The 63,984-nt window shown below is 31.1% G+C and overlaps 6 protein-coding genes across 14 annotated transcripts; 3 read left to right on the top strand and 3 right to left on the bottom strand.

Annotated features, from left to right (window-relative positions):
• Positions 1 to 6,749: 6,749 nt before the first annotated feature.
• On the top strand, positions 6,750 to 9,590 carry LOC100802212 (protein terminal ear1). The gene is made up of 5 exons (XM_041006944.1): positions 6,750 to 7,372; positions 7,472 to 8,030; positions 8,422 to 8,544; positions 8,667 to 8,808; positions 8,932 to 9,590. The coding sequence occupies exons 1-5, from the start codon at positions 6,865 to 6,867 to the stop codon at positions 9,187 to 9,189; spliced, it is 1,590 nt and encodes a 529-aa protein (XP_040862878.1). The 5' UTR covers positions 6,750 to 6,864; the 3' UTR covers positions 9,190 to 9,590.
• Positions 9,591 to 20,767: 11,177 nt separating this feature from the next.
• Positions 20,768 to 24,355, bottom strand: SEOI (sieve element occlusion i). The gene is made up of 7 exons (NM_001253296.1): positions 24,233 to 24,355; positions 23,765 to 23,872; positions 23,228 to 23,679; positions 22,805 to 22,917; positions 22,579 to 22,706; positions 21,481 to 21,969; positions 20,768 to 21,388 (listed from the first exon to the last, which is right to left on the bottom strand). The coding sequence occupies exons 1-7, from the start codon at positions 24,353 to 24,355 to the stop codon at positions 20,768 to 20,770; spliced, it is 2,034 nt and encodes a 677-aa protein (NP_001240225.1).
• Positions 24,356 to 32,024: 7,669 nt separating this feature from the next.
• Positions 32,025 to 40,173, top strand: LOC100802744 (protein GLE1). Of its 2 annotated transcripts, none has more exons than XM_006591419.4 (15): positions 32,025 to 32,209; positions 32,282 to 32,467; positions 32,562 to 32,714; positions 32,873 to 32,996; positions 33,172 to 33,320; positions 33,877 to 34,039; positions 34,264 to 34,456; positions 35,976 to 36,085; positions 36,365 to 36,435; positions 36,713 to 36,794; positions 38,392 to 38,466; positions 38,579 to 38,662; positions 39,243 to 39,374; positions 39,470 to 39,592; positions 39,665 to 40,173. In XM_006591419.4, coding segments are annotated over exons 1-15 (1,914 nt in total). In that variant the 5' UTR covers positions 32,025 to 32,207; the 3' UTR covers positions 39,932 to 40,173. The 2 variants fall into 2 exon arrangements, with proteins under 2 accessions (XP_006591482.1, XP_006591481.1); XM_006591418.4 differs by having other exon boundaries at positions 34,264 to 34,498.
• Positions 40,174 to 41,511: 1,338 nt separating this feature from the next.
• LOC100820356 (E3 ubiquitin-protein ligase RGLG5) lies at positions 41,512 to 45,460 on the bottom strand. 4 transcript variants are annotated; one of them, XM_006591420.4, is made up of 13 exons: positions 45,196 to 45,460; positions 44,653 to 44,958; positions 44,072 to 44,156; positions 43,844 to 43,984; positions 43,630 to 43,743; positions 43,457 to 43,554; positions 43,050 to 43,129; positions 42,870 to 42,975; positions 42,652 to 42,779; positions 42,343 to 42,526; positions 42,114 to 42,170; positions 41,850 to 41,984; positions 41,512 to 41,768 (listed from the first exon to the last, which is right to left on the bottom strand). In XM_006591420.4, exons 1-12 carry the CDS (start codon positions 45,205 to 45,207, stop codon positions 41,904 to 41,906), a joined length of 1,392 nt encoding a protein of 463 aa, XP_006591483.1. In that variant the 5' UTR covers positions 45,208 to 45,460; the 3' UTR covers positions 41,512 to 41,768; positions 41,850 to 41,903. The 4 variants fall into 4 exon arrangements, with proteins under 4 accessions (XP_006591483.1, XP_003538591.1, XP_014619755.1 ...); XM_003538543.5 differs by having other exon boundaries at positions 41,512 to 41,772; positions 45,196 to 45,456; XM_014764269.3 differs by having other exon boundaries at positions 41,512 to 41,772; positions 45,047 to 45,453.
• Positions 45,461 to 51,770: 6,310 nt separating this feature from the next.
• On the top strand, positions 51,771 to 56,037 carry LOC100775448 (protein-tyrosine-phosphatase MKP1). 4 transcript variants are annotated; one of them, XM_003538544.5, is made up of 2 exons: positions 51,771 to 54,564; positions 55,536 to 56,037. In XM_003538544.5, the coding sequence occupies exons 1-2, from the start codon at positions 52,585 to 52,587 to the stop codon at positions 55,548 to 55,550; spliced, it is 1,995 nt and encodes a 664-aa protein (XP_003538592.1). In that variant the 5' UTR covers positions 51,771 to 52,584; the 3' UTR covers positions 55,551 to 56,037. The 4 variants fall into 4 exon arrangements, with proteins under 4 accessions (XP_003538592.1, XP_006591486.1, XP_040862877.1 ...); XM_006591423.4 differs by lacking the exon at positions 55,536 to 56,037 and adding an exon at positions 54,695 to 55,057; XM_041006943.1 differs by lacking the exon at positions 55,536 to 56,037 and adding an exon at positions 54,690 to 55,057.
• LOC100776892 (coilin) lies at positions 55,416 to 62,091 on the bottom strand. Of its 2 annotated transcripts, none has more exons than XM_006591422.4 (13): positions 61,798 to 62,091; positions 61,551 to 61,615; positions 61,171 to 61,428; positions 60,560 to 60,778; positions 60,133 to 60,169; positions 59,136 to 59,222; positions 58,151 to 58,322; positions 58,003 to 58,040; positions 57,186 to 57,383; positions 56,896 to 56,967; positions 56,656 to 56,808; positions 56,033 to 56,264; positions 55,416 to 55,943 (listed from the first exon to the last, which is right to left on the bottom strand). In XM_006591422.4, exons 1-13 carry the CDS (start codon positions 61,987 to 61,989, stop codon positions 55,753 to 55,755), a joined length of 1,914 nt encoding a protein of 637 aa, XP_006591485.1. In that variant the 5' UTR covers positions 61,990 to 62,091; the 3' UTR covers positions 55,416 to 55,752. The 2 variants fall into 2 exon arrangements, with proteins under 2 accessions (XP_006591485.1, XP_003538595.2); XM_003538547.5 differs by having other exon boundaries at positions 57,186 to 57,371.
• Positions 62,092 to 63,984: the final 1,893 nt, after the last annotated feature.

Here is a 63,984-nt window from a genome sequence, read left to right as displayed (position 1 = left end):
TTAGTGCATGTTTTGAGTACTATCTGCACTCTTCTAAAAGTATGTTGATGAGAGTAAAAGATGCAACAGAAGTTTATTTTCTAAAATATTTTTAGCACTCTCCAACAGATTTCACTTGTAATTCAATAGTAACTTTAGTTACCAACATGTAATTGGCCCAAGTGAGGTTGGGTTCAATTTTCTTAAATAAAATATCGGATTCAAGTCTTACAAATGAAAAAATCGTGGTTAAGAGAGATTTCACTAAATGATCAATCTGGTTCTTTGAGAAAAATTAATTATAACAAGGTAGGTAAATAGTTCACACCAATATCATTTGTATAAAAAAAATCATGACTTTAGTTTCAAAAAACAACTTCTTTTTCTTCCAATTCAAATTAAGTTTGGAAACAAAAATAAACACAACTCAGTTTACAATTGGACTGAACTGAAGATCAAATAAGGGGCCTTTTCAGCTTTACGTTTTGAATGTACCTTGGGGTTTCCCAATTAAAAGCCGAACATGCCCTTCATTATCTGGGCACATCAATTTTGGACATGAAACAGTTTCCTTTTCTGGTCTGTGAAACTAATACCATGAACTGGCTGAAGAACATAATCTAATAAAAAGTTATTTTACTAAAGCTGGCCCAAATCTAGCTGGCACAAACGTCACGTGCTACTTGCTTCTGCAAATGGAAAGTCTGAGAAAATAAGAAAGTTGAAGTTATCAAAATGATGTTAGACACAATGTTCCGCAGCCTTACCGTATTATTGTTTTTTTTTTAATAACAAAAGGGACCGAAGGCCCAAGAAAGTAAGCAAACTAACCTTAAGCCCAAACCAAACCTGTAAAATAATCTCAATGGCATCGCTAGTGACAAGAGCAGCTAGATTCTAAGAAAGAGGTGTGTGTACATTTTTTTTTCTTTATATGTTCAAGTTCAACTTGCTCATAATTCGTAAAATGCTCATTTGACAAAATTATCTGGTCGATTTATCATTTTTTTATCCATAGAAATAAAAAATAAAAACAATAAGCAGAAATTTATAACATTCACATATAAGCTCAACTTCCCTTATTGTTAGCTTACCATCTAATTAGCCAAAAAAACATAAAAGGTTGAAATCGGTTAATTTGATTTGACAAATTAATACATAAGAATTCTTAGCTCAATTTTGATTCATTAACTGGGCACCACCTTTACCCAATTGAGTCAGTGATTAAATACCCTAATTAAAAATCATTAATTTAACACTATTAGTATAGTTAAAGCCCGTTTGCTTTGTTTTTAATTCAATTGTACTCACAAACAGCATACAGACAGAAGAATAGAGGAGGTGAATTAATTAGAATTTGCTAGTGGAAAGATAACAGAGTGAAATCTATGCTTTTGGCAACACGTACGTGAAGATTGCGAAACGATTTGCCACAGTGACCCGACATAGATGATCTTGGTCCGTGGTCCCGCATCACGCCAACACTCCCCAAGGATCATTGAGACTCGAGACTTCAAAGTTGAAATCAACTACTTGTAGTTTATAATTATTTGTTTCTAACTTCACCTCAGGACTAGTTTAAAATTACTTACTCCCTTCTATTATAATTATCAGTTAAGAAAAATTTTATTTTAATACAATTATCATTTTAGTTTTTTTTAATGTAATGTGAATTATTTTTTCTCACTTATATTTTTTTATATTATTACAAAATTTATCAATAAATTAATAATGATGTAAGATTAATTTTGTAAAACACAAATGATAATTAGCGTTTTAAAAATATTGATTAAGAAATTTAAAATACAAATATTTTTATTGGAACATAGAAAATTGTTCCGTTCATCATCTTATTTACGCTTTGTTATGATTTATATAATAATTATTTTTTCCTTTTACATTCTTAATCAATCAAAATCTCAAGGACATTAGTTTACAAAACACTTTATAAAATTATTATTTTTTATCTATTTATCTATTTATTATTTTACTTTTTAGCAGTGAGAGAGAAAAATCATAAGTATGATAAATGATATAATTTGATAGAAAAAAATAAATAATTAAAGAGAAATGAGATATATGATGTTGGTGTAATATTTTTTAAAAAAAATAAGATATTGAAATATTATGATTCTTGAAAATATATTTTGAGACTTAAAAACATTTTGAATTTTCAAAGCCAATATAATTATGATTTGATGAAGTTGTTTTTTAGTTTGAAGTTAGAGGCATATATAGCTAGAGGTGCAGGCAGCGGCAAACATTCCTTGTAACAAGGTCCGGGGAGCAAAGAAGGATGGTTCCTTCCACTTGTGTTCAAAATCCCACTTCTTTTTGTCTCTAATTAACTCTTCCTACTTTTTCTTTTCATACACTCTGAACTTCGTGTGCCCACCCTCAGACACACTCTCTCATATGCTAAAAGTGTCATTTTGCAAAGTTGGTATTAAATATTTTTCATAAGATGAGATAATAGTTAGCTTTTCTGTTTATGTAAAAAAACAAGCCCATATATAATTTTGATCCTATTTTGTTGGATATATAATTTTCATTCATCTATTTTAAAATAAAATATTTTATTTTCTTATTTTTAAAAATTCATAATTTTGATTTAATCTTTAAATTTCTTAATATTTTATTTCTTTTATTTTAGTGCAATTAATCATAAGTCTAACATATTCAATTAAGATATTATTTAATTAATTAAAATATAAGAAATAAAAAAATATAACTAAAGTTGAGAATTGGAATAAAATTATGAATTTATTAAAATAAAAAAGCCTATTTTTATTTAAAATAGGAGAATCAAAATTATTTACATGACTTACATTTTCCAATAAATAGTTTGTTAATTTTTGTTAGTAGAAGAGATTAAAACTTAAAAAAATTTCCTTCTCACTCTTCCTTTAATTATAAAATCAATATTATAGGTCCAATTTTAAGCATTGTACGTTACTTCTTTTCACAAGTATCAAAACTTTTTATAATGACAAAGTGTAACCTTTTTCCAATGCTCTAATTTATTTCTGTTCACAATTTCAATGCTTATAAAAATCTCAATCTCCTTCGTCCAAAAAAGAATGTAGAATTTCCAAAATTAAACATTAAATTTCAATAACAAAACACTTTACAATGTATTAAAATCTTTAACTTTAGTTAATTCAAGTTTGGAAATTTTAATTGATTTACAGAAAAACAATTTGAGACTGTAATTAATTAATTGCAAAACAAATAGGTCAAGTATGTAATGATAGAGTGGAGTAGTGGAGTTGGGTGTTCAGAAACGTTGTCGATGCCTAGATTACATGCCGGCGAGTGGGGAGGTCAAAGTACGTACAACGGAAAAAGAAAGAGGAATCTTCCTACAAATTATCATACAGGATAATTGAATAAAAAAATTAATTCACCTACAATATCAAATATATTTACTTTTTCCTTTAGATTATGCATGACATAAGATAGTTATTTATTTTATATGATTAAAATTTATAATAAATGAATTTCAATATATAAACTATATTCTAATTATAGTGCACAGTAATTAATCATATTTAAATATATAAATTATATTTTAAATTCACAATTAGTAGTTTAAATTATAATATAAGATTATTTTTAATTATTGATAATTTTTTCTAAAAATATACTAAAATTTAATTAGTTTAAAAATAAAGATTAACCGAAGGTGGATTAAGAGGGATGGACAATTAAGGAAATAAAGTAAACAGATAAAAATTTAAAAGAAGATAGTTTGAGATGATTGAAAAATATTTAATATGTTGAAAATATAATATATTTAGTATTTTATCTAGTATCAAATAGAAGAAGAAAAATATATTTTTCTTGATTTTAAATATAAAATTTTTTAAACTAATTTTATCTTATTTAATATTATTATCTCTTAAATACTATTCATTTAATTGAGGTATTAGTTTTAATATCTCTTTCTAATCCTTGAAATCAAATTCCAATTAATAATAAATTGAAAAATATATATTTTCAATTAAAGTTAATACAATTAAATATCCACTTTGCACATGTTTCATTAAATATTCACTTTCAATTAATTCTTCATTAACTAATTAATTATGATTCTTTGGAAGGAAAAAAAAAACAAATTTCTCTCTCTTATTTATTTTATAAAATCACCTTAATGTATTCTCTCTCTTCCCACTAAAATAATAATTAATATTGTACATTCATAAAATAAATAAATAACGAAAATTGTTTTTTAAAAATAATTAATGATGTTGTTGATGTAAGGAAATGTATTTTTAATGCCCTCCTACGGTTCTACCGGGAAATGGAAATCTAAGGGATAAAGCAGGGTGCTCAATAGCCGTGAAAATTTTCAACGTTGATGAAACTGTATTTTTTGACAAGACGACAATAAAGCAACAAACAAGAAAGAAAGAGGTCGATTGATGAATTGCCAAACAAATCCGAACGTCAATGTGCTTTGTTAGAAACGTAGTCCCTTCTTAAAATTGCTCAAGAGGCAGGGAAACATCGCTTTCACTCACTTTTGGTGCCACATCAAACGGGTTTTCTTTGTTTAATGCCAACGGCCAAACAAACAAGAAATAGAGAGGGGCAGAGAAGTCATGCTTGGCTACTCTCCTGTGCAAATGCTACAATTTAAGCAACACTAATGTTACATTTTTAGTTTTTATCTAACAAGTTAGATAATTAATAAGAAATTTTGTATAAAAATTTAAAAAGTAAATGGGAAAAATGTAAAAGTAATTAGGGTGATCACAAGTTTAACTAATATTTATTTTTTTAATAAATAACTAAAATCAAATTTAGCTATATTGACAAAAACTGAAAACATATTTTAATTTCCTCATATATTTATACAATTGATGATTTACTTGATTGTTACTTTGTTATATATTTAATTATAAATATTAACGTTACATAACTCTTAATTAGTTAAAGGTAATTTATTGATTAAATGAGATTAATATATTTAGTTAATATGGAAAAGTTGTGTAAAACATGTATTAGGAAAAGTATGAGAAATTAGTGAAGGAACAAAAAAAATACTTGCATGGAGACTAGGAAAGGACAATGAGAGACGTGGAAGATGGAGGCAGTGCCATTCATGCAAATAATTAATTAAATACTCGGAATAAAATAGCTTTGGTGTGGTGTTGAGGCTAATTGGAATCCTAACTCAACTCAATGGGAACTGAAATTCGTTTTTCTTCATTAATCATCCAACCACTATTTACATAAGAGCCATCCAGAGTTGTCTGCATATAACAAGACCCTTTTGAGTGCCTTTTTTGGATTTTAATTAAGATGCATATTATTTTAAATTTTTCACTTTATATGCCTTGACGACTAATATACCAATACAAATTATTATGGGCCTAAATGAAATGAATATGATGAGAAAAGGGAGCAGTGAAAATAGCTAAGAAAAACTGAATCACAAAATTCAGTGTGTAAGGAAGTGTTCACAGATAAAGCACTATGAGCAGTAGAAAATACAAAAACATGAAATAGTACGGTACCCAAGCTGCCAAGCAGGCATCGGAGCCATTTATTGCTGTCCTCTTTTGGCATCTGTTGCTTTTATACAGCATTGTAAGTGCAACGTTGAATGGAAAATAACCTAAATAATTGATTAATCAGCATGGTTTTTAAATGTGAATGAAAAGGTGTTACAGGAAATTATATTTGCAAACTCAAATGGAAGTCAAACAGTCCATTTATTGGGTTCTGATTTGACTATGGGACTTGTTTAAAAACATCACTTGTATTTTTAAATTAAATACTAGAATGATATAATCAAAAGTTGGTATAATGATGGAATATTTTATTGTATTCATATGAGTGAAAATAATATATTTAATGTGTTAGTTTGGAATATATTCTTTTTGTATAGGTTAAAATTTATTAAAAAAATTATAAAATAAAAAAAATAATTATTAAATAAGATGTGAAAATTTTTAAATTTTTTTATCAATAAATTTTAACTAGTAAAAAATAGTGTATTTCAAGTATTTTTTTTTCTTTTGCAAAACCAGCAAAAATTAATACGGTTAGTAAGAATTGAGTTCATATATCTTAAGACCATAAATTTGAGTCTTAATGTCAAATGTAAGAATTTTTTTAATAGATAATCTTTCAAGAAATTATTAAATAATCTAGAATTACTAGGTGACCATATTTTCAACCATTGTTTATACTACTATAACACATTTGAAATTAACAATTAACCAAAATAATAATAAATTTTTAGTATATGTCATATGAAAATTAATTAAGATCATAAAAATTTTGATGTATCTAATTATTTTTCGTGAGGAGTGTTAGAAATATATCTTCAGTAAGCTCCTCCAAACATGCATTATCTAATTGGTTAAAATTTATGAAAAATTATAGAATTAGGAAGAAAAAAAGTTATTAAATATAATGCAAGACACACTAAATTTTATTATTTTTAATAAATTTCAAGAAAATATAAAAAGATGTGTATTCTTAACCGTTCTTTCTCAATTTTTCATAATATGTAAGTAGCAGTGGAAAAGTTATTTATTAAGCAGTTTGAAACAATAACTTGGCCATAGTCACTACCAATATTTATATTTATGAGAGACATGGTTCAACTTTTGAATTTGTGAGAACTAATTAATACTGGCCAGTTATATAGTATGCAGTAGTGTAAAAATGAATGAAAATCATAATGATCCAAAACAGAGCCAGCACTGGCTAACTCAGCTCATGGTGTGGTGTGGGGAGGGGTAATAAAGTAAAATAGGGTTGTGGCATTAGGTGGGAAAGTACATTTTTAGCAACTTTGGGTTGGATAGGAAAGTAGAGAATGAGGAGTCCTCTGTCCTTCCAGCTTCCTTGAGAGAAAGAGAGGAGAGAATGGGAGAAACCGGTATCATTCTCAGCTTCCCCGGAAACTTAGACCCGAGAGCAGAAGAGTTCAGACCCAACACCATAAATATTCAATGCCAATGGTACCCTCTTCCTCCTCCTCTTCCTCTTCCTCTTCCCATACCCCTCCCTCCTCCTAACCTCACCACCTCCTCCACCCGCTCCCTCCTCCTCACCCCGGTCCCTCTCACCTCCCACTCCGCCCTCCGAGCCGAGCTCCAGGCCTTCGGAGACATCAGAGCCCTCCAAACCGAAGCCCTCCGCCACGGCATTCTCACCGTCCACTTCTTCGACCTCCGCCATGCACAATCCGCCTTCGCCGCCATCCGCTCCATGCAACTCCACTTCCACCCCAACCCTGGCCTCCTCTCTGCCCACTACGTCCTCCCTAACTCCAACTCCCTCCCCGACTCCCACAACCAAGGCACCCTCGTCATCTTCAACCTCCACCCCAACCTCTCCTCCGACCAACTCCGTCGTCTCTTCCAACCTTTCGGTACTCTTAACCTCATTCCTTTCTTTATTATTGTTTCTGAACTTTTTTCATTCTTTTTGTTGTTTGTTGTTTGTTCAATCAAAAATCCATACATATTAGGTCCCATAAAGGAATTGAGAGATACCCCATGGAAAAAGAATCAAAGATTCGTGGAGTTCTTCGACATAAGAGACGCCGCCAAGGCCTTGAAACACATGAACGGCAAGGAAATTGACGGCAAACAGGTTGTTATTGAGTTCAGTAGACCCGGTGGTCACACCCGTAAGTTCTTCCATCATCATTCCAAAACCACAGTACCTCCTCTCAATTTCAATGCTCCTCGCTTGCATTCCTCTCAGAAGAAATCACCGGGAAGTCCCAGCAATAGTACGGGATCTATTGATGCGGAAATGGGGTCAATGAGTTTGACCGGAGGAGAAGTTGAAGAGCAGCATTCTTCTTCACAAGGCCCCACGCGGAGGAATCTTGGCAGAAAGCACACCACACTAGTAGTAGGAAACACCAAGCAACAACAAGTACCTAGAAGTAGGCACTGGAAGGGAAAACAAGCGAAGAAACACGAAACTCGGTTTCTAATCAAAGAGGACGCCATTGTAGAATCTGGTCCCAAAGATACTAGAACTACTGTCATGATCAAAAACATTCCCAACAAGTACAGGTCCGTTTTTTCATTCTTTATTATTTACTTCTATTGCTTCACTTTCTTCTTCTATTCGTGTTTCTGTGACTAGAAAACGTGAGTTTGAGCTATGACCAAGAGAGATGACCAATTGAGCTTCCATTTCTCTCTCTCTCTTTTTGAAGATACCCTTTCTCTCTCTTAAATCATTCAAACAAAACACTGTATAAAAGCCGAGAGAGAGAGAGAGAAAGGCGCTGCAAAATACTAAAATGTGCTAAAGTATAATGATATATAGTGTAAATGAGTATGAAATAAATTTAAGTATAATGTAGCAGAATAGTATTTTTTTTTTTTCATTTGAAATGAAATATTTGAGGATTTTATATATAATATAATTCTGAGTGTGTTGTGTTTTGACTTGTTGCAGCCAGAAGTTGCTATTAAACATGCTGGATAACCATTGCAGACACTGCAACGAGCAGATTGCAGACGGCGAAGAGCAGCAGCCTCTGTCCTCCTACGACTTCGTGTACCTCCCCATTGATTTCAAGTATTTTTCCCATTTCCATTCCATGCGTGCAATCTTATTATTTAACTAATTAATTACCCAGCAAAATGGGTCAATTATTATTATTATTATTATTATTATTATTAATTATGTTTTTGAAACAGCAACAAGTGCAACGTGGGATATGGGTTTGTGAACATGACATCCCCGGAGGCAACACTCAGGCTCTACAAGGCCTTCCATCTTCAACATTGGGAGGTTTTCAATTCAAGAAAAATCTGCGAAGTCACCTATGCTAGAGTTCAGGTATTACTATTTCGCTATTCAGAGTATTAATTGCTAAGTGTGACATTTATGTATATACTAGCTAGTACTAGTGATACAATTTATATATTCATATTATTGATTTAAAAGTAAACAACAATGAAGGGTTTGGAAGCATTGAAAGAGCACTTTAAGAACTCAAAGTTCCCATGTGAGATGGAGCATTACTTGCCAGTGGTGTTTTCACCGCCTCGAGATGGGAAAGAACTGACGGAGCCACTTCCACTAGTGGGGAACAAGCAGCAGCAGCAGCAACAAGCCATTCCAATTCCAATCTCAAGTGGCGGTGATGGTGACGTGGCTAGCAGCAAAAGTGGCGGCGTAGGTGGTGATGATGAGACAAATGAAGAAGAAGTGGCCTAGTGAGTTCTCAAGGGTAGTGTTGTGATTGTGAATCAGTGTTAGCAGGAGAACCAGACAGACAGCATTTAAGGTGGTTGAGCAACGACCCACACCTCTGTTCCAACCAACCTACAACTACAGCAACCATTTCTCAATCTCTCTCATCAACTCAACCTTTCCTCCATTATCTTTATTTTTTCTTTTTTATATTTTCGTTTCCTGCTTTTGTCTAGTGAAATTTAATTTCTAGTTTTTTTTTTTCTTTCTTTTCTTTCAATCACTTGTTTTTGTTTGTATTGTAGTTGTAGGTTCTGACGCTTCAGATGTACTGTAGTAGTATTTAGTTTGCCTGTTAAATTTTCAAGAATTTCGATAGAAAACTTTATAGATATCATAGAAAAACTTGAGTTGGTGCTTGGCCATTACTACTACGTTTAGAGATGCTGATGAACCACTGAGCAAATTAAGCGGATGTGATTGTGTTAACCGGGTGCACTTCTCGAGGAATTAATACTGGAAACTAGGATCAGTAGGAAGGATTTCATGCTAGAGAAATCCTAGCTGTATTATGATTCTCACTTAAATTTATTAAAAATTGTTTTTGATGGGTTATGCTTTTTATTTATCGACTCTTTCTTAATTTAGAAGTAAAAACCTGCTAAACATGGGGAGGAATGTTAGGGACATTTTCTAATATCTTATGACTGATTGAAATTTATAAAAATTTGTAGGTTTTACATAGTTTCGGAGAAAGAATTGTTTAAATGAGATATATAATTCACCAAAGTAGGTATTTTTTTAATAAATTTTAAGTAATTGTCAAAAGATTGTTAAAAAGAGTGTCATTAACATTTTTTAATTTGTGATTTTTAATATATTTTGGTAGATCATAAGGAAAATGTTGGAAAGGGCGTGCCGTTATCTTTTCTTTTATAAAATTACACAATTTATTATAAGCTTAGTTCTTTCTTTTTACCCTTTTAGTTACATTTAATAAAAATGTTTTTTGATCTGTTTACGGGAATAAAAAGGTATGTGACTATAGAAACTTGAAAAATCCCCTAAAAAAAAGAAACTTGAAAAGTAGAAAAGGTCAAATTTTAGATAATAAACATGAATGTGACAATTATTAAAAAAAAAAAATTGTTTCTCTTAAAATCTGAATCTATCAAAAAATTATTAATATTAGAGCTGGAAAACAACCAAATTTTCAATTATTTGAATTACTATAAATTCATAAATATATTTAATTAAACTTGAACTTTCTTAACAAGATTAGTTGGATCATAAAATTAACTTTTCCGCTGCAATAAGGAGTTTTCTTTGAGAAAAATAAAATAGAAAATAATGATGTACCGTATTGTTTGGTATTTTTATTTAAATTTAATGACTGTGTTGATGGTGTAAAATATTATTTTGCTATCAATTGATCATAAATTATGGTTTATATAATTTTAAGATAATTATTATAAAAATTAATAAAATTATTATATAATAATTTATTATTAAATGACGATAAATTTTATACTATATTTTTTAGTTGTGATGCTATTTGCTTACAACATGAAGAAGAGCATGTGAGACCTTAGAATAGATTAGTTGAAAAAATAGGCCTCTAAATTATTTGAATTTTTTTAAATAAGTATTTTGAAAGTTTATAATTGAGTTTTTGAACTTTTAAATCATTAATTGGTTTTCTTCATGATAAATTTTTGTTTGAAGTCCCATTGAGGTAATTGAAAATTTTCAAATAGTTAAGTGACCAAGTTGTTAGTTTAATTATTTAGTAGGTTTCTAAATCATCTATTTTTTTAATCAGGTACAAAATGAAATCCGAACAAAAATGTGATCAGCTGAGACCTCAAACAAAAATTTAAAGAATAAACACTAATTTCTTAACAAAAAATAATTCAGAAACCTACATGTTAATGTAACTTACATAGAAATATCAAATAAAAGAATTTAGTTATGTGATCAACAAATAATTAAATATTAAATGATGTGTTTCTATCAAAAAGCAAGGAATGAAGTGGCAGAAGTGTTGGACGAATGCATGTACTACTAACAGTATCTTAATTTTCAAAGATGCATCTGAGATGAGAGTACAGTCACAACTCACAAGTGACAACCTTTTAAAATAGCGATGAGTGAAATAACAAGTGTACACTTTATTTTTAGTAGGTAGCAGTAAGAAAGAAAGGGAAAGAGATGCAGGAGAATACGAAAAAAAAAATGATATAATGTGACAAGTAGTGATGGGAGATGAGTGGTTGATTTGAGGAGAGATGCTTAAAACAAATTAAAAGTGTTGATAAAATTTATAATCTGTAAATATACCCATATTATCACCCACATATATATATATATATATATATATATATATATATATATTTGTAAATTTCTAAAAAAAAATCTACTTGAATATTTTTAATGGGATATTTCGTTATATTATTTATTATCATTTATTTTGCTTCTAGGCACAATGTTTTTAAACTAAAGAAGTACTTAGTACTAAAGTTTATGTGAGTCACAAAATTGAGTCTTGAAAGCTCATTCTGATTAGGGTAAACAGTCTCAAAATTTTAAAAAATATGAGTTTATTTATCATTAATTATCCTGGTGAAGGAATATGATATTTGTTTATATATAATATATAATTTAAATTGAAGTGCGTTAGGGAGGTAGTGGAGTTTAATTAAGAGAGTTGTTGTCCTTGCAGTGTTAGAACAAGCTGGAGCCTCTAGTAGCGTTGGGTTTTGTGTGTGATGAATGAAGTTGGAGCTACTGTTGTCTTTATTTATACAGATTATACGTACGATATTATAAAAAAAAAAGAAGAAGAAGAAGAAGAAGAAGATTTTTTTAGGGTTTTTCTAAGTTTTGTTGTGGACCATGATATTCTCCACACCTGTCCTGCATTTGGTTCTGCCACCTCCACCACCCGTTTCACATCTCTGTCAGTTTTTCATCATGTTCTAGGGTTTTGACACGTGGACCACCTGATGCTTCCCACGTCATCACCGGTCCCTCCCCTCTTCCCAACTCAAACCTCGTATAGTTAATATCATAACTCAATATATATGCTGCCCATTCCCACCACCATGTCTGTTTTTTGACCCTATTCTCGTCGCATGTGTTAGATCTTAGCAGCAATCAAAGAGAAAGAAAACGCAGGAGGAAAATCCATCAAAATTTAACTATCAATTTTTATTATAGTTTTATAGCTTGAATATGATTGAAGACATAAATAAAATTTTACAGTGGTAATTATGTGATTTCGGAAATGGATAGTTTGACAATAATCGTTATCCTTAAAAATCGTCCTTCATGGATATAAGTTAAGTCAAGTACCTGATTGGCTGGCCGGTGGCCAAGCAAAGCAATAACAAGTTTTGGGTGAATTGGGTAAAAAATAATTTCCTCACAATTTTCGATGAAATTCGGGAGGGGAACTTTCTGATTTTGATTTTGTTTTTCTTTTAAATTAAATATATTATTTATAAAATAAAAATAAGAAACAAAAAAGTATTAAAAAAATTACATTTTTAAATTGATAATTAAAAAGTAATTTCTATGCATCATCAACATAAAAAATTTTACACAATCAATAAGAAATCATAATAAATATAAATTTTAAAATGATTATCATAAAAATTAATAAATTTATCATACATATTAATTTTTATTTTTATGAGAGATATAAAATGAATTGGATGTTTGAGAAAAAAAAAACTGTAGTTTCCATTTCTTTTACTAACTTTTAACAAATAACATTTATCGATAAAAATATATATTAATTTCTAATTAAATTTTGGTATAAAAATTATTTATATTATCTTTGCGTCAACTATTTACTCACAATTTAATTATTTTATTTTTTTCACTTATTTAAAAATATATTTTTTTTTAAAAAAAAATTATTCTTACGAAATATTTTTGTTCTTTCAAGTGAAAGTGAGTGGGTGCTGAAAGGTGAAAAAGTTTCACACCATATGCTAGGTTGAGTTGATTCATTGATGAAATCGGGATGAAATTCACGAAGATAGAACGACAATGGTTGGAGGAAATGTCGATTTTCTCATTGATTTATAGTTTTAAAAATCAAATTTAGAGATGATTTTTATTTGTTATTATTTTAAATTAATTATTTAAAATACGGATGATGTTAATCCAACACTAACGTTATTAATAGAGAATGAAAGGAAGGATTAAAATATTAAAAATATAAAAGATTAAAATGAAACTTTTACAATTTGATGAATAAAATAAAAATATATATAATATAATAAACTAAAAATGATATTTAGTCTTTTTTAAAATTAAATTTGTTGACAAAATTTTACTTTCATACATATTTATATAAGATAACCAAATATTCTCAAGTTTTAAAATAAATGTTGTATTTTTTAAAAAAGTATTCTAAAATAAATATTATATTTGATTTTTAATGTAATATTAATTATTATATTTTATTAATATCACTTTAATTTTTTAATCTAAAATTAATATTACTCTATTTTATCTCCTCGATAAGATTAATTTTATAAAATTATTATTATTATTATTATTTATTAACTTTTTATCTATGTAAAATAACTTTTAATTTAATAAAAATTACAGTTCCAAACTGAATATATATTTTTAAACTAGCATAAGAAAAATTATATTCTTATTTTAATAAAACTTTAAAATAATCATAACTATCAACAGATCAAAAAATAATCATAACTATCAAATCAAACTAGTGAGACTTTATCCGTTCCCATGGGAACTGCAATAAATAACTGTAGGAGTAATATTTTCAATATTTTACACATTTTTGTTAATAAGAAATGGTAGGGTTTATTTGATAGAAAATATATCCTTATTTTTAAATATCACTCCATTATTGTTATTTTAAACAACCACTAGTATTCTTCAATATATATACTTGCTCCTATTTTAAATATAAACAATAAATTCTCTTATTTTTTTATTAAATATAAAAAAATCTTAATTATTTATGTTTTATTTAATTAAATTCCAATAAAAAATAATTTAAGAAAAATATTTATTTTTAATTAAAAATACACTAAAATATACAGTACTGTATAAGATTTTAAATGTGTGTTGTTTAATTAATTTTGTATGATAGTACTAATGGCGAGGAGGGAGTGACTATGGAACAAGGTCCGTGGAAACTGTGGCTGAGCCATGCGTGGATGTACTTTTGATGCAATCAAGGTCACACGGTTGGCCACTTGGACCAATTCAATAAATAAATACCTTGCTTTTTGAAAATCGATAAAAATGGTAAGTTTAATTTAATTTAAAGCTTTACATACTTGAACACCAAACTACTTTGGAAACACCATTTGTACGGATGCCCTGTCTTTTATGTACCTTGCTCCTTGCCAAAAGTTATTGAATATATTACTATACATTATTAATTGTTTTTGAGATTTTGAATAATTAGGCAAATACTTTTTATTCTTTAGTTATTACAATTATTTCCCTTGTAGTAGTTACTGTATGTATTAATGTAACATATACAAAAGTATCATAACAATTTTTTCAAACAAAAAAAAAAAATCAGTGTAAGAAGAAAAAAGAATGTTGTTAGATGTAATTTAAGAAAAACTCGTTAGTTGAGTACAATTTGCTCAATGTTATTTGATTTACTAGTAATTTTATTTATTTATTTAGCATTCAATCAATAGAAGTTTAAATCAACCTTCGAGGGTGTGCTTCGTTTGGTATTTAGACAATTAAATATATCCTTCATGAAAATTTGTATTTGTTTATTCGGTAAATCATTTTTTATGGTTGAGTTGAATCTCACTTTCACTTAATTTAAGATTTTTTTTTTCTTTTAAAACCATCCCTCTCTTTTTTCTATTCAACATAAAAAGTTTCAAATATTTTTTTATAACAAATATTTGTTGTTAGTTTATTAGTTTTTTATTCATGAAATAGATTTGAATCCATAATCTTTCTCTGTCTCTTCTCCTTTCAACCATTAAGACAAATCTTATAACTCAAATTACAACACATACTTTTAAATGAAATTTACAAAGTTGAGTTCAACTAAACTTCACCTTTTCGGCTATAATCTAAACACATTAAATTTTAGTGTTGAATTGTTATCCAAAAAAAATTAGTGTTGAAATATTTGAGTATTTTTTTATAAAGTCTTAAATTTAAATTACATTATAAGTTTAAATAAATTTAAGCATTTAATTCAATTTAAGTTATTCTAAAAAAAGTTAGATAGAATTGTTTTTTAATTTTATTGGTACAAATTATTAAATTAACATTAAAATATATAATAAATATAACATAAAATTGAAACTTATAATTATAATAGAAAATATATCCTAATTTGTCCTTTTTACACATTTTTATAATAAAATTCACTACATTCATTTATAATAAATGAGAACAAAATATAAAAAAATGATAAGCTTATAATTATAAGTAATGTTAAAATAATAAAACATAATTTATTAAGTAAAAACTTGGATAAAATGATTTGGTATGGTGGTATATTTCATAAAGTATTAATTTAATCTCTTATTTTTTTTATCAAGTTTTAAAAATATTTATCTGTTCTGCAGCTGCCGAGGACTTATTTGGTTGTAAAGATTTTATATTGGATAACTATTCTATTATGTGTATGATTATTATTTTTGGTGAATGTGTGATTAATTATTTGATGCATAAAAAATATGATAACTTTATTTTATTGTCTATTCTATTATTTTTTGTCCACTGTAATTTTTATCTTGAAGGGAACACTTAAGTTAAGGAACAATATGATAGTTCTTTCTCTCTATATATCTAGCTTGTTGCTATTTATGTAAAGATATTCCATTATTTTAATTTACTGTCCAGTGTACTTTTTATCTTGAAGGGAACACTTAAGTTAAGAAACAATATGATAGTTGTTTCTCTTTATATATCTTGTTGCTATTTATGTAAAGGATAATGATATATATATATATATATATATATATATATATATATATATATATATATATATACTTTGATTTTAAAAAAAATATACATATACACTTTATTATTTTAAATATCTCTTCAACAATTTTTATTTTCTTTTATCTCTTTTTCTATCACATTATAAATTTTATTATACCTTTTTTTTTATCTTTTTTATACCTCTTTCTAAGTGTTAAATATAGTAGAATGTATGTTTATTAGTTCATGTAACATTTTCTTATCTAAACCATCGACCTCGGCACAGCTACTTTAAACAAAACATCTTTTAATCGTACGTATAACGTATTTTTACTTGTAAGTGAAATGATTGGTTTGTTAGGATAAAGGTGGTTGCTTAGTACGAGTAATTACTAATATCAAGCTTTTTTATGGTTAGTTATTGAGTTTGGAAACTTGGTCCCAAAGATACATGCACCTCTTCGTTATTTTGTACTTATTTTTGGTTTATGTAATATAAAGTAACTTCTATACAAATTAAATAGAACATAATGGTGGTAAGGAACAAGAATGAATAAACGAAAGATGGAGAACTTTTATTCTCATTATTATTATATTTTTTTTGTTAAATAATAATAATAAGAAGAAGAAGAAAAGAATGAAAGAAATGTATAACTCAAGACTCAAGAGTCAATTTCATTGATGTTGCATTCAGTCTAGTAGTATAAAAAATTGTGTCGAACAAACACTACAACACACTATCTTGGCAATGACATAGTCCTAGTTTTCAATTACACTTCGATTGGTTCAATGATCATGATTTGGGGTAGATTCCTTTTCTAACTTATCTTCCTCGTCGTTCATGTCTGGACATTATATGTGTTCGTTGTGATCAAACCTATACAAGTAACACCAAAATAACAAAAGCAAAAAGAGTTTCTTGTTGATCAAACTATAATTAATTAATGTTGTCTCATATAGGGACAGTAATTGAGAGAAATCCACAATTAGCAAACAAGTGCCCGGCAAATGTTAAAATCATGGATTTGGCATTTGGCAAATGACAATAAATTAGCTCTACGCAGAAATTTATAATAACTTAAAACAAGAGCAAAGAAAAGCTACCTATTATAAATTTATGATAAGGTGTTCAAGAGGTTAAGAATATTGTGGCAAAGAAATCCCAGCTGGGATATGGGAAGCAAAGGTGGATTTTTCCGTTATGCAGATGGTTTTGACAAATTGCTATTACTCTTTGGGACTTTGGGTTGCATTGGAGGTGGCCTACAAACCCCTATGACAATGCTTGCTCTTAGCAGTTTGATAAATGATTATGCTGGTGGATCTGTCCAAACCATGTTATAGACAAGGTAATTAATTAGTACATGACGTGATGAGGTCATCACTGAAGCCATTCATTCTACACACATTTTTTTTAGTGAATTTACAATATTTTTTTATTTTGTACCATCCACTTTAAGTTAAGTTTCATTTAATGTGTATTACCAATTCAATTATATTTATTTGATTCATTCGTTCTAGACAATGAAAACAGAATAAATGCAAAAATTCAAAGTCATATGGTTTCGTTATTTTTCTTGCTATTAGTAGTTATGATGATATTCAATAATATAAATTACTATAAAATATAGTTTTTATATTCCAAAAATTTCATTTGCTTAAAAAAATCTGACAAAAGTTCTGCTCATAATTCTTTCAGTACGCTCTAAGGCTGCTGGGTGTTGCTATTGGGGTTGCTTTATCCTCCTTTATAGGTAAACTATTGCTGCAAATTTCGGATATTTGGTTTTCAACTTTCCATTGTTAATGATAACGTGGGCCGTTGAACTCTACCCTTTTTTCTGTCTCCTCTAGCAGATTAATCATGGATATGTGTAACATCATTAATAATTTTTTTCTTGGTGCAAGTAAATACTATATGAAAAAAAAATTCCTTGTCCAGCTAAAGTAATTATTACCTTTTTCATTTTTTCTTTGGATATATTGACAAGTGGATATCATGACCTGACACAATGAACTGACAATTGCCTAAATTAATGTCCCACCTCAACCAATTGAGATATGCTCAGTTAGCACAATAATTACTTTTCATGTAGTAAGAGTTCAATATTGATTTCAAGAGAATGCATGCATGCATGATATTTGTCCTGCCCTGCAGAAAGGGTATGCTGGACAAGAACTGCAGAAAGACAAACTTCCCGCATGAGAACTGAATATCTTAAATCATTCCTAAGGCAAGAAGTTGGTTACTTCGACAAGCAAACTGATTCTTCCTCAACTTTCCAAGTTATTGCCACCATAACTTCAGATGCTCAAAACAATCCAAGATACCATAGCTGATAAGGTATACTTATTTAACGTTTGGATGAATGTTGACAAAATTAATTTTGGTTATAATTGTTTTTAAAGTGATATGATTTATGTTTAGATGTTTTTATTATAAAATTCAAATTAAGAGTAAAATTCAATACAAAATTTTAGATCCAATGCAGAAATTACTCTAAATTGCTTTAACCTATAATCAATTCTGGATCAAAAATCATTTTTGAACTTTTCTCCAACGTGAAATTGAACATGTGAAAATATATTTAAAATCAATTCTCCAATGTGAAACCAAACACGCACACGCACTTAGTACTTCATTATTTATAGCTAAAAGTGGAAGAGCCATTAGTTCAGTATTTGCGATACTGGATAGGAAAAGTGAGATTGAACCGGAAGATCCTAGACATAGAAAGTTCAAAAATTCTATGAAGGGCCATATAAAACTGAGAGATGTCTTTTTCTCATACCCAGCAAGGCCAGACCAAATGATTCTCAAGGGCCTCAGTCTTGATATTGAAGCTGGCAAAACAGTTGCATTAGTGGGACAAAGCGGTTCGGGAAAATCCACCATCATTGGCTTAATTGAAAGATTTTATGACCCTATGAAGTGATCTATATCCATAGACAAATGTGACATCAGAAAATTTAACTTGAGAAGTTTGAGATCACATATTGCCTTGGTGAGTCAGGAGCCAACCCTCTTTGCAGGAACTATACGTGACAACATTATGTATGGTAAAAAGGATGTATCAGAAGATGAAATAAGGAAGGCAGCACGTCTTTCAAATGTTCATGAGTTTATAAGGTACACTTTCTAGTATCGAGAATCGGTTAAAATTGATTTTAGTCCCCGCATTTTAAAAATGATGATTTTAATCCCTATATTTTCTTAAATATGGTGAATTTGGTCCCTAGCTAAGTCAAAATGAAGTATAGAGACAAAAACCAAATCCACCGCATTCCCCATTTTTTTAAAAAGTAGAACTAAAACCAATTTTAACCAAATCTCAAAGGACTTAAAACGCATTTTACCCTTTTGTATTTTCCTCTCACTCTTACATAAGAGCATGGAAAAGCTAGTTGCATTCAGTGACACAACATGTTTGATGCAGTTCGATGAAAGATGTTTATGACACTTACTGTGGAGAAAGAGGAGTGCAGCTGTCAGGAGGGCAAAAGCAAAGGATAGCAATTGCTAGAGCAGTGCTTAAGGACCCTTCAATCCTTCTGTTAGATGAGGCAACAAGTGCTCTTGACAGTGTGTCAGAGAATCTGGTACAAGAGGCACTCGAGAAAATGATGGTTGGAAGAATGTGTGTAGTTATAGCTCACCGTTTGTCGACAATACAAAGTGTAGATTCCATAGTTGTGATTAAAAATGGGAAGGTGATGGAACAAGGATCACACTCCTAGATTAGGCTACAACATGGTCACTCAACTTGAAGTGATATGTACAAATATGAAATATGCATATGAATTTGGATTACAATTTGATATTCCACTATATCACCAATGTACTAACCAAGCATTATACAAGTTAAAATAAGATAAACAGTTTTGTACCCAAAATATATATTAAAAACATTAGTTTAAAGTAATGAACACTTCTTGGGTTATGCATTTAGAACAAATGGAGGACAATGTTTCTTAATAAGTGAATATTTCTAACAACTCCAAAATTATCAATACTTCTTGGGTCATGCATTTGGTAGAAATGGACAAAATGTTTCTTAATAATAGTTAGATCTAGCATAAAAAAAAGAAGCTAGATCCTATTCCTCTATCACGTATTTTTGAGATATCACTTTCTTTTTAACTTGTTGCATTTGGATTGGTATCACTTTTTATTACACACTTTCGAGAGATTTTTAATTGTGAAATTCGCCTTCTCTCTCAAGTCTTACCTGAAAAAAGAATAAAAAGAGATAAAGACTCACTTTTTAACTTCAAGTTGCATTGCTTATCGAAGTAACGCGTATTTAATTAGTTATATATACCTGGATATGATATTGCTTTTTATATGTAACAAACACAATAGTAACATCTAACAGGTGAAAATGTGAAATTGTACTATTTTGTCTCGGTCGTTAGGATATAGCATTCATACAACTCTAAAAATTAAATTACTCAGCTAATACCATAAAAAAGAAAGAGACAAAATCGATTCCAATAAAAATCAAATTGACACTCCAAAGAATTGGTTTTGTTTCTGATTAGAATTTTCAAAAACCGATTCAAATGATTGACACTCAAAATAAGAGACAAACTTGGTGGTAATGGTAACAAAAACAGTTCAACTCAACTATTGTGTCTGTCCTATTCATGGCTGGTACACCACAAAATTCTTCATGGGACGCTTGCACACTTGACACATTACAGTTCCTTGACTTGGTCTTTCATTTTCTCTAGAGGAAACAAAGTATGAGTGATTGCAACTCCCTTCAACAAAATGGGGGTCTAGGAAGTTTCTTAGAGCACCATGCAATCCCAAATTGGTTATATTTTCTCTCCACTCTGAACATTTCCTTAAGAATTCCATCACCTGCATCCCTTGAAGCCTAAGAATATCAGTTGAGCTTGAACCCCCACATCCAATCACAGCCCAACCTTCTTCTCTATCATCCATGTCAAGCAAAGTTGACAACTCAGCTAGTACATGATCAGAACTTGGTGTCTTTCCTAGTCTGAGTTTAGACCTTCTCATGGTCTCCAATCGAACCCAAAAGTGTTGCACATTTGTGAAGGAAAGTGGATCACTGAGACTTTTTTCACCACCTCTTGCCATTATTTGCTTAACATTTTCACCTGATTGACTATTACCAACATATATTGTTTCCAGCTGCAGACCTGCTCGTTTGATCTCAGTTATCTTATCATTGAATTGTTGGATCCAAACCAAGTTTTCACTCCCATAAAGGCAAATATTTTTGCCTTGTTCAACCTGGTACATAGTACAATGTAAAATTCAGTAATGTTACGTGAAATTAAACTGTTAAAATCTGCATGAAAATATGATATGAATCAGACTCATACCCAGTAAGCAAGGAGAGGATTGATGCCATCCAGCAAAAGTTGCATTGTCAAATTCTGGTCTTGCCATAGTTCTTCCTCTTTTGAAGCCGAAAAGGGGTATGCTTGTGCACCCCAAATGTTGATCATATCAAGAGCATTGTAATTTGTGACCTTCCCTTTTGAATCTAGAGCTACCATGATTGGCTCATCCTTGTAGTTCCATTGTTCCCTTATGTACTTCACCACTGCTGAGCTAAGTAACCTTGGTTTCCGAACAGCATTCCAAGGCAAGGAATCGGACATAAAATTAAAACTACTTTCTTCAGCTTCAGTCCATGTATCAGAAGATGGAAGGGGAATCCACACAATCTTATAACTCTCCCTCAACCTCTCATTCAGAGGATGATCACATGTTTGCTGGACCAGTAAGTATATATCTATCGGGTTGAGTAGCTGCGGTTTTGAGATCAACAACAGAACTGTCTTATTTTTCAGTTCAGAACCACGAAGCTGTAGACGACAGAAGATTAAGATTAGAAGATTGCTTAGGCTAGAAAGATATATTAGCAAGTCATATCCTTGGAAATATTTGAACAAATCTAAAATTAGAGCAATTATCTTCTAGAAAACAAGCAAAAGTTTTGACTTTTTAAATAATCAGATGATCAATAGTTAACTTTTAATCTTGATCATTTATTTATAGTTGTATGGTTTACATTTGCAGTTCTTATAATATTCTTATTGATATGTGAAAGGTTCTCAACCTGAATGATATGTTTGTCTAAAAGTAACTGAACCCTTTAGATTCATGTTCCTCTTATATTGTTTTATTTGTTTCTTATCCATGATGTTGAGAGATTTGTTCTTCAAATATATGTGTGTGTGAATTTGTTAATATATACCTGCTTTTTTTTAGAAACAGTATAGCAATTAGCAAATTATAACCTTTATTTTTTTTAAACGCACCAAAAAGTATAATTTGCTAAAATAATCCTTCTAAAAGTAAGTGATTGCAGTTAGGAAATATCTTTGTGTGTATTCCACACACATACCTTTTGTTCTATCTCTTCCAAATATAAAGGCAAAATACTTCTCAGCACAATCAAAAGAGCATAATACCTTTACTTCTGTTGAGCAATCCTTCAATGGCAAGTAATTCTTGGAAGGAAAAAATAAAGTGAGAGTCTTTTGATTATCAATGTTCTCCTCACGAGCAAGATCCAACAGCCTGTCATACAAGTTTCTCTCTGAAACATTGTTATATAAGTAACTGATGTTAGTGCACAAATCAGAATTGATTAATAAACCTATCATTATAAGCAATATTAAGAAGCCGAAAAGTAACCTAGCTCTTTGTGACACAGATCCACCTGTCTTCTGAGATTACAGCATATGCCACTTAATCTATACGCCAAACTTGAAAGCTCCCAAGCAGCAATTATTGCTGAATCTGAATACCTGAAATGTGTGAATACATCATAAGAGCATCCCAAGTTAAAAAATTTAACGTGCATTTGAGACTATCAATAATTTTGAGTCACTGTCAAATAATTTAAAAGGTTTAATTAATGTTTTGGTCCTAATACCTGCGGCAACTGTTTGTTTTAGTCTCTCTACCTAATAGTTTTGTAAAGGGACTAAAATGGACGGTTTTTGGTACAGGGACTAAAACTAAAGTTAGTGCACGTAAAGGGACCAAAAGATTAATTAAACCTGAAAAGAATTATGCATGTTTGACATTATCTGAGCCTCAAGGGAAGAAACATGCACTTGGTCATGTTTTTTGGCTGTGAAATCCATGACTTGAGAAAAACATGCTAAACAGCTTCTGGTGATCCAGTATGCAGCTTCGTATATTCGAGACTTTGTGTCTCTGACAAGGAATATATCATTTCCAGGCTCTACATGTTGAAGGGGAAGGTACTCAAACTTAATGATACACATAGCCACATCCATCATGGTCTTAACCAACAAGCTCAATGCCTTGATTTGTAGCTTCAGTGGCTTTAAGTTGTTGGGCAGCTGCTTAATATTTGAAATTAAAGCTGCCAAAGCATTACCACGATATAGCTGCTTAAGTTGCCAGAATTCACCATATCTTACTGCAAAAGCAGCAAGCACTAATACTACTTTTGCATCCCAACTATACTTTCCTATCAAATCAAACAAATTTATGATCCTTGAGTTGATATCACCTTCACCAGAGCATCTGCAGAGTACCTGCCAATAAAATAGATATGTTGATTATACGTATAAGTGCACATGTGCATACACCAACATTTTCAAAACAACAAATATGAAGTACCTTGCCTATTTTTGTGATGATGAATCCTCCTGGTTCACTACAACCAATCGTTTCAATTTCAGTTATGTCATTCTTCTGAAAGGAAGCAGAATATAGATTAAAAGCCCCCTGAAAACAAGCCAACAGAAATCATAATCTGAAAACTTCAATGTCAATGCAGGTAAAATGAATTCCTAGGTACTATATTTAAAATATAGTATATTTACATTTTGACAATCATGTTATTTGTTCGGTATTCACTAGCTTTCCCGATGACTAATCTCTATTGGAAACCCTTAGTGGGTTCTCCCATTCCAACTATATTTTTTCTATCCACAAGGCTCGAAGTCGAGATCTTGCTCAAGGAGACCGAGTCTAGTATCATTCGAACCAACGAATATGAAATTTGCATGAAGTATATCCTAAATATGAAAAATGCATGAGTTTATAGTTACAGCATGCACGGTGTATCAAGGGAGTAAAATTTACTATTATTGTGGAAGTATGAAACATAATGTTGCCAACAGCAAGAAGCATTGTCTCAGAATCCAGTCTGCGACCATCTGGATCGTGTGTAAGGAGGAGCTTCTTTATAAGAATATCATGTTGCATGTTTGGAATTGAGAATGGAAGTGAAATGTTTTCTAAGGGAATAACTCAAGGCCGAAACTATGGTGAAATGCACATGCCATGCTATAAAAATTACGAGGTTCTATTCTATCAGTGTATAATCCTGTTTCTATACAAAATGAAGCTAGTTATTTGATACTTTGATTCATAAAATGGGGACCATCGCTGTTTAAAATAAATAAATGGTGACCATCAACCTGTCTCTATTCTGCGATTGAAGTATCCTTATGCTAATTTATATAATCTAAAAAAGCAAAATGCCTCGTTACTTTTTCTTTCTCTTTCCCTTTATCTTTTTTATTTTATCTAATTCGTTGGATTTGTGAAGTAATTAGTGGTATAAGACTAGGCCAAAATTAGCTAAAAAAATTAGTAATAAAAACTAAAAAATTAATTGATAACTAAAAGCAGAAAAATTATTTTAGTAAATCATAAGTATTCGATAAAAATTATCTTAAAATAACTAGAAAATATAAAATTACAGGATAAAAATAAAAAAAAAATTTACTTTAAAAAAATCTAATAAATGTTTAAAGATAAAAATGAAATAAATATAAAAAATTAAAAATTAATGTTTTAAAAAATAATAAAAATTATTTAAAAAAAACTTATTTATCGAATAATTAAATAAGTTTTCAGTTAATAAAACAAGGTATAAGTATTTTTAAGAATTATTCTATTGAAAATATAGTTTTTTTTTTTAATAGAGAAGCTCTCAAAAACTATTAAAAGAACTTTTAGCCTTATTAAAACATATCCTAAATATGTTTCCACTTTAGTTGGAAAAGGACGGAACAAACCGGATATCTGGCATTGCAGATCCATCGGGGTCACAGTTAAGAGTTTCTTCGACGTCAAGACAGATTATAAAATCCGGATTATTATGTAAACATCGAAGCAGCATTATCAAAAGGCAATATTCTAAATAAAGAGTTGTATATAAGTAATTAATATATTAAAATTAAGGTTAAATCATTTAGATATTATCAAGTTTGATTTTTTATAAAAACAATTCTTATCAAACTTTATTTATCTTTACTGAACTTTAAATTAATCAAAATTTCTAATGAATTAAAGGATTAAGATAAAAAAAATAGTGTACAATTTTTTTTATTTTATCTTCTGAAAATAATTAAATCAGTACAAGTGTTACTATTATTATTGTTATTTTAATTGGCGGTGGGGGAGTAAATATAATGAATAACGTGAATATTTCAAGAATTTTATATAAATTGTATATTTTCCAACTTGTTTAATATGTGGCCGAGGGATTTAGATAATTGGATGTTTTAGCTTTTAAAATATTTATTTTTCATATCTTGAAATTGGATTAATATATGTTACCTTTTTCGGTATTTTTTATTTTTATTTAAAAACAACTTTAAATTTTTTATTATTTAAAGCGTGTTATCTCACTGAATTCATCTAAATAAAAATTAAACTCAATAAATAATGTTAAACAAAAAGATTCTCACTAACAACTGAAAAAAATATAATATTCTTTTTTAATTGTTTGTGACTCACTTTTTATATAATTTTTCTTTAGGTCACTTTTTAGTTTAGGAAGTCTAATGATGAGATCATTTTAACACTTTTTTTTGAAACCAGGAGATATTTGGGGCTTTTTATTTGACATTCAACTAATTCTCCATAAGTTTCACATTTTAAATCAATAAAAAAGAGTTCAAAGTTGTGTCTAAAAATTAAAAAAAAAAAAAAAAAAACACAAATGTATCAAAAGGGTAACATCAGTCCAAATTTTAGACATAAAAGATTAAAATAAATTTTGAAAAGATATAATAAAAAAATTAATTTTAGCTAAATGAAAAGAGACCAAAAATATATTTTAGTATAGAAAAATATATGAAATTGATTAAGAGATCCATGATTGAATAAGTGATGGTTTTTTTAAGGATTAAATAAGAAGAATACTAACATCAACATCCCCACCAGCAAAAATATGTTATCTAATAGACTTAATTATAAATTTTATCATTCAACTTTTATTATTTTGTAAATTTTATTATTTAAGTTTTATTTTCACAAATTTTATCACTCAAATTTTCATTTTTTTATACATTTTACTACTGCTGATATGAAAGATGAATGATTTTGAATTTTGTTATCGATTGTAATTATAATCGAGGTAAAAAAGTAACTTTTTACATTGTTATAATCTCAACCAATGTAGAAAAATGACTTTTTATATGAATTATAAATAAAATCGACGAAGAAAAATGACTTTTTATATCAATTATAACTATAAAGTTACTTTTCTACATTAATTATAATTACAACCGACTTATAAAAATCTAGAAAAGTGATTTTTTAAATTATTTTATTACCAATATAATGGAAAAATATAAAAAATAAAATATCTGAATGATAAAATTTGAGAAATATTGAAAATTGGATGGTAAAATTCATAAAAAAAAAATTAGTGGTAAAATCTGTAAAATTTATATCTTAGAGTATTTATAATGGGATGTTTCATGAGTTGTTTAAAATTAAGAAATACTATTTAATAAATCCTTACCACTAAAATACAAATGACAGTGTGTTGTTTAGATAAGTAATTGATCCTTAATTCATTTTTACCAATTAAATAATTATTTTTCAATTATAAAATTTAATGTGATTTAAATTAAATACTTACTCTAACAACTTTAATATTAAAGTAAATTTTTATATGAACTTTTTAAATTTATGTGACATTTATAAGACTTAGATAAATAACTTATTTAACCCATTATCATGGATGCTCTTATATCACGGGGTATTATTATTTTCTTATAGGTTATTCTTTTCTCTTGTCATAAGGCAAGTAAAAGTGCTTTAAATTGTATTCTTTTTTGAAAGATTGATTCTGAATTCCCACGACACAAACCCAAACTTTACTCGTTCCTGAAAAGGTATTGGTGCATATCGATGATGGTATGCCATTACCTGATTTGATGCTAAATTTTGGATTATAAAACTTTACAGAAACCTGAAAATTTTATTCTTCCATCCTCATTTTAAAAATATAAAATATAAATTAATCCATTACGTTTAAAAAGACTAATCCATTATCATACATATGTATGTACTCAGCAGAGTACTAATACAATTCTTTCATGTGTTGTTCTGTTCCTATTTCAACAGGGCAACTTAATTATTATGGTTCTCATAGGTTTCCATAAATTATTCTTTCCAAGAACATCAACACATGTAGTCCAATCAATGTACTACATATAAAGTTCAGGTTGAATTTCTTGTGTTGTCAACAAGTTTGAACCATTGGCTTGCAGGGTCACACATCTTAACACCACTCAGGCATTTGCATGCATTCGTGACAATGTTGTTGTTGGCATCCACATCGGAAGCGTTGTTGTTGATTTTACTTGAGAGGTGCAACATCGAATCAGAGATTATTTCCCATACTGAGCATTCATTTCCTAGTTTTGTTTCCTTCCTTTCTCCCTCTGCTTGTAAACAGGTGCTATTTCTACCCTTTACTGATAGCACTTTCTGGGCCCTCAGAATTAGAACAGGGTCCTAACTTCAATGGCTCTAACTTTCCAGAGATGCAAAGACCTGTCAATGGGGTGAAAAATCACTTTGTGTGCTTCAACTTCCGATAACCCTGGCCCTGCATGAGGAATGCAATTACATTAATCACAATAATAATAATAACTATACCAGTGCAACTCGAATACTAGTTTTCTGTTGAAAAGGGTGTCCATATTGGTCAGGATCGAAATACGAGTCCCCGAAGAAGCCATTGCCGTCGTCGTCACTGCAGCACCACCGCGGCTTCGACACGTGGTTGTCCAAAATCACCATTACACCATTGTCTCCGAGGCCTTTCACCACCTCCTGATCGAGGACGTACACAAGAAATCCTCTAATATAACCTTTCATTTGATCAATTTTATATCATATATATTATTGGAAGATTAAATACCTTATACCAATGATCTTTATCATACAATTTATGCACGTATTTGTTTTATTCATGTAATAAATATAGCATGCTAAAATATCTATTTATATTTTTTTGAAAAATCTATTTATATAATTTAAACACATATTTATAATATATATTAATATTATTATATACTATTAGTTTTTTCTTATTAATAATTACTTTTCAAATAAGTTGTCTTTAATTGTTTTATTTTATTTTATTATAATCATAAATATTTTATCCATGTATAAATATTATAATAATAACATTGTATATTATATTAATACTTATTCTCAACATTATTAAAAAATTTAAAATTAGTTACTTTAAAATATATTTTATGAACTATTGTAATTAAAAATAAATAGTTTGTAGATATTTAACTACTTTTAAAGTAGAACTTAAAAATAAAAGTAATAAATGAATTGTCATATATATATATATATATATATATATATAAGTTTCTCATTTTTAGAATTTAAACTTCACTTTGGAAATAAATCTCATTGTATTGATAGAGAGTATTCAACTTAAGCCGCAATGAGGTAAAACCAATTCAAAACTCTAACATTATTACAACATTAAACTCATATATTTTAAATGATTAAAATATAATTTAAAATAAAAAATTAATTTTTACAATAAATATATTTTAAAACTCTTAATTATTAGTGCACAAAATTCAATTACATGTAAACATATTATTCACACTAACAAAAAATAAATACTCAGATTTAAATAATTATATATTTATATGTTATATTTTTTTAATCTATACATTTCAAATATGTATTACGTTAATTTTATTACTTGGAGAAAGAATAAACCCAGATAAATTTCATTAGGCTTAATATTAGATAACATCTCCTTAATTAAAAATATAATTATTTTTCCCTCAATTTTAATATATTTATATTTATATTCCACTGAATATTTTAAAAATTAATTTTATTAATGCACATGTATTTATATAAAAAAATATATAATTGAATCAAATTCGTGTATTACACAAGTTTAAAATATAATTTATTATTTAAAATTTATTGAAAACACAAAATGATAAGACTCATTAAATATATATATATATATATATATATATGGAGTAACACTCATAACATTGAGTTTAAATAAATTTCAACCGAAAATAGATACTGAGTGTATTTTAATTAATAAAGTTTGTTAGTGGCATTAATTAATGTAGTCAACATCAACATAAAAGTGTGATGTAGGCAGAAAATTAAAGTTAATAGTAAAATTAATATGTTAAAGTTTTTGTACATCTAGGGATAAAAAAACACTTTTTCATCTTCCACAATCCATATATTAACGAATTATATTTTTAGTAAATAAATTGAATAAAAAATAATTGCCCCTAAAATAATTAGCGCATAATAATTATCTTATTTTTTTTTATCACACTTGACTATCAGAATATGCCCAAAAGTGTTTGTTACACATACACCAAATATTGGATTGAAAAAAAATACAACCAATGCTAGCAATGAACGTCAAAATGATTCTTTTTTATAAAAATATGTCGCATTAAGATTTAAATTTCCATTGAAATATCTCCATTTAATATTTAATTGGTTAAAAATTATTACAAATTCTCTGTAAGAAAAACAAACTATTACAAATGTTGGCATGGTTTGGACACTCCTTGTGTTCAAATTTATACTTTTATTTTTAATGATAGTTTTCTTTTGCCTTAAAAAAGAGGAATTATTAACAAAATTTGATATTAAAATTATATAGTCTTTGTTAATCTTTACATGGCATCTTATTATAATTTTTAATTTATGAGAAAAATTAATTATGTAACATGAAAATTGTTCGAGTGCATAAAAAATGATTGAGACTAAATAATTCAACATGTAAGCAGAGTATCTTTCTAAACTAAAGAGATTAATTTCTTATTTTTGGTAGGAATGATAATGCAAGACGAGTCCGTCCACCACTGACTCACTTCTATTCTTATTTTAAAAAAATATATATATGTATACTTTGATTTTACTTAAAAAAACAACAAATCATCAAAGATACTAAAGCATGCATATGTAAAAGTTGCATTTATCCTATTATTCATGTTCCCAAAATTATAAAAGCACGCATACTTAATAATGCATTAACTTGAATGAACCCACAAATGACTTTTAACCACCTAATGCAAACGCATATAGCTAAATATGAAGACCATAGGGAGTAGCTTATACCAATTTCTCTTCCAAATGGATTACAAGAATTACTTTTATACAAAGAGAATCGTTGTTTGTTCTTGATTGGGATGCATGGGAGTTAACATAATGATATGCATTCAACCAATTTCTGTGATTTTAATTTTGAACTTTGTGACTCCTCATGCCAAAGACCACTTTTAATAACACTATTGTTCTTGTTGATTAAAAAAGGTACTTCAATATTTGCTGTCAAAGTAAGCCCAAAACCAATGAACCAATCCAACTCACCATGGGCGCTAAGTTAGACCAAAAAAATATGTTTTGCAATGCTATGAGAAAATGAACCTGACTCGCTTAACCCATGAGTTAGGTGAATTTAACCCACAAGTTAGGTGAATTTGAGTCAGATTGAACTAGGTTAACTCGTTAAACCCTTCTAAATAATAACTAATAAATTATGTATCTTGTCTTGACAATTACATATTATAATGTTGTTGAATTATGACTAAGACTAATATTTGGATTTAAGACTTTGGAGTTTTTAAGGCTTTTGAACGATATTTGATGTATTTGAGAAAATTGAGACATTTGATTTGAATTTAATTTTTATGATTATATTAGATGCTTAAATGGTTATTTAAGACATTTATCTATTATTTGTATTTGTATTTGAATCATTGGAATGTCTTTGGTTGAAAAAATATCACTTTTAAAAAATAAAAAATAGAGAAAAAATGTTTTTAATTTTTAAAAATTTTACTTTTGAACTTTTTTTATTATAAAAATTTTGGTAAACATACCCACCTAATCCACTAACCCATAGTGGGTTGATATTTTTGTGGCTCATTTAAAAGTGAGTTGGGTTGATTCTGCCTATTTAAGTCGTAACTCGTGATGGACCAACCTGTATAGATTACGCTGACCCATTTTGATACCCCTAATATTTGTTGAGAAGCATTATATTATACATATGTTTCAAGATTTTTTTGATTTAAGTTTAGTTTTATTTTTAAAAAAATAATATGGCGGACTAACCTATCGCGATTTTAGTCTTTCATTTTTTAATTGAGACACTTGAGTTCTTATTTTTAAAAAATTCTCAATTTTAGTCCTAATGAGTTTCAAATGTTGATTTATATACTCCATAAACGTTGGCTAGCACATGCTTATGTATTATCCACATAAATAATGTTATTTTTTAAAATTATTTAGTTTCTAACCAGCTTAATTTATTAAAAAAAAAGAATTAGAAAATACATAGTCAAATTTAAAATAAAAAAAGAAACTAAAATTATAGATTTTTTAAAAAGTGAAAGATAAAATGTCTTAATTAAAAAAATAAAAAAAACTAAATTTTCAGATTTTAAAAAAGTGAGGGACAAACATGTTTCAATTAAAAGACAAGAAGACAAAAATCACGGATATAAAATAACAAGAAAAGGAAAATTACATTTTAATTTTTTTAATATAATATTATTTTCAAAATAGTTCAATAAAAAAAATTCAAAATAGGATTCAGAAAAAACAAACGCTTTAAAAAAAAATGTAGACGAAGAGAGAAGAGAGAAGAGTAGAGGGAGAGCAAGAAGGGGTTTGGGGTTCTTGGATGCAAACTGCAAAGCTCAAAAGCGACGTCGTTTATTACGTCCAACTGAAGCTCCCATAGCCGGAGTCCCTCTGCTTTCGGCCAACCTCAAAGCATCGAACAATGTAAATTCCTTTGTCTCAGTAATTTCTCAACATTTGATGGTTTTGAGAGATCAATTTCAATTGACTCTGTAGGGGAGCTGTCAAATTGAATCTTCGTTGTTCTTCGCAACGAGTCGATGGCGTTGCCGCTGAACCCGAACCTGATTGGACCTTCGACGATCTTGTTTCGGAACTCAACGCTTTGGAGACTAAGCTCGCCACTAATGCTTCTTCTTCCACCCAACGTTCTTCACCTCTCGATAAATCAATATCGAAGTGGTACATTCATTCTCTCTTTCAATTTTTTGGTGGTTCTTCTTCTTCTTCTTCTTCTTGTTAATTTGAATTGTGTTGACGTCTGAGGCGTGTTCAGTGGGAAAGAAATCCAGAGAGGTAGGGCTTTCGTGTTGCGTGCCGACGAGTTTGACATGGAGGACTCAGAGAGCGACGATGATGATCATGTTGACAGGGCTTTGGTAGTAACTGACAGTGGCAAACGGTTCACCTGTGATGAACTTTATCTGAGGTGCTCATTTCTTGAACCCTAGATTTAGTCACATATTTTGAATTATGAAAATGTCATTTTGGACCTCTTTTTGTTTTTAGAAAACAAATTGAGGTTGTCGTCTTTCACATATTTGGGGTGCTTTGAGGGTAATGTTTGCTCTTCCTTTGGTGTTTCAGTGTCAGTGATGATGATTCTGACATTGCCTCTGGTTTTGAAGTGAGACCCTACTTGATGGATGAATTGGGAGAGGTCGAAGGTGCCTTGTTGGAGTTGACACATGAACATCAGCTTAGGGTTAAGGTGAGCTATGGTACTGATGATATCAATGCACTTGTTACCTGTTTGATTTATCAAGTTACAAATTGAATAACTTGTTATGGTGGATGACCGGATAACTTGTAATAAATTGAAAATCAAACTCATGGTTTGTTTTATACCGTGTACCAGACTTGTTTCTAATCTTCTGGGTTGTCAGGATGAAATAAGGAACAAGATCTCGGCATTGGAGACAGCTCTGGTGAATGAAACTCAGAATTCTACTTCTTCCTTTCTTCGGGTTGAGAAATATAAAGAAACAAGGCTGGACTTGGATAAAAAGTTTGACACTCAATATCAGCGTCGGATGTAAGATTTTGTTGTCTCCCCTCCCCTCACCTTTTCTTTCTAGGCATTATGATTCTTTCTTTCTATTCCATATCTGTATTGTCAGACTTTAATGCATGCAAAAATTATGAATTGTAGGCCACTATAGTGTTTTTTGTTCACATTTTCTATGAGACCTTTATGCAGTGGATTATTTGTATGACAATGATTTTTGTGTGGAAGGGGGCATAATGTGTTTCACTATTCTCTCTAAAAAATACTGGTGAAAGGATATAAGATTAATAATTTAATTTGTTTGTGGGAGGAAGACAATCTATCAAAATGCACATCAATTCAAAACTTGGGAATCTGATTTTATTTTATGAAAATTCAATTTGGTTGTCCTTTAATATTGATTTGATTTATTGTTTTAATAACCAAAATTTGACATTGTAGCATCTTTTATACTAGTCTTATAATCCCACCTCCACCAAAATACCAATTTTCTCTGGTTCTTTTATTCTTCTGGATAATTACTTTGTTTGAACTATTTGAAAAATGTAGAAACTGATGTTTGACCTCTCTCAAATTTTTGTAGTGCAGAAGCACTTGATAATCACTTGACAGCTGTTCAACGGGACCGTGAACTTAGATCACAAATAGAAGAAAGGAAAATAAGAAGTGATGCAGCTTATGAAGAGGCCAAGAGAAAGGTTGCTTTTGAAAAGCAGCAGCAAGAAAAGGCTAAAGCTGAAGCAGAGGTACCATTACCTTTATATTTTAGTTGAGTGTTAGTTATTTGTCAAAACGTTATGCATATATGATGTCAAATTTCATTTGACATCGAAGCTGTGAATGCTTGATGAGCTTAGTAATCACTTATCACCTGTTCACAACCTTTTTTCTTGTACATTTTCTTTATAGAGAGTGGAAACTTTGGCCCAAATGCCCTTTCATTCATTATTTACAATTTTTGTGGGTGCAGGCCAAACTTAGAGCTGAGGAAGCAAAACGAGAAGCTGAGAGCAAAGCAGCAATGGAGGCCAAGAAACAGGCAGCAATTGAAGCTGAAAAAAGCGCAGCAGTAGAAGCTGAAAGAAGAGCAGAAAAGGAAGCTACTGAAACTTCCAAAAGAGTTACTTCTGGAGGGACCCAACAAGCTACTGCCCATCCAACAGGTACTGCATCAAGCCTATCCAATGCTGAAACCAAGGAATCTGGTATTGCTTTTCTTTATTGACCTTCTTTTTCATTTATAATAATATATATTTCCAATGCCACTGTAGTTTTTGTTGTTTTCCTGTTTTTCCACATCTGATATGAAAGAATGATTTGCCTTCTTTTTTGACAATCAGTCTCACTTAGTTGGAAATTTGCTTTTCTTTCTACATTTCCATATTAATGAAATTAGTATTCTTCTCCCTTGTCTTATCAACATTGGTTTGATTTGGCTACCTGCATAATTTGGTGTGATTTAAGACATTTGAATCTTCTATTTTATCTTAAGTCACCACATTTTTAATTACAAAAGTTCCCTTTTGTGCACTTTGTTATTTTCCCTCCTGTTTTTATATCTTTGCTGTCTTTTGTTCTTGGTTTGATGCTTTGCTGTGGAAAGTAAAAACATTGGTGCATTCTGCTGCTCTGTAAAGTTGTAAGGCTTTGGTGCAATTGGTGTTGATTCATATTGATATGTGCATGTTGGTGTATTCCCTTGCATGCAAAAGCATTAAATATATAGTCATTTAAGATAATTTATTTTTCTTAATAGAATACATAAATTTTAAGAATATCTAAAACTATTTATTTGTGTTTTCAAACACCATAACATTTTTTTTCCTGGTCATATCATCATTCTTTTGACATGTCTTGGAAGGTATGTTTAGAACTTGTGGAACTTCCGTAACAAATAACATATCATCAATTATAATGGAAGCTAATATATTTTGAACTCAAGGTTGAGAGATCAGGTAAAATAGATGTTCCTTTTGTTGCAAACATTATAATAAAGTCACTCTTGCGCTCACATATCTTAAATATACATAAAACTGTATTGATTTTTCACTTTTCAAACTCTGAATTTTTATATATTTATAAATTTGAAATGATGACATTTCTTAAATATTAAATGGTCAAGTATAACTCAATTTTTGGTTATTTAAATAAGAATGAACTTAGAATAAAAGGAGTAAGGCTAGAGCTAAGTTTATACATGATCTCATTATTAATATTCTATATAGGTATACATGCAATTTAATGACTACTTTTTTTTTGGGAGGAAATTATCAAGGGAGATCTCAAGATTAATAATATTTCTGAAACTTTGGTTTTTAACCATGCTGAATGGCGTCGTGTGATTTATGTAACCAACCTCACCTAGTGGGATAAAGCTTTGTTGTTGTTTGTAAATCAAAAAGTTCACCTAATTATTGTTGTATTGTTGTTTATATTGTATAAAAATTGTAGGGTTTAAAAATACTTAATAAAACTAAATACGAATTAAAGAATAATTTTCATTTACTGTTAATTACATGTTGGATTGATTGGATGAGGGGGTTCGGGGGGAGACAAGTGCTCCAACTTGTCCCCAACTGGTTCATTCCCTGCTTGAATGTTTATATCTATCATCTATGTATTGCTATTTAGTTTTTACATGTTTTAGCATCTGAGAATTCAACTACCTTACACGATCCTTAGGTAATTTATATCGAGCTGCAGCAAATGCTTTGAATTTAGAACAGTGGAGACTGCAGAAACTGAAAGAGCTATGTGAGGGGAACCAAATGATAAGATCAAGTTATAATGAGGTATTCTTGAAATTAGATGTTTGGGGTTTTGTATCCTCCATGCAAGAAGTGATACCAACTTCTTTGTTGACTACGTTATCATATTTTTTAATTGAATACTATCCTAGCTAATCTGATGTATATTTTTCATGATTTTTATGAGCACCTTCATATCCGAGGCTTGAATTTTTTTGCAGCACAAGAAATTTGCTTGTCCTTCATCTCACTTTGATTGCTAACTCTTCCAGTAGCATTCTGTGTTTTTGATTTTGTAACTTGTTTGTGTCAACATCTGTTCAGGATTGTACCCGCCACGAGGGTCGCATTTCCCGGAATATAAGACAAATAAGGGGCATAAGTGACAATGTTAGGTGAAGTGAATATTTTAATTTTGCTAATGCATAATTCTATTTATTAATTTATCGTTGTTTCTTGTACCCTTCAATTTTTTTTAAGGGACAAAGTTTTATGTTCTGTCTGTTTCTTTTGCAAAACTGTTTAAGAAATGTTTCAACCTGCCCAAAAGTAACAAGAATATCTGTATGAAATAGATTATTTCCTAGGATTTTATTTCAAATAAAGGCAATCCCTATCCTTAAATAGGATATTAGTAATACATGTCTTTTTACTGTTTTGAACATTATGTAGGTCAAAAGCAAGTGAACTCACTAAACTTTTGAGTCATCCTCAATCTTTTCAATCAATCAGCATTGAGATATTTGCTAAAAAGGTAATTTCATATCATTGGCAATTCTGTCACATTTTCATTCTGCTTTTTTTACTAGAAAAAAGAGAGCAACAGAAACAATAGATTAATATCAAAACTGGGTTTAGTTACTTGTTGTGGATGTTATTTTTTATTTTTCCATCAATTCACAGTTAAATATTACTGATAAGTTATGATTACCCACCTTTTTTGCTTTAAATCCTTAAAAAATATTATTTTTTAAAACAATTTTCAGTATAAATTTGAGAATGATTATGGATCATTATACGGGTAAATTAATGTATGTAAAGTGCCAACTTTGTTGCTTTTACATTTTCTAAAATTTGACATTAAGCAAAATAGTGTACAACAACAAAAACCTTATCCTACTAGGTGACAGATCACATGATGCTATCTGGCTTGGTTAAAGACCAAATCTTGAGAGATATTATTTACCATGAGATCTCTCTTAACAACTTCCCTCAATCTCCTTCTTGGTCTTCCTCTCCCCCTTTTCACAAAATTAAAATCCATGCAATCTACTCTCCTCACATGTGCCTCCAGTGACCTTTGTATGTGTCCAAACCACCTTAAATGGTTTTCTGTCATCTTCTCCTCAATCGGTGCTACAAGAATATCTCCTCTTATACTATCGTTTTGTATCCCGTCTTCTCTTGTGTGATCATACATTCATCTTAACATTCTCATTTATGCTACACCTACCTTTTTCTCTTATTCCTTTAAAGCCCAATGTTCCTTACCATAGAGTATTGCCAACACATAGTAATACTATAGAACTTTCCTTTAAGCTTGGTAGGTACTTTGCAATTACAAATAACTCTTGTTGTCTTCATTTTAGTCATCCCGCTTTAGTATGACATCTTTTCCCATCTTTACTTCCAAGTTATATTCCTCTTGCCTCTTGTTAAAATTGTAATGCATATACCCAGTCTTACTCCTATGCAAGCGATATTATTTGTTTCCAAAGTGTCTTTAAAGTCTCAAGTTTAAGTTAATTGCTTCCCTTGATTCTTCATTCAAAACTATATCATCCACGAAAATCATGCTTACTCCTATGCAAGTGAAATTATTTGTTTCCAAAGTGTCTTCAAAGTCTCAAGTTTAAGTTAATTTCTTCCCTTGATTCTTCAATAAAAAATATATCATCCCCGAAAATCATGCAATTACGGACAATCTTTTGTATGTTCCAAAATAAGCACATCCAAGGTTAAACAAGTAAGGCCCTATGGTTGAGCCTTGATATAATCTTATCCTACTAGGGAAGTCCTTAGACTCATTTGTTTGAGTTCTCACACTAGTAGTTACCCATCATACATGTCTTGTATTGCCCAGATTTAAGCCACTTGAACATCTTTCTTTTCCATAATATTTCTTTTGCCACTTGATCATAAAATTTTTCCAAGTCAATAAAAACTATATGTAAGTCACTTGATCAACCCCCATATTTAGTTGTGATCAAATAATGTAGCTAAAATCCATGTAATTGGCTTAAGATGTTCGAAATGAGGAACAAAATCTTCTGAGAAGTAGTAGAATTAGGTTACTTGGCTATGGTTGTTAGTAAACGAAGTTAGTTGACAACTGACAACATACTTTACAGGTTGTTGCATACTGTGCAAACCCCGCTAATGTGCCCTTTGCAAGTGCCTATGTCATTGTTCTTGTTACATCTCAGGTACATCATGTTTAATCCTTAGCCTGCAGGGAAGATAGAATGAATAGAGATTTTTTTTCCCAATAATTATTTATTTACTCTGGGGCTTCATTATTTATAATTTGCAAAGCAGGTCCCACATGCTATGGATATTTTACTAGCTGAGCTTCACAGGGCTTGCATATATACTGTCCCAAAGCACCTGGTTTACAAGAAGGTAGCTTGATAGAACTTGAAAACACTGCTGAGCCATTTATTCTTGTGCAGTTTCCTAGCCTTGTTTTATAGAGATTGTGGTATGGTTGTGTTGCTAAGGAAGCAATGTATTTTGTATATTTGAATTGTCTTTGAAGTCAATCTGAACTTTGAAGGGGAAAAAAAAATGTTTTTCTACATAAAATTCATTCATTGGTCCTTTTGATATCACATTTTGCCTAAATAACAGGTCTGAGCTCAATTTTTCTTCATGAGAAAAGCAGCATGGTTATCTCTTAACTGCTACAATGTTAACATTAGCTATCCTACTTTTCTGACGTAAAAAATACATTTTCAGAATGATTAGTTAATGCGGCCAGAAAGGATAATTTTGCAATGTTGGAGATAGATACATAAAAGATCTTTTTTAATTCTTTATTGTCCTTATTCTACACTGCCTTTAATATTTTGACTCAAATTTTATAACATTAATCATGGCTAGAGGGTTATTATTTTTTCTGTTAAATGATCAAACACATGTTCTTCAAATATAATTTTATAGATTGGGGTTGAATCTGTATTGTTAATTTTGCTTTTGTCAGTCTGCCTATCAATCAAAAGAGGCATACTTCAGAAGTATTGGCTATCGAGAAGATGATGAAAAGATGGAGAGTACGGAAGATTATTTAAAGCGGTTAGAATCATACATGAAGATGTATGGTGCACTGGTTCAGGTCTGTCATGAATATCTAATCGAGAAATTTACTTTGACAGTTTTGCCAACCACTGATTTCATTGAGAAGTTGACCATGCTTGTTTGTATCAACAGACTGAAATTACAAACTGTCAAAATTTTCACGGCTTGAAAGAAGGTTGGGCATGGCTTGCAAGGTTCTTGAATACACACCCAGCAAATCAATACACAGCTGTTTCGCTTAATGCATTCTTGCAAGTAAGTAGTATAGAATGTTGAGGTGCTTTTTATATATAGATCTGCTAAGTTTAACAAATTCTACTTTGTCAGATGGCTGGATTTGCTCTCTATAACAGATATAAATCTCAATTCTTAAAGATGCTGAACGTCGTCTCTGAGAACTTTTTAGTTGATCTGAAATCACAGAATATACCAGAATTGGCGAGGACAGTTACGGAGATACAGACTTACATAGACGATAAGAAGTTCCTTCAAGAGCCAGAAGGAAGAAGCCTGCAGTCTGATTTGTTATCAACCAAGATACTTCAAGAGGCAGACAGATGGATACCGAAGCCTAGTTTTAATAATTATTATTGAAACTTGAATAATTTTATTGCTTATTTTTTTGGGTAGAAAAAAGTTCAGGGAGATCGGCGATTGTTTTCATTTTAAGGTCTTTCACAAGCCTCACAGTTTACACAAACTAGTTGAGGCAGCTTTCATTTTACTCCGAGGAGTATTGGAAACGATTATTTACAGTTTATTTAGACTTATTTTGAGATGTAATACACATACAGAAATTCATACAACATTTATATAACATCATTTTCTTTTATCTATTTCTTTCTGTTCTATCATTTATTACATATCAAACTCTCTTGGTTGTACAATTTGTTGTATAACTTATACAAATATCATTTTTCTTTCATTAATAACTTGAGACAAACCTTACAACTTATATGAAAATAGTTTATCTTCATTTTCTCTTCAATTATAGAAATAACTCGCATGGAAATACTTGTACACTATAGACCTTATTTAATAAGCACTTATTCAAGCTATTTAACCAAAATGGGCTTTAAAAGGAATGTGCAGAGCACGAACTCTATAGAATTTATACAGAACATAGATTTGGCCATCCTCAAACTAAAATATGGTATGAAGCCATCTAGGATATAATTCTGTCACGGTAAGGTAAGTAAACACATGCTCATCCTTAATTTAATTAAAGTAAATTATAATTTTAAGTTATAAAATATTTATGAAAAAAATTGCATTGACCTCCCATAATTGTAGTTTTTAAAAAGCAAAGACCCTTCCGTAATGTTAACTCTGTTAACTTGCCTTGCTTAAGTTATCTTTTTCCTGCATTTGTTCTCTAATTTTGTTCAAATTTTGCTGCATCATCTTTCTTCAATTTGTGGTGTACCAATGGAAACTTAATTCAAGTTGATGAAGTTGGCCGTATGATCTGTTACGTGATCCCTTAGCAGACATTGAGCTCTGGTGACCCACTAGATTGTATATCCAATTTAAGCGTTCGGTCACTTTTTTTTTTCGATAAACAAAGTAACTTTATTGAAATTAGCTAAACAATAGCACAAGTAGTGCCAGGTTAAGCCTGTCCATAAGTACAAATAGCACTAGTATTGACCTTGAACATTTGAACACTAAGATGCAATAACGTTTGCATCTCATATTTGAACATTTCTTCTCTTTTTAATAAAAGCTTGTGATTTAATTCTTTTAACAGAGCGCAAACAGTGTTATTAACTTAGGGGGTGTGTCACTTGGAGAAACAAACAAGGGAGGTAAGTGCGTTCACTTAAAAACTAGAAGTGAGTGTCAATTAAAGAATTTTTAAGGGAATTTAGTGCATCTTCCCCTAAAATTTATAAGCATAACCTTGCTTACTCTAATTCAAAGTCGGTCAATTTAGAATAATATTTTCCAGATTTAGATCTTTTAAAGTAAATAATCTCAGTTATTATTTATTAATGAGAAAACCAACTATTGATATTCTAACACATTTATAATTTATTATGCATGTTCATGTAATATTGTCCGTTAATTTTCGCATCAACATTACTTTCGTGAGTTGCTGAGTTTATTCCCCAGCCATCCACATGAAAAAGATCAAATACATGGATTCATGCTTTGTAGAAAGACAATCTAGATTTGACCAAAACAATAAATGCTCTTTAGAAAAATGCAAACAATTTTTATACAAGCAGTTTATTTAAAAACATGATGCCTTCCAAGACACATGAACTGCATATATATACAACAGGGAAGGCCAATTCTTTCTGTGAACACTTCTTCCTAACTGTAACTGGGAATACAAGTTTTGCCTCGAAATTGCGAGTGCAGTTTTTGTGGACAAGAAACCATCTTGAAAAGAGCCTGACCAAATCTGCACATCCTTTTGCAGCCCCTGCCTGCGTATGAATCACGTTAATTTATGACTTAAAGCATCGATAGAACATTCAAAGGTTATGAAACTTTTATGACTAACCTTATTCTGGAAATGATGAAATTTTCATTGAAAGTACTTCTGCATCAAAGCTAACTAGTAAAGCCTTATTCTAGTATGGATTGTGCTCCGGCAAATGGGACAGAATTGGAGGTCTTCTCCACACTCACAACAAGTCTGCCACAAGAGAAAATGCATGGGAGAAGGAACAAAACTTAATATATGTTTGGCCCTTTTCATACATGAGACAACCTTAAATATAAGAATCAAGGTTAATAATTAGTGGCATGTAACTTAATTGGTTACCTGATGCCCACAACCAAAGGCCATATCCTTTGCATTGGTAAGACAAATGGGGCAAACCTGCAGTCAACCAAGTCATATATATGAATTATGTAAACCACACTATTCAAGTGATAAAGAAATGAATCAAATGATCATGAATCACTATGATGACATTAAGGGTGGAAAGCTAAACTGTGTCTTAGTTTAATAAGAAAGACATTTATAACATTAGAAAGCATGGTCTTAATACCTTATTATCGTATAAAGAACTTGATGATGTCTCTGTGTGAACACCGCTATCATAGCTAGTATGTGTAGGTGTCCTCTGCTGAAAACTGTTTGACCTTGTAGATTTTGTGCTGATGCTGGAAGAGGTTCTACTATAAAGAGGTGGGGGTAGAGCAACCCTATCTGGTGAATGTCCCCTCCGTGAACTACACATATCAATGAAGACATGAGATTTTCAAATTCAGTTATTGGTTATTACATTAGAAAAAACCCTACATAACAGGCTATAAATTCCCTGTTTTAATGTAATGAAATGATATTAAGTTATCACCCCAATATGCCAAGCTCTAGGGTTGCCTTGTATTGAGAAGGTATCTCCATCAAAGCTGAAAGTGAAAAATCTGTCTCTTTTCTGGCTGGATCTACATTCCTCCTCATTATTTCAGTAAAATTCACAAACTACATCCAACCAAATAAAAATATCACATTCAGTATAACAGGAAGATTTAAATATGGCAAGTAAAAAAGGCCAAGTTAATTATACCAAACCTGAAAATTGTCAAATACACGAGAAGGGATGTTATCATCAAATTCCCTCATCATTTCCCATGGTCCATCTCCAACTCCCACCAAAACTATTGACAGTGGATACTCACTGCAATTGTAAAGGAATATAAGAAATTAAGAATGCAGAATGGTACTCCATTAGAGAGAAAACTAACTAATTACCTGGCTTTTACTATTGCATTTATTGTATTAAGCTCTTGCGGACTTAAGTTGCCATGCTGTGTGTCAACGCTTCTAGTCACCTGTGCAACAAGCTGAGTATCAGTTTTTGAAGCCCTAGCACAGGGAAGAAACAATGAATATCTACAACTAACTGATGTAATTTATCCAGGTATTGATAGAATTGTGCAGATGTAGTTTTCTTCTGCAATTGGTGACATGTAACATGTGATATTATGAGCTGGTGAGCTACAGTAGATAATAGCATTTCTAAGGAAAACCAGTTACAACTACAGCTTTGCAATTTCTTCATTTATGATATGAAACTGAAGATGACTGATACAAATAAAAAGTGCTTAAAAGTAAAAAGTATTCAGCTCAACAGCATGAAATATGAATTAAAGAATTACCTGTCCATCTGCAATTATTAGCAAGACATGATATTGGCCACCACTTTGCTCAACAATAGTCATAGCCATTTCAATAATAGGGGCAAATGAAGTGGGTCCTGTCACATGAATGCGGTAAGTTTTAATGAGCCTAATTAAAAAACTTCTAAGATAATAATAGGTAAATGCAACACCTGCGAGTTTGAGGGAAGGAATAATTTGTCTGTATCGTGTCAGAACTTCCTCAAACCCATTGCAGAACCTCTCTTCTGAAAAGAAACTGAATACATCTTGATCATGTGTAGACGCTGAAAGAAAATGAAGAAAGGAGAAAGACAAATCATGGTTGCAGTCTGGAAACTTAAACAACTTCATTGGAAAGGCAGTTAGTTTCATATCTGACATTACCATCTCCGAATCCAAAACAGGGAATCAAGTTATCTTCATCGAAAGCAGATAAAGTCTTTCCGATAATAGAAATTGCTTGTTCATAAGGGTTTTGACCACTTCTAATGTCATGTAAACTTTTTCGATTGAATGACCTCTTCCCTGATTTTCAAAGCAACACATATATTTAGCATTATAACTCATCACAAAAGATTCAAGCATCAAATATTGTTAGTAAGAGATAAACACCTGTCCACTCATTGCTCTTGGTGAAATCAATTCCAACAATGAGATTAGAAGATTCCAGCCCAGCATTCGCAAGTGCAGCAGTAACCTGTGTTCATTACTTTATTATTGGACAAAAATATTGTGTATTTTCTCTCTGGAGTTGTGAACATGTTAATTGTTAGTTGACACAGTTAATAAATTATTATTATAAACCAAAACAGTAGTAATTCTGATATATCTACAATTCTGTATAAGGTTACTTGTAAAATCGGTAGTAAATATTAATGAACCCCAATCTTTGGCACCCCTTTTTCCTTTGAACTCTTTATCTAAACTGCTTTCACATTAGCATAGAAGGGGGTATAGGTTTTTAAGTCAATGTTGTAACCCCCAACAAGACGAGTCAATGATAATGACAACAAGCAAAATCAAAGGAGATCAAATAGTTGCTGATAATATATATGAAAATCACAATTAGCAAAGGAGAAGCGGGAGAGACATGTCCTGGATTCGATTCCCCCGCTAACAAAATACTAATAATTAATAACTAACATTTACCGATGAAAATCACAAAGCACTGTTACATGCAATGATCTAATCACCTCATCCAAAGAACGGTAATTATCAGCTATTCTGGAATACTTCTTATCCAACTTCCTTTTTGGCTGTGCATAGTCATAAAATGGAGCTGATGCTGATGCTGATGCACAAGGGTGCTGAGGTGTTTGATAAGAAGTGTATGGTGATTGCGGAGGGTATCCACCATAGCTATTATCCCTTGAAGATGAAGAAGCACCAAAATCATACCTCCTACCACTCCCTTTTGAGCTCTTCCCTCCCATAACAAACTCCTTCAGAAGAAATACCAAGATGCACACAATAGCAACCAAAATTGTCCAAGTCTCTAGCTGAAACTCCAAAACACATACAACATGTTTATATAACTTTGGTGAAGGAATCAAACTATGATAACAAAAGGGACAAAAAAAGCTCAACTTTGACTAGCCACACCAATATTTTTTTCTGGGAAACTGAAAAATACTTGAAGGGTAAGCAGAATTCAACCCAAAACACTGGTGAACGAAATTTCGAGGTCACAAACACCGACAGCAGACCAAGAAAGATAGTGAGACTTGTTCATATACCTCTAGATGCATTGTTTCAACAAGAATTGCAAATGAATTATGACCAGGGAGAAGAAGAGTGCTGTTGGAAGGAATCGAGTAAGGTCAAGTCAACTGTGTTCATCCCTTTCTTCCACTTTAAACTAGTTCTTTAAGATTATTATGTTAATAATTATTAAAAAAATGAATCATCTTACCCTACAAGGAGTATATATAATAGAAATATAAAAAGGAAAGAGAAGATAATACATGATATTATAAATGATGTAACTTAAAGATGTAGCATGTTTTATACATTATGATGCCTACATTTTCCTACATGTTAAAATGGTTCTTATGAGGTATCTTAAGTTTATATGGGAAATTTCACATGTACATGCTTGTACCATGTTGACAAGTAACCAATGATTGTGTTTTTTAGTACTTTTCAATCATTTCACAAAGTTCACACGAAATCTTCTTTATTTATTTATTCGATAAAAAATGCATATTGCAATTGCAATGGATTTATTTTTTCCCGTGGATCCTTCCTAGTAAATACATGTGTAATATTGCAAACATTCCACTGTTGACAAGTATATTACGCCCACAATCCGAAACATCCTAGAATAAGAGCATGTTTGACAATTTTTTTTATAACAGGAGAGATAGAGACACTAATCTTAATGTGTTATTTTAACATAGGGTAGAGATGAATTGCATAAGCATGTGCGTAGACTCGATGGAAAATGAATCAATGATTCACATATCTATACTATCCCCTTGTTTTTTCTTTTCTTTTCTTTTTTTTCTTTTTGTCTTCTTCCAACAATTTAGCTTTTGAGTTTGGTAAAGATTTGTTTCGATTTAGTAGTGGTTTAGCAAATTCCAGTGAACAATATTAAAAGAAAAGTATTGGATTTGCTTGTAAGCTTAAAAAACAGAGATAATGCATACGTGTAAAAAATGTGAAAAGTATTCTGACTCTCAAGGATGATAAATTTAGTGAGCTAATAAGCCATAAAAGTTAATAGCTTGCCTATGATGATGAATTAAGAGTTTTGGCGTTTTTAGGTTAATAAGCATTTTGTGTTGATAATAAGCCTTTATTAAGATGAGAGCATTTATTAAGCGTTTTTAGATTAATATAAGCATTTTGAGTCGCTAACTTAGTTTGTTTGTTCAGATCTACATCTACTATTTGAGTTTTGAGTAGTAATTTAGAAAGTGTTACCTCTCTACAAGGAACCGGTGTTTAGGAAATTAAGAAAATGAGTTTATCTTAATTTCATAAGGAAGCATAGTATATTAGTGACTTATGTTTTACTGATGTCAACTCATGTTTTATTATTTTTAGGTTAAAATATATTTTTTGTTTCTATAAAATTAGTAAAAAAAATTTGTTGTTATAAAATTTTTCATCTATTTTTTTTATTCTTATAAAATTATAATATGTTACTTTTTAACTTATTTTTATCTCATAACTCTAGTCCTTATAAATGACACTTTTACTAAGGAACTTTGCCTCAAAGTATGACATTTGATCCATCTTTAATGGGATCCTTATACTTTTTTATAGCCTTTGTCAAGGATGACATTATTTCAAGGAAGCTACAGGTACGATAGCTTTCGAATTTAGTAACCATCGAGTTGAAAGTTGCAGTCATGAGCCATTGTCAAATGAAAGTCCAAATGCAAGGCATAAGAGGACGATTCTGCCCCCACTAAACTAATTTGATTTGGTCTAAAATTAATTTTGATAAGTTCAAATTTTAGTGATTCTTTTTTGGTATATTTATTCGAGTGATTCTAACTTGCTTTACTTTTCTATATTGTTTTTATAAAAAAAACGTTATATTTTTAAATAATTATATATTAATAATAAAAAATTTGACTTAATAGATACTGTTTTATATAATATGATATTATTTATTTTGAAATATATATCATAAAACATATTTTAATCATAATTCTTTACATATTTAATTTTATAATTTTTTTAATTCGTAGAAATATAAGACAAATACCAAAATGTTTACAACATTCTATCAAATTTATTATGAAATGGTCATTCCCAAAAAGAATTAATTATTATTTTAGTCATTGAATTTATGATATATTTTTTTGTCTTTGAAATTTAAAAATAATTTTTTAGTCCTTGAACTTTGACAAATCATTTTTTAATTATTAACATAATAAATTGACACTTTATGTCTTTAACCACTTTGTGGTGATTTTTTTTTACACTGATAGTTTTAAAAAGTAAATTCAAAATGAATCAACATTATGACTTAATTTGGAAAATCAATCCATTTTCTTATCAAACTGGTTTCAAAAAATTTTAAAATAAATATAAAAATTGATCTATGTTATCAAAACTAGTTTAAAAAAAGACTTAATTACTGCTTGAGTTTCTGAATTTGAAATGTGTTTTTTTTAGTCCCTAAAATATAAAAATGTTTTTTTTCTTGAATTTTGACAAATTATTCTTTAGTCTCTAGCTTAATAAATTGATAGTTTGTGGTAGTTTTTATCTTTCATAAATTAGTTGTTATTTTTAACCGCATTTTAAAACTATCATAGTACTAAAAATCATCATCAATTTATTGTGACAAAGATTAAAACAAACAAATTGTTAAAATTCAGGACAAAAAAAATATTTTTAAATTTCAAGGACTAAAAAATCATATCCCTTAAATTTAAAGACTAAAATAATAATTAAGCATTCCAAAAATATATAAGTAATCCAGAAACATATTTCATAATATATATTCCAGAATAGATTTATACTTTTGGAATATGTGTATTGGACACTCTTCTAAATACTTCAATAAACACTTAACAAGATTTTTCTCATCAACAACCCTTTTGACCGTTCACTTTCCTCCAATGTTGTGAAAATCAGTTAGGTCATTGATCTCATCGAAACACTGGATTTGCTAGGGTGAGACAAGGGTGTCTAGTGAGACCTAAAGGTCATTTTTGCTCATTCAGTTGGTTTTAAAATTTTCATGGGGTGTAGGAAGCAATAGTCTCTTGGTATTCCCACACCAATGCCAAACAACATATCCAAATGGCCATGGCTCGGTCCAAATGAAATTTCTTAGGGAGTTACTATTGGTCCCTACAAAGATTGCTCTACAAAACTTTAAACTCTCTGAAAAAGACTATTTTACACCCCTATTCAAACACTTCACCCCTCATTCTTCTCCCCTTCTTCTTACGTATGTCTTCCTACACAATAAAAACAAAATTTCATTTTGATCTTCATTGACACACACAACGGAATCATATTCTGGTTGTATATTTTTTTATTAAAAAAAAACACAATGAAATCATATTTATGTTGTATTTTTTTGTTTTTATGATTTTTTAATTAATTATAAATGCAAGTTATCCTTTTTAAGTAATTAAATTAATTGTGATATAACTTACCATTTTTAATAATACTCAATATATTTTTTCAACAAAATAAAATTAATTGGATGCAAGTTACCATTTATAAAGATAATTAATTTAATTATTATAAGAATTATCTTTATTAATTGTAAACAAATTAATTCATGATATTATTTTGATTTGAACTAAAAAGAATAATTTATGTCATCATTAATTTAAATTTAAATAAAAAGGTAATTTATGTAACAATTAATTTGATTATTGTTAATAAAAGTAATGTGTGTCGTCATTAATATAATTTGTATCAAAATTAATTCAAATAAAAAAGGTAACTTAATTCAAGAAAAAATGTCTAATGAAAACACATTTGCATTGTATAAAAAAGGGGTGCGAAAAAATATTTGATGTATTTCTGTTTTGGATTTTGTACACAAAAACACATTTTTGTTGTGTAATTTCTTCACACCCCATCTTTATACAAAGGAAACATTAAACATATTTCTGTTGTTATACTTGGGACGGAAAAATATTTGATGAAATCACAATTTCATTATAATAAGAGGGATGTAAAAATTGTATAACAAAGAAATCATAATCGCATGGAAACATAATTTTGGAATAAAAAATTTCTGCTCCTTAACAGTGGCCAAGAGCAATTTGCAAGTAACTCCCAATTTCTTAAGTTTACTCTTCACTTGGGCCTGTATTCTCCAAGCGGCAATTAAAATTAAAATCCCTAAGTTAACTACCAAATGCTTAAAAAATGTCATTCTTTTACAGCCAATATATATATATATATATATATATATATATATATATATATATATATTAATGAAACCGGACAATAATTTACTTGAGTGGGGAAAAAATAGGTTTGACACTTCAATTTTTAGTTCATTCATAACTCACTTTTTTATTCAATTTTTAATACGAAACCAGTTAATTAAAGACGTGTGAATGCCTGATCATTTCTAAAACAATAAAAAAATATTTAAATATGGATACGCACAAGTAATTTAAAATTAATACCTATTTACCACTTTATAATGTTCAAATAACATGTTTTTTAGACCAATATGGATTCGAATTGACCATACCATAAGGAAAAAGTCAATCTTTTCTTTTACGTGGGTCAGACATTATAGTCCTGAGGACATTTGTTTTTCACACCCAACAAATTGCTAGTACACTCAGTACAAGATAAACAATTGTCCTTTCGTAAAGTTGATATAGATTACAAATTTGTAAGTTTATTATGAATTAAAAATCCATATTATGGATTAATTTAAAATTAATGGCTCATGAACGAATCAAATCTATGACTTTAACATTATTAGCACGACGCTTAATAGACCAATTACGTTATAAAATAATTAATGTAGTTATATATAACACTAAATTTTTTAATGTATATTTAATAAACGTGTAAATTTATATAATAAATTTTGTAATAATTAACTTTGATCTAATAATTTATTTATTTACATATATAAATTGTAAATAAAAATCATAGGTTTAATAAAAATTTATATAAGTAAATAAATATGTTATTAACATAAATCTACTAGTGCATTTTTTGGCCTTATTACAATTAATTTTAATCTAATAATATATTTTTTTCTATATATAAATTTTAAATAAAAATCATAGATTTCATAAAAATTTATATATGTAAACAAATTAATTATTAGATCAAAATTAATTGTCACAAAATTTATAATCTAAACTTACACGTGCGTTAAATATACATTAAAAATTTTAGTGTTATATATATATATAGGGATATTAATTGTTTTATAACATAACTGACCTAACAGTTCAGTTGGTTAAAACATTGTGTTAATAACACAAAAGTCACAGATTTGATTCCTGCATGACTCATTAATTTTAAATTAATTTGTAAAATATATTTTTGAAAAAACAATATTGATCACTTACAAATTATGAATCCGTATTAGACTTATGAATTTACAGTCCGTATTAGCTTTATGGAAGAACAATATTGAAATTATTCATCATATGCTGGGTATATCAGCCATTTGTAGGGTGCGCAAAGTTCTGATTATATCAATAAGCCCAGCAATTCCCTTCACTAAAGCACAACAAGCCCTATCCAAATTGGGTGGTCCAAACGAAGCTCCGTAAGGCTCCACTTTTCACTTGGGCCTGTTTTAAGCAGATTTAAAAATTAAAATGCCAAATTGTCAATGTCAACTACCGAATGCTTGAAAAATGTTACATGTTTTGTTTTTAAAACACTAACAACCATGAGGAAAATAAATGAACATTTTTTTAATGAAACCTAGCAATAATTTACATGACTGGGAAAAAAAGAACATGGGACAAAAGGGAGATGGCACTTGTCATTCATATCTCACTTTATTATTTAAATTTTAATACGAACCTGACAATTAAAAATGCGAGAATGCCTGATCATCATTTCAAAAACAATCCACAATCATTTAAATTAGGCTATGCAAAAGAAATTTAAAATTTATACCTGTTTACCACTTTGGAATGTTCAAACAGCATCTTATAATAATATGTATGATGTATCTCATTGAATAACTTCATATTCAAAGTTATTTTTGTTTTAACATGCATTATTACCAAATGCCTAAAATTGACTTCATCAATGCAATTTGTAGTCTATTTTCTATCTACTCCCATCTGCATCAAAACTTGGGACAGTTTTAAGGGCACCACTTTTTAGTCTTTATGAGAGAGACTAAATTTGGGAGTGGACAAAGCTGGGGTGGTTGGATATATTGTAAAGATGCAACACTAATGGGATCACATATAATGACGTGCTTCGCAGGATAATAATTCTAAGGCGGCTAGTTTGGAAAGGTCTTCCATGCGGACCACAAACTTAACCAATTGGCTTCTAGTTGCATCGCCACCCTTTTTTGACCCTTTTTTATTTTAATTTCTTTTCATATACTAATTTGCAATAATTTGGCAATTTCCTATTGTACAATATTCTTACGTTCAACAAACAAAAATATTCTCACTCACTGCTTACAACTCCCTACCATTACGCTTTATAACACACACACACGCATATATATATCTTTGTGTGTGTATGGTTTGGCAATTATATATGTGTGTGCTAGATTAAAATTTGGTTTGGCAACGAAGCCTGGACAAATTAAAAAGATTAAATTGTACAATGTGCATGCTATGTATGCATTAAGATACAATAAGGTATCTGCTTTATTTTGTTCAAACCAAAAACAAAAGGAACCAACGACCAAGTAGTACTAGTATTAGGGGTATGCTAAACTACTTTGTCGAATTTTGTGGTACTACTAAACATATACATATATTTCAGATATGTATTCTTTTGCATACAACGTGACTGAACTAATAAAAGTAAAAGGAAGGAACCGGTAAAAGAGTTGCAACATGATTGAGACTGTAACTTTCATTTGACTAAAATGAGTAGATTTAGAGAATTAGGAGTTCAGAGAAGGTGGACGTATGCGTAACTAATCGACACTGCAAGAGCCAAGAAAGAGGCGTGTAATGTCTTTTATCCATTTGCCTTGTAAGAAAGATACTTAGAAATGCTTGTTTTTTTTCCTACACTACATTGTACTCATACGCTCAACTATGATATGTTAATAGAACTTCAACTTCGCCACTACTCTGGGTAAGGAAAAAGAAAGAAATTAAAAAAAGTGCAAATGATGACGTGTTGTCTGCTTTGAATTTTCCTTCTCCCTTCACTTTTTTATTTATTTATCAACATGCATATGTGTATGTTCCAAAGAAAGAGTCAGAGACAAAGACAGGGTCAAGTGTATTAGGTGGGAATATGGAACACTAGGGGTAGACAAACTCAAAGCTGCAAATACCTCCTCTCCCATTTACCACGTTTTTGAACTTGAACAAGAACAACCCCTCTCTAATTTTTTCCCTCTGTAGTACTCAATAGTGAGTAACAATGCTTTAATGGGTGCGGATCAAGTTTCTGTCTTTTCCATCTTATAGCACACCCTTTTTCTTCAGAAAAAAAAAAAAAACACCATGTTAGGGGAAGCGGGTAAGAAGGACAAAGCCCCCCCCGGTGGTGTTGCATGGAAAACTTATTCTCGTTCTGTTTCATGGACTGATAGGTCTCCCAATAGCCGCAAGCCACCGACAAACAGCAAAACAAGACCACTTTTGCCACCCCTTCAGCCTCTCTCAATCAACAAACGCAACGTGGAGGAATGGCCTAGTGCTGGATCTGATGATCTTGGAGTTTGGCCACTTCCTCAGACTCCAAGAGGCTCCTCAACCTCCTCAAGTCAACAACAACCCACCAAGGATTTTCTCTTCAAGAGGGACAAATTGGCCTTCTTTGACAAAGAGTGTTCCAGAATTGCCGAGCACATATACTTGGGGAGTGACACGGTAGCCAAGAACCACGAACTCCTCAGGCAGAATGGAATCACTCACGTTCTCAACTGTGTTGGCTTTGTTTGTCCTGAGTATTTCAAAGGTGATTTTGTGTACAAGACACTTTGGTTGCAGGACAGCCCCACTGAGGACATCACAAGTATTCTCTATGATGTGTTTGATTACTTTGAGGATGTTAGAGAGCAAGGTGGGCGTGTCCTTGTCCATTGTTGTCAAGGGGTTTCTCGATCAACGGCTTTGGTGATTGCTTACCTCATGTGGAGGGAAGGGCAGAGCTTTGAAGATGCTTTTCAGTTTGTGAAGACTGCAAGGGCTGTCACAAACCCGAACATGGGTTTTGCTTGTCAACTTTTGCAGTGTCAGAAAAGGGTTCATGCTATGCCTGCAAGTCCAAATTCTGTTCTCAAGATGTATCGTATGGCTCCTCACTCCCCCTATGACCCTCTTCATCTTGTCCCCAAGATGGTTAACCAGCCAGGTTCACAAGCTCTTGATTCTCGTGGGGCATTCATTGTCCATGTTCCTTCTGCTATCTATGTTTGGAATGGGAAACATTGTGACTCTGTGATGTCATGCAATGCAAGGAGTGCAGCCTTTCAGGTGATCCGTTATGAGGGGGCAAAAGGTCCTATTTTGACAATCCACGAAGGTGAAGAACCACCCGGGTTTTGGATTGCTCTTTCTATTGAGCAACGAATATCAGGTGATTCTGAAAAAGAAGTGGTGATCATGGAGGAGCCCTCTGAAGGCATGGAGAGTGCTGTTGAACCGGTTGATTCTGGGATGACTACTGGTCCAAGAAAAATTGATGCATATGATTTGGATTTTGAGATTTTCCACAAGGCACTTGCTGGTGGGGTTGTTCCACCTTTTTCCTTGTCTGATCCAGGATCAGAAACTTGTCTTCCTGCTAGAGAACAAGGTTGGGCAAGACTGAGGAGGAAGTTTGCTAGTGGATTGCTCACATCCCCCAAATTCATCTGTGATGCTGATTCAACCCCATGCAATGATCATCAACCTAGTGTATCTGAGGAAGCTGCATATGAGCCTTTGTCACCATCATCAATTCCTCCGTGTGGTTCACCGGATTCCTTTGAATGCTATCCAAATAGGGAAAAAGGTAGTCCTGAAGCCATGGACTTCTCTGTTCATGGTGTTGCTTCATCATTGCCACTGTCTCCTACCGGCACATCAAATCCTTTTCCTTGCTTCATAAGCTGCATTCCAAAATTCAATTCCAAGTCACCAACACTCTCACCTTCAAGTTCTGATTACGCCAGTTCATTTACTTTTTCGCCTTCCTCTACCAACTGGTCCGACTTGTCCTTGGTGTCTTCTCGGCAGCCATCACCATCTGGCCTTGAATCGGCTGAACCCTTTTATGTTAAAGACGCGTCTTTCTCAGAAAATTCCACTTTACTTCACAAAGATGTCTCTTCACCCTTGGAAGAATTTTCAGCTAATCACACATTTGGAGGGGCGAACTCCAATTTGCAGTTGAAAGGTTCTTTCCTCTCCATCGCCGAGCGCAGAGGGAATCATCCACCGCCTCTGATGTTGCTACCCTCAGCCAGTGAATCCTCTCATGTCCCCAAGAACAACGTGGTAAGATCACTGTCTTTCTCTTTGCCTGAATTAGATGATAATGTGGTGAAGGATGATGATACTTGCAAACAATCTGACCGTGAAAACAAAGGAAAATGGCTAATATCAGATGACTATATTATTAGTTCAGGTGTTGAACCGCAGAGTGAGATTAATGACAAAGAGGATCGTGGTACAGAGTTATGTAATAAAATGGCTGAGCTTGACATAGAGGAGAAAGGAAATGGGATGAGTTGAGCACGAATTCTGCAAATTTTGGATGTAAATTTGCAGCGTGCCCAATACTGATGATTTGTGATTACATGCATATTATAATTGCAATTGAAGTACATAACAGTTGCTAAATTGAATATGGAGTCCATCTTAACTCGTCAGGAATTAATGTTAATGTGTACAAGTTAGTAGAAGTAGCTTACGGTGTTGTAGAATGAATCATCATCTGTCATTAGTTACTGCTTCCATTAATTAATAAACAATTAAGTTTCAAAACCCATATTTAACTTGAGTGATGGAACGCTGATTTCTTTTAGTCTGCCTGCTTATACAATTGAAGTACATAACAGTTGCTAAATTGAATATGGAGTCCATCTTAACTCGTCAGGAATCAATGTTAATGTGTACAAGTTAGTAGAAGTAGCTTACGGTGTTGTAGAATGAATCTTCATCTGTCATTAGTTACTGCATCCATTAATTAATAACAATTAAGTTTCAAAACCCATATTTAACTTGAGTGATGGAACGCTGATTTCTAATAGTCTGCCTGGTTAATTAGTCGCAGACAACTGTTAGTTTGCAGGGTTTAAATACAACACGGTTTGCCAACTAACAATCATAGAATTTTTAACAGTAAATTGTGTGAAAAGAGGCGTTTTTATCTATAATCATAATTTTTTTGTTTGGTACTTAGGAAGGTGAACAATGGTCTCATATTTTTGTGTAGCAGTTGATTCAATTTTTTGCTTGGTTTTCAGGAGGACTGCAACTAATAACATCCGAAAGATGGATAATAAGAATAAGCCTTCAAATATTTTGCCTATAATATACTGAAATCAGGACATGCAACCTGAATTGCTGATGGTGGTTCGGTAATTTGTTCATATAACCAAAAAGATGATGGTGGCTTCGGTAATTTGTTCATATATGCCAAAATACTACGGATAGGTGACACAACAGATGTAGGCTTGTTTCTTAAAGTCCATTGTTGGACCTTAACAATGCCATTGTGGGACCCAGCGCACTGCATCTCATGGCTCTATGGGACCATGACCTCGTGCTAGAGCTCTCTCCTCCTCTACTCCAACCATCCTCCTTCGACAGCTTGGCCTTCTTTGCTTTTAATGCCTCGTTAATTTCGTCCCACACGTTTACTTCCCCATTTTCTGTAAAGAAATTCCACATGTTTAGTGCATCAAAATGTTTTCATTTTTCTATAGACCATACACTCCAATAATCGTAAAGTGTACATTACCTTTAGCAGTGATATGACCTCTTTCTGGCTGGCAACTTCCCATGGTAGTTTGATCAGCTGCGAGTTTTTCATCAGTGCTACCATTAGTTGCTTTTGCCGCAAGTTTTTCTTTGGTAATATCATTAGTTGCTTTTGTTGTCTTAACCCAAGCATCACTAGAAACAACTACAGTTTTCAAATCAGGATTGCCATGCTTAACCATTCGAACATCAGCAAGCGATGTATACTCTATCTGTAGAAGGAAAACAATGTCATTTTCATGCAAATAAGCAGCAGCATGCTAGTTCTATTAAAAAAAAAAGTTTTTTGAAGATTCAATTAAAATTAGGGCTTTAACACTTTGTCATGATACAGAGTAAGATAAAACTAAAAACTTAAATGCACCGGCACAAGATGTCTGGATATTAGCTGTTTTATATACCTGCAATCCATCAATTCATTGGATTAACATAAACCAGGCACCACTTATATACTGTTTACCATAGTGGACATATTGAATTCTCCTAAACCAAGCACCACTTATATATTGTTTACCATAGTGGACATATTGACTCCTCCCCTACTATATAAGCTACGGTGCAAAAATGAAATAAACGGGAAAAAAAATGAAATAACTTTATTACCTCTAAAGAACCATTCTCTTGATAAGGGGATGGATTATACTGTACAGAAGATGCATCCTCATCTATTTTTTTCTTAAAATCAAATGGATATTCTAAAACTGGTTCCAGCCAAATCCTGTTTGATTTAGCATCATACCGAGATATTTTCCCAACCTGCAAGGACATAGATGTAATACGTATTAAACTTCTGATGCAATTTTGTTTTCAATAATGTAATCCAAAAGCAGACTTGATATGTACCCTAAAGGAGGAAAGTTCCGGAGTCCAAGATGCTGTTAACTCAATCAATCGATAAGCAATTACATCACCTTCCTGCAGTGTATACATAAGTTATTAAAAAGCACCAAAAGAGTACCATGCAACAGAATTTACAGATTCATAGCACTGAATACAGATAAGAATTTGAAGGGTATAACCAAAAACAGCTGAAATGGCTCCTAGCATATTGCAACAGGTTAATTAACTTCTAGGATACTGAGCAGAATAAGAAATGCCATAAGGATACATTAGGGGGTAGGAAAGAAAAACACCTTAGGCAAGCTTGTATAATAAGGTTTAAGCTTATCAAAATCTATTGCATTGGATGGCTGTTCCTTTTCAGCATTCCGAACTGTAGGACAATCTTGACTGGAATGTTCGTAGCCATCCTGTTTACGGAATGACATTCTCTCTTTACCCCATTTCTGGCCCTTCTTCTTGTTGGTAATTCCATTCCACTGAAATATTTCCTGAAACATTCAGTTTACATTTACAAATCAATTGAAATATCATGACAAAAATAATAGCATATCTCCTGATACTCTAATACCTCCAAAGTTTTGACCATATTACAGAACTGAATGGAATTACATCTGTGCACCAAACTTTGATTAGTTAATCAAGATAGTAAGTTTTACAACTTCAAGCTATTCTTAGCCCTTTAGTGAGAATCAAAATATGGATTACACAAGCTGTTCAAGTGCTATCAAATTTATATCTAGTAACATTGATTCCTTTCAAAGTATCTCCCGAGAATAAACCTATATAATTTTGTTAGCTCCCTCCCGCCTATCCTCATTACCCATCACACACCCAAGAAAGGACTAAGAGTGAAGAAAAGGCTGTTTTGTAAATTATGTACTTCCCAATCACAAGTCACTTCTGACTGGAACATTCTTCATTCTCCATCAAGCCCTAAAGTCTAAAACCCCAGATAAAACATAAAGTAAGAAGTTCAAATGCAAATAATAATAATCTTAATGCATAGTACAATTTTCTGCAAAATTAACATATTAAATTGACTATTTATGATGGAGAGTAAAACACAGTGGAAATTGTAAATCTTTTATTGAGGAAAATCAAACCAACCACTGGAAACTGATCCTGTGTCACTGCCTGATCCTGATCTGCATCAAATAGAGCATGGACATGTATCAGATCATGAAAGCAATTAATCCCGAAGCCCAAAAACACAATTGCTACTTTAAAATTTTATAGCTGAGATCTGCATTCAAACCTTTCTTAAGGGGCTCAAACCGAATGTGCCCTGGCCTAATTTCCACAGGAACAATGTCATCTTCTTCTCCACTTTCTTCATCAGGTTTTTGATGTACATCAGAAACAACACAATTATTATCTTTGATAGGTAATTCTTGTCCATCTTTTTCAAGCACTGGAGTCTGATGGGGCTGACAATTTGAACAAAAGAACATTTCCTTTCAGAAAAAATGATTAAATACATTATGCAAATAGTAAGCTTAGACAAGTGATCCAAGAAAACTGACAAATGATTTGCAAAATGTATTTAATCATTTGTCAGTTTTCTTGCAATACTATCACCTGGGGACAAAAGTCTATAACTCAACAAGTCAACAATATCAAATACAGCTAGTAAATTATCATTCACAAGCAATGTTATCAATTGCAGATCGCGGAAAATGGCAGAAAGCCAATAATTTGCTATATCATATAGAGGATAGAGTGCAGGACTGCATGCAAATAGTGAAAGCCGCATAATGGTTGAAATAAATGATATATATATCAATACATAAATCATATATAAAAAAAATTAAGTTGTATGCAAATAAAAATAAAATGCATAAAATTTGGCATGATATAAACTCAAGTTCAATGGCCCGGAGACTCGTTGAAGATGACCAGAGGATGCAGGAAGAGGTGAATAAATGTTAATGGAGGAGTGGAGGAGTCCTTCCTTGATCCTTACATGAAGCCATGAACAAGGGATTACATATGGGATTAGTTTAACAAATTTTACATGCATGGGGGGAGTGGGACACTGGGATTGATTGGGAAAAAGGTCACATGCAGTCCCACATCCATCTATTGAGATGCCGCAATAGCAAACAAAGTCATGATTGCGAACCAACGAATTCCACAACACAATGGCACCGTAGAACCACTATAGTGGCTATTTAACAACACTGTTCATAAGATCCTATCTCCATAAATACATCTACAGTAGCATTACAGAACCAAATTACCTTCTTCTCCTTCATCTCATTCTCTAATTTTAGTTCCCTCAGCCATCTTCTTTTAGCTTTCTTCCGCCGAGCACTTCTGCTAGGCAACTGACAAAATAAAATTAAAGTGTAAATACTAGACATCCCCTGTTCTTTTGTGAAGAGATGGAATAGCAAAGTATTGACTATTGAAACAGGATAAAATGACCAAGTGAGATGAAGTATCCAGAAACATGTCCATAAAAATGGAAATTCCTAAATCATTCGCCAACTAATCTTCACAGACCACAGTATACTATCATGAACTAAATAAGAAAGCCATCCTGCTTTTATTTTCATAGGGACAGGAGTATTTTATTGACCAAATACTCAAATTGGTCCTCTATATACATGGGACATAGAGTTGATTCTTCAATGATTTTTAGATATCAATTTGGTCCCTGATTGTTTAACACATGAACATCAATTAATTCACTTGATGTATTGGTATATCTTTGGACACCAATTTAACCCCCAAATCAACACTAATTTAAAGCTATGAAGGACCAAATTGGTGTACAAAATATTTGGAGGACTAGAATGATGTTATATATATATCCTTGGAGGCTCGATTTGAGTATTTAATCCATTTTATTTCAAACCCTATTATTTGGCCACATCAAGTCCTATTAAACACATGTGAACATATCCAGATACACCTCATTTTACCTTTTTAGGGAAGGAAGGACATGAGAAAAGTCAGAAAGTCAACTACAAGCAGAAGTTGCTAATTTGACTTGAAGGAAATATATATATTTTTTACTTGCTATATCATACCTCAGCATTGATAACCAAAGAATCAAGCTTAAAGCCTTAAACTGGAAATATTCTTCATATGTTTACAAGTGAAATTTGGTAAACTTTTAAAGAAAATCAAAATGTGAACGGATCATCATGACAACATGGAACTTTATTATTTTTAATTCAGTGCAAACAAGAACTATATGTGAATTCAAAAACAGTGCAAATAAAGTGTTACCTTTTTAGTTTCGCTTTCATCTTGAGGCTGGACAAACCTGTACAGCATATCAGAGAAAAATAAGGAAAAAAAATATATTTTTATTTTTGATATTCCGGAAACCAACATCCTCATCATAAGGGGACAGGGATTTCAAATTGGAAGAAACAATAGGAGGAACTCAGGAATCAAACAATCTACACATAACAGAAAAGCTTATTGTTTTCTACTCCATCAAAGCACAACTCTTAATTTACAAACACAGACAAATAAATATAAAATAACCAAGATAAAAAAACACCAGACATGCACACAAAATTGTCCATAAAATTTTATCAGTTTATTGCCTTGCCCAAAAAGGACAAAATATACACTGCAATGCACAATCAGATAAGGAAAATACATCATTTGACATATTATATAAATCACAAATGTGAACAAATTGCACCTTGTTTCATCACTTGTAGGATCACTTTTGTCATTCTTCTGTTTATTAAGGTTGCTTGACTTATTTGACTGACTAGATAAATTGGAATGCTTCTTCTTGTCCTTCTTGACAACACTCAATTGGTGATGAATATGGCCTTCAGAGCTTCCGTTTTCCTCCTCGTGGACCTGAGGAATGACTGACAAGTTTTCGGCAGTAGACAACTTAATCTTCTTCTGACTGAATGTAAAAGATAATGGAATCAAGTTAACAACCCAAATAATGTTTAAATGCTCCAATAACTACTCAAAGTTCCAAACAAGGGGAAAGAAAAAAAGGTTTCGAAGGAAAAAGAGAGATCCCTAGTTAATCATACACTCAAACAATTAAAGTTAAAAAAGGAGCAGAAAGATTAATGCCATTGCCCAACTTACTCCCACATACAGAGATTTGCCAAAATATGTTACCTAGTCAGAGCAGAAAAGCAACCTCACAAAAGTTACTTATACAAAACTAGATTCTGAAACACTCAGAGAAGAGAAAACACCTCCTAATAAATAATGCTGAAAAGACTCTGACAACTTTATAAGCTTTGTTGTACTAACAATTAAAAATTTGAGGAAAAAACAAACCTAGGGCTCTTGAGCTTCTTTGAAGCTTTTCTTTTCTTGGAGACAACATTCCTGTCCGATTCAGATTCCACATAAACTGCATCTTCAAGTTGGTCATCGCCATCCTTGTGGGACATGGTTTCTTCTCCCCCAGACTCCTCTTGAAGGCCCTCAATTGTGAGAAGTTTCGGAAGCTCAATAGACTGATTCTCACAAGCCGCAGGTGGCAGCATTGCAGGTTTATTATCATCAGTTGATACGCTTCCTTTTCTCTTCACACTACCACAAATACACAAGCATTATAACACAGCAAGCAGAAACTATATATTGACAGCAACAACACATGAATGAGAGTGAAAACTGAAAGAAAAAAAAAAACACCGATAATTGCATAAACTCACCAAACAATGTCCTTATCCTTCAAAATGCAAGTGGATTCAAAAGATGGCAAAACAAAACCATCCATCTGCATTAAAAAAAACGGAACCACCACAGTTATCCAAAATTTCAATCGTCAAAGCAATATACTCAACAGCTCAATAAACCAATCGAATCATCAAATGAAGATATGCGAATTTGTTTCATGATTGTTAAAAATGATGATGATGGGAAAGAGTAATCGAACAACATGCATATATGCATACATACCGATAGGACGATGCCATGGGGACAGGTGCGGTGGAGGCGGAAAGTGTTGAGTAGATGAGAGGCAACATCGGAAATGGCGGTGTGTTGGGGTTTAAGCAGAAACCAGCAACGCTTGAGCCCTTGCTTCTTCTTTGACTTGCTCAACATGCCACGATCCTCGAACACCACGCGAAGTCTCACCGTCTCCGCCATCGTCGTCAATGGTTTTTCCGGCAACCGCTGCTCAGTGCTCGCTCGTTCGTTTGACCTCTTAAACCCTTGCTAAGCTTATAAACGGTGTCACACACACTGGCCTGGCTGAAAAAGACCAAAGTCACCCCGCTAGTATAGTTTTTTTTTTAAGATTAAAGTTCAAATAGAATTGTTTTATAATCATTTTTTTAAAAAATAGCTCGAATTTTAAAAATTGAGAAACTTGTTAGTCATTCGATATACTTGTGAATTTCTAGTTTTCAAATTTTTGTCATTTTACTTTTTTAATTTAATATTGAAACTTTAATCCAAAAATTATATTGATTTGATATCATTTGACAATAATCAAAATGTTTGTAATGGGCAAAGACTAGGTGATAAGACTTTAACAACAATGATAATTAACTTATAACAATCAAAACAATAACAACCATGATAGTGTTTGTGATAGTTACAATAACAATGATAATCATCATAATAGTAATAATGTGATTATAGTGACAATGATAGTTGTGATGATTGGTATCAGTGATAACATTGATAATAATAACAATGCGATAATGATAATGACGGTAAATTATGATATACTTGGTGACAGTGGTAGAGCAGTAATTACAATGAACGTAGAGATAAATAATTAGTATTATTGTTTAATAAGACTCTCATATCATTATCATACATACTATCATATTTGTCATCATTTTATTATTCTCATCAATCATTATCATTATTGTTGTCAAGAATAAGGCAGATCGACTAGTTTAACTAGGTAAATTGACAACTGATTTGTCAAGAATGAGGTCGTTTGCTTATCTTTTTGATGCACTTTTGACATTTTATGAGTTGATTGTTCAGGGACTTACAACTAGAATATCAATTTCAAAGTCTACTTTTAATTTCAATATTTACAACTATTGCAGTCTTCATTAATCCAAGTTCTTTCTACAACAACATTGATTTACACCTCTATGCACTTGGAAAAAGAGTGACAAAGATAAAGACTTAGAAGAATGACGAAGAAAGTTTGTTGAAGGATGAGAAAAAAAGGAAAAAACCTAAACATGCATTTACTTTCCCTTCCATTTCACTTCTATCCCAAAATTTCTCTGTCTCTCTCTACATTTTTTTATCATACATTTGTCACATTAATTATTTTCTCTCTCTTCCTTCAACAACAACATTGATTTACACATCCTTTTTGCATTTGGAGAAAGAGTGACGAAGAAAGAAACTTAGAAAACCAAAAAAGAAAGTTTGTTGAAGGATGAAAAAAAAAACTAAACATATATGTATTTTCTCTTCCATCTCACTTCTATCCCAATTTTCTCTCTTCATTTTTATATGCTAAAACATATTGTTGATCCCAAATAAATATTCAAATTTTATGTTTGTTTTTTGATAATTTTTTTTTTTGCATTCAGTCTCTAATAAAACAATAATTTAATTTTTGGTCATTGACACTTTTTTCAACCCTTAATAAATTAGTGAATTTTTTATTTTTCTAATAAATTTTCATTTACTATAATGTAACAATTCTTAAAAAACAATTAATATTTTCTCGGCTTCTAATGCCACCCAAACACATTGCTAGTCTTTTGTTAAATATTTAATAAATTCTATTAACATAACATGAGATGATGACTTGGCTATTAACAATGTTTGATACATATTTTGACACACCTTGATTATTTTTTTTTATTTCTCTAGTGTCATGTAACATATTAGTTATCATGTCATTATTCGGTATCATTTCACCCAAACTTATTAATTTTTTAATAGGAGACTGATAGAGGAACTAAAACTATACGACTGTCATATTCCACAAAACGACAACTCCCTCTCAAATGTAAGTTGAGTTCTAAAATATAAAGAGTTTCCTTTGCAAACTTAGGTTTGGAGTCTTCAAATGGACCTAAACATACACTTTGCATAACTAGAATTCAGTAAATTGAAATTGCATAATTATAACACTTGAGGACTTAAAATAAAATTAAG

This window comes from Glycine max, chromosome 11 (assembly GCF_000004515.6).
Source record: "Glycine max cultivar Williams 82 chromosome 11, Glycine_max_v4.0, whole genome shotgun sequence".
Lineage (NCBI taxonomy): Eukaryota > Viridiplantae > Streptophyta > Magnoliopsida > Fabales > Fabaceae > Glycine > Glycine max.
This window is presented reverse-complemented; position numbering and strand designations above follow the sequence as displayed.

Bases quoted from the DNA above. Each gene is read 5' to 3' on its own strand.
- LOC100802212 (XM_041006944.1), top strand. From the start codon at position 6,865: ATGGGAGAAACCGGTATCATTCTCAGCTTCCCCGGAAACTTAGACCCG. The intron at 8,545-8,666 runs GTATTTTTCCCA...TTTTTGAAACAG, and splicing joins TACCTCCCCATTGATTTCAA to CAACAAGTGCAACGTGGGAT. The intron at 8,809-8,931 runs GTATTACTATTT...ACAACAATGAAG, and splicing joins TCACCTATGCTAGAGTTCAG to GGTTTGGAAGCATTGAAAGA.
- SEOI (NM_001253296.1), bottom strand. From the start codon at position 24,355: ATGCAACATGATATTCTTATAAAGAAGCTCCTCCTTACACACGATCCA. The intron at 23,680-23,764 runs GTACTTCATATT...TTTTATTGGCAG, and splicing joins TCATCACAAAAATAGGCAAG to GTACTCTGCAGATGCTCTGG. The intron at 22,707-22,804 runs GTTACTTTTCGG...ACAATGTTTCAG, and splicing joins TCTGTGTCACAAAGAGCTAG to AGAGAAACTTGTATGACAGG.
- LOC100802744 (XM_006591418.4), top strand. The intron at 32,715-32,872 runs GTGCTCATTTCT...TTGGTGTTTCAG, and splicing joins TGTGATGAACTTTATCTGAG to TGTCAGTGATGATGATTCTG. The intron at 39,593-39,664 runs GTAAGTAGTATA...CTACTTTGTCAG, and splicing joins CGCTTAATGCATTCTTGCAA to ATGGCTGGATTTGCTCTCTA.
- LOC100820356 (XM_006591420.4), bottom strand. The intron at 44,157-44,652 runs GTGATTAGATCA...TAATGAACACAG, and splicing joins ATTACCGTTCTTTGGATGAG to GTTACTGCTGCACTTGCGAA. The intron at 43,130-43,456 runs GTAATTCTTTAA...CTTGTTGCACAG, and splicing joins TAATAATTGCAGATGGACAG to GTGACTAGAAGCGTTGACAC.
- LOC100775448 (XM_014764268.3), top strand. From the start codon at position 52,585: ATGTTAGGGGAAGCGGGTAAGAAGGACAAAGCCCCCCCCGGTGGTGTT.
- LOC100776892 (XM_006591422.4), bottom strand. From the start codon at position 61,989: ATGGCGGAGACGGTGAGACTTCGCGTGGTGTTCGAGGATCGTGGCATG. The intron at 61,616-61,797 runs GTATGTATGCAT...TTTTTAATGCAG, and splicing joins CCCATGGCATCGTCCTATCG to ATGGATGGTTTTGTTTTGCC. The intron at 58,041-58,150 runs GTTTGAATGCAG...TATTTGATGCAG, and splicing joins GTTTGAGCCCCTTAAGAAAG to ATCAGGATCAGGCAGTGACA.